This window comes from Haematobia irritans, chromosome 2, assembly GCF_050003625.1.
Source record: "Haematobia irritans isolate KBUSLIRL chromosome 2, ASM5000362v1, whole genome shotgun sequence".
Taxonomy (NCBI): domain Eukaryota; kingdom Metazoa; phylum Arthropoda; class Insecta; order Diptera; family Muscidae; genus Haematobia; species Haematobia irritans.
This window is the reverse complement of record NC_134398.1, coordinates 187839300-187911388: the sequence shown is the minus strand read 5'-3', so window position 1 is coordinate 187911388 and position 72089 is coordinate 187839300. Positions and strand designations below refer to the sequence as shown.

General features: G+C 31.7%; 1 protein-coding gene and 1 long non-coding RNA gene across 2 annotated transcripts; both read right to left on the bottom strand.

Moving 5' to 3' along the window:
- Nucleotides 1–27820: 27820 nt before the first annotated feature.
- LOC142224414 (uncharacterized) lies at nt 27821–35800 on the bottom strand. Its single transcript, XM_075294187.1, has 2 exons — nt 35495–35800; nt 27821–28015 (listed from the first exon to the last, which is right to left on the bottom strand). The coding sequence occupies exons 1-2, from the start codon at nt 35786–35788 to the stop codon at nt 27872–27874; spliced, it is 438 nt and encodes a 145-aa protein (XP_075150302.1). The 5' UTR covers nt 35789–35800; the 3' UTR covers nt 27821–27871.
- Nucleotides 35801–40837: 5037 nt separating this feature from the next.
- Nucleotides 40838–41289, bottom strand: LOC142225526 (uncharacterized). The gene is made up of 2 exons (XR_012719307.1): nt 41096–41289; nt 40838–41033 (listed from the first exon to the last, which is right to left on the bottom strand). It is a non-coding gene; the product is annotated as an uncharacterized LOC142225526 (long non-coding RNA).
- Nucleotides 41290–72089: the final 30800 nt, after the last annotated feature.

Here is a 72089-nt window from a genome sequence, read left to right as displayed (position 1 = left end):
CATTTACATTGTCCTTAGAACTAGCGTGGATTCAAGTTTGCTCTCGAAACGACAGCATGCATACTCGAAGGGCAGGTCTACTGAGACCGCTTTGCATGAACTGGTCAGCTTTATTGAAAGCTCACTATCTGTCAAAGAATACACAATCGTGGCGTTTCTAGACATCGAAGGGGCGTTCAATAATGTCCATCCGAGCTCGATATTAAATGGACTGACAACTCTGAATGTTGATCCAGGTATACTTAGGCTGTTAGACGAACTTCTAATAAAGAGACGTATTTCAGCCACACTAGGGCAAGCAAACATACAAAGGTATGTGAACAGAGGTACTCCCCAAGGAGGAGTTCTATCACCTCTTCTTTGGAATGTTGCTATAAACAACCTTCTGGTTTCTCTAGAAAAAGAAAGGATAAAAGTGGTGGCATACGCAGATGATGTGGCGCTAGCAGTCAGGGGAAAATTCCCATCCACAATCAGAGATATTATACAGAGAGCTCTCCGGATGACTGAGAAATGGGCGAAAGATAATGGTCTTGGTGTAAATCCAGCAAAGACAGAAATAGTCATGTACTGCAAAGATCGCAAAACTCCCACGGTTAGGCCCATTTCCTTAGGGGGTACTGAAATTCCCTTTGGTGAGTGTGCAAAATACCTTGGCGTTATTTTGGACAGGAAGCTGAATTTTAGGCTTAATATTGAAGAGAGGGCGAGAAAAGCCACGGTAGCTTTGTACTCATGCAAAAAGGCAATAGGGAAAAAGTGGGGATTGTGCCAATGCACAATTTTTGGTCTTATATGGTGTTGTAGTCTGGTGGCCGGCACTTCAGAAACCGACTTGTTTAGATAAAGTTCAGCGTATGGCGAGCTTATGTATCTCAGGCGCATTTAGTAAGACAGGAACAGACTCCCTTCATGTCATGCTACATCTATTGCCTTTAGACATTTTGGCTAAACAGTCAGCTGCAACAACGGCTGTGCGGTTGCGCGAGCTATCGCTGTGGTCGGAAAAAATGTACGGTCATAGTTCGGTCCTCAAAGTAATGCCAGATGTGCCTAACGTAGTGGATTACACCCTGGCAAAACCACTTTTCGACAAAAAGTTTGAAACTCTAATTCCCAACAGTGAGGCGTGGTGTACACAGACCCCGGGGAATAAAAGATATATAGATTTCTATACTGATGGCTCCAAATTGAATAGACAAGTGGGGTTTGGAGTATATTCTAAAGATCTGGAAATTCGAATAGCGAAAAGATTACCTAATCACTGTAGTGTTTTTCAGGCTGAAATATTGGCAATAAGAGAGGTGGTGAATTGGCTGAGAAGTAATGTTCCAACAAATATTGGCATTAATATATACTCAGACAGTCAACCTGCAATAAAATCCTTGGACTCTGTGTTCCTTAACTCAAAAACGGCCATAGACTGCCGCAAATCTCTCAACGAGATGGCTGAGCAGTACAATATTCACCTAATATGGGTGCCTGGCCATAGGAACATACCGGGGAACTGTGAAGCAGATGTGTTAGCAAGGCTAGGAACTACCTTACATATTCCAGGGGAACTAGAATCTGTTGGTATGCCTCTGGCCACCTGCAAGCGCTTACTGCGTGAGAAGGCTGTTATGATGGCCAATATTCGATGGGAAAATTGCAAGGGTTGTAACGACACCAAGCAAATATGGCCCCATTTAAACTTAAACCGCACACTAGATATGCTAGTGTTCTCAAGGCGTCAGATAGCACTCCTAATATCTGCTATAACGGGTCGCTGCCTGATAGGCGAATTTGCAAAAACTATAGGTGCGAAGTATAATGACTATTGTATAAGCTGTCATGACGTGGAGGAAAAGGAATCAATTAAACACCTCTTGTGTGAGTGTCCTGCTTTTTGTGTAAGGCGTAAGCGAATTTTAGGAGCATATAGCTTTAGATTACTGGCTGACCTGGAAAACGTTAACGTAAGCAGTTTGTTAATGTTTTTGGAGCAATCTGGTTGGTTCCACAAAAGTAAATAATAGAGAAGGTTCAGTGGTTAAGACTAGAAGTGCCCATATGTAATAGGTACTTTTAGTTAAATGTGGTATCACAATGGACTGAATAGTCTAAGTGAGCCTGAAATTTAATCGGGCTGCCACTTTAACCTAACCTAACCTAACCTTTACATTGTCCTGCGTAACATTTTCTTGGTGGAAATATTGTGTTGCCGTATCCTTTTCTCCAGTGGATCACACAGGCATTTTATTAGGTTAAGAACAGGTGATTGTGAGCACGGCCGTAGCCAGGATTTTAATTCGGGGGGGTTCAACTTTAAAAAAAAAATATTCATATAATCTCATGTGTAAAAAATTTTATTTATGCATTGGTATGTATACAATATTTTTATAATATTAAATTGAGCCGACGGGCTTTTTGGGCAGCAAATAAATCAATGACTTCTTCAGTCGGCACATTTATTCGGCGATGAACCGACATTAATGCCAATCCATTGAGTCTACTCTCGCTAGTCGAATTTCTAAGATACGTCTTTAAACTCTTCATTGTTGAAAATGAACGTTCGGATTAGCACGTAGTAACTGCAGGGATGGAAAATGCAGTACTATAGTACTTTTTTCAATACTTTTTCACCCCGATCAGTACCGTAGTACCCCCGCGAAGGATTTAGTACCTTTTGTGTAGACATTTTTGAGTCGATATCAGATTTATGGTACAATAGCTTTGACAAAATATTTTAATATTTTGAGAAAGTCTTTATCAACCTTATTTGCTAATAGTCTTTTACAAATATGGCAAAACAAACATGTTCATGTGGGATGAAAATCTCGATTTTGTAAAAGACATAGTCAAAAACCGGATTTTATTGAACTTCAAGAATGTTTTAGTCGAAAAAAGAATGTGATTCTATATTATCGATTTTTTATTTCGGTAGAAAATGTTGTCAAAATTTTATTTCTATATAGAATTTTTGCAAAATTTTATTTTTATAGAAAATTTTGTCAAAATTTTATTTCAATTGAAAATTTTGTACAAATTTTATTTATATAGGAAATTTTTGAAAAATTTTATTTCTATAGAAAAAATTTTGCAACATTTTTTTTCTACAGTTTTTTTTTGCAAAATTTTATTTCTATAGAAAATGTTTGCAAAATTATATTTATATAGAAAATTTTGTCAAAATTTTATTTTATTTAAAATTCAGTCTCTTGACAATAGTCTTCCAGTGAAATTTTTGTTGAAATTTAGTAAAAAGTACCTTTCCGCTCAAAAAATACCTTTTTTGTACTTTCTTAAAAATTGTATTTTCCATCCCTGAGAAACTGGAAAAGTGACCAAAATTTTTAAAAGAATATGCACGTTTGGAAATCTCTTTATTGCACTCTCCAAGTGCTTCCATCGCTGAATTAGACAGGTTCTTTTCGCAGGTTTTGCGCCATTTAATTTACAAATGTGTGTTTGGCTGCTTCGTTGTTGTTGCTATCATCCGATCGGGCTGAAATTTGGTACATAGTGTTAGTATATGGTCTCTAACAACCATGCAAAAATTGGTCCATATCGGTCCAATTTTACGTATACCCCCATATAAACGGACCCCCAAATTTGGCTTGCGATTACTCTAAGAGAAGCAAATTTCATCCGATCCGGCTGAAATTTGGTACATGGTCTTAGTATATGGTCTCTAACAACCATGCAAAAATTGGTCCATATCAGTCCATAATCATATATAGCCCCCATATAAACCGATCCCTAAATTTGGTTTGGAGCCTCTTGGAGGAGCAAATTTCATCCGAGTCAGCTGAAATTTGGTTCATTGTGCTAGTATGTTATATGACAACCATGCCTAACTAGGTCCATATCGGTCTATAGTTATTATAGCCCTCAGATAAATCGACCCCAATCACACAAAAATTGGTCCATATCAAGTTCATAATTCTATATAGCCCCCATATAAACGACCCCCATATTTCAATTCTGGCTCTCTACGTACCGTGCAAAAGTCCATATCGATGCGTAATTATTTGTAGACTTACCTATAAATACCTTTTTTGTCTAATATATACCACGTATGGGCTAACTCACAATTTAGAAAACGATGTTAAGAAGTTTTAAAATACCACACCCCAAGTAATTCGATTGTGGATGACAGTCTTTCGTAGAAGTTTCTACGCAATTCATGGTGGAGGGTACATAAGATTCGGCCTGGCCGAACTTACGGCCGTATATACTTGTTCAAATTAAAACCTCCAGCTTTTCTTCAACATCTTCGATAAGATTTTTCTATGCAGCTAAAAATATTTATATGTATTTATATAAAAACATTCATTCATTTCGGGGGGGGTTTGATCCCCCTCATCCCCCCCCCTGAATACGGCCTTGATTGTGAGGGTATTTTAAGCTTTTTTGGGACATTATATGGAAGTCAAAGTCTTACGACCTCAGCAGTATGCTTTGCTGCTGGAACCAAAACGTCTCTCCTAAGTCAGGTTTTTCGACACTTTGACTTAAATTGTGGAATAGTACGTTTAAATGACAGTATTTGTCCATCGTCAGTTCAAAAAATATCAATTGACCCCCTCCAGAAGCCGCCATTCACCCCCACTTCATAACACTGCCTCCGCCATGCTTCACCGTGCCAACAAGGTTTTATTTTTCAAGCGCACTTCCTGCGTCCTTTCACACAATTTGACATCCCTTTATTCCAAATATACAAAACATGCATGTCTGAAAATACAACTTATTTCCAGAATTTTGGTTGCTTGTTTATGTATTTTTGAGCAAATTCTATGCGTTTTTGTCTGTTAACAAACGATATGTATGGTTTTCGATAGTCAACCCAGCAGTGGTATCCAGCTTTTTGCAATACTTTTCTTGCTGTTTCTGCAGAATAACTTTTTTTAAATGACACTTTAACATTTTCCACAATTTAGGAAGCGGTTATCCTGGGATTAGCCTTCACCATATTAAAGAATTGTACGCTCTTCCTGTATTGATAACACATTCGGGCGACCAGACCTGGGTTTTGATGTTAAAATGCCGGCTTCTTTACATTTGTTTATAACTCTTTGTACAGATAAACATGATCTAACTACAGTTTTATAAATAATTCGAAAATTTTTGTCTTTTAGGCATAATTTAATCATTATTTTGCTTTCGTCAACGCTAATTTTTTTACTCTTAAATTCCCTTTTGTAATTTGTCTACTTTTGTGAATTAAATGAGGAAACGATCTCGCTAATCGATCAAATATAATAACAAAAATCTATCTATATAAAGGGTGATTTGTTAAGAGCTTGATAACTTTTTTTTTAAAAAAACGCATAAAATTTGCAAAATCTCATCGGTTCTTTATTTGAAACGTTAGATTGGTCCATGACATTTACTTTTTGAAGATAATTTCATTTAAATGTTGACCGCGGCTGCGTCTTAGGTGGTCCATTCGGAAAGTCCAATTTTGGGCAACTTTTTCGAGCATTTCGGCCGGAATAGCCCGAATTTCTTCGGAAATGTTGTCTTCCAAAGCTGGAATAGTTGCTGGCTTATTTCTGTAGACTTTAGACTTGACGTAGCCCCACAAAAAATAGTCTAAAGGCGTCAAATCGCATGATCTTGGTGGCCAACTTACCGGTCCATTTCTTGAGATGAATTGTTCTCCGAAGTTTTCCCTCAAAATGGCCATAGAATCGCGAGCTGTGTGGCATGTAGCGCCATCTTGTTGAAACCACATGTCAACCAAGTTCAGTTCTTCCATTTTTGGCAACAAAAAGTTTGTTAGCATCGAACGATAGCGATCGCCATTCACCGTAACGTTGCGTCCAACAGCATCTTTGAAAAAATACGGTCCAATGATTCCACCAGCGTACAAACCACACCAAACAGTGCATTTTTCGTGATGCATGAAGCCGTTCTTGAACGGCTTCTGGTTGCTCTTCACTCCAAATGCGGCAATTTTGCTTATTTACGTAGCCATTCAACCAGAAATGAGCCTCATCGCTGAACAAAATTTGTCGATAAAAAAGCGGATTTTCTGCCAACTTTTCTAGGGCCCATTCACTGAAAATTCGACGTTGTGGCAGATCGTAAGTCTATTCATGATGAAATGTCAAAGCATACTGAGCATCTTTCTCTTTGACACTATGTCTGAAATCCCACGTGATCTGTCAAATACTAATGCATGAAAATCCTAACCTCAAAAGAATCACCCTTTATATAAAATTCAAATTATGTTTGTTTATTTGTTTGTTTGTTTGTTTATTTGTATGTTCCGGGTTGGCGCGAAAACGGCTGAACCGATTTACTTGAAACTTTCAGAGATCGTGGGGGGCACTCATGTGCTGAAAATAGGGTACCTCATTTTTTGACACCTGGTCGCGGAGGGGGACCTCCCCTTTGTCGGACTTTTTGAAAATTAGACCAAAGTTGACCGATTTGCTTGAAATTTTCATTGAAGGTTGGGGTTGGCATCTAGACAAAGATCCGCTACTTTATATTTCAATATTTGGTGGCGTAGGGGACCTCCCCTTTGTTCGACTTTTTTTAAAGTACAGTGAAAAAACTAAAATTCTCTAAATTATGTGAGATTTACAGAGAACATGCGGTGAGGTTATGGAATTAATATGGTGTACCTGATGATTTCATATGTGGACGGGGAGGGGGACCTCCCCCTTGCCTAACTTTTTGAAACTTGGAATAGAATTATGCGATTTGCTTGAAATTTTCATTGAATGTTGGGGTTGGCATCTAGACAAAAAATCCGCTACATTATTTTGTCGATATTTGGTCGGGGAGGAGGACCACCCATTTGCCCGACTTTTTTGTTAAAGTACAGTGAAAACAAAACTAAACTCCCCCGACTGAAATTTTACGGAAAAAATGGGTGAGGTTATGAAATTTATATCAGGTCCCTGATTTTTTAATATTTGGTCGGTGAAAAATAAAAGGGCATAGGGAGACATCCGCTTCTCTTAAGTATGTTACATACAGAGAAACCATTAAACTTTACCAAATTTACAGAGGACTGGGGAGAGGTTACGATATTAATAGTTGATACCTGATTTTGTGATATTTGGACGGCCTCTCCCCTTTAGGCTTATAATTTGCTTGACATTTTCTGGGATTTTTACAAAAGATACGCTACATCACTTTGCGATATTTGGTCGGGGAGGAGGTCCTCCTCTAAAACTGCAAAAAAAAAACAAAAATTCGTAAGTTTTCTTGAAATTTACAAAGGCTCCACTGGAAGGTTAGGAACGAAGAGGCAACCTTCCATGCCCCACACTTGAAGGAAAGTTTCAAGAATTTTCAGGGAAGGTTAGGAGTGCTACTCACTACGGTGTTTGTCGATATTGTTTCGGGGAAAGTTACGTCCCGGGCGTGGTGCAATGGTTAGCATGCCCGCCTCGCATACACAACGTCGTGGGTTCGATTCCTGCTACGACCAAACACCAAAAAGTTTTTCAGCGGTGGATTATCCCACCTCAGTAATGCTGGTGACATTTCTGAGGGTTTCAAAGCTTCTCTAAGTGGTTTCACTGCAATGTGGAACGCCGTTCGGACTCGGCTATAAAAAGGAGGTCCCTTGTCATTGAGCTTAACATGGAATCGGGCAGCACTCAGTGATAAGGGAGAAGTTCACCACTGTGGTATCACAATGGACTGAATAGTCTAAGTGAGCCTGATACATCGGGCTGCCACATAACCTAACCTAACCTACGTCCCTTTAAAACAATAGAGTAAAATTTAAACATCTCCGATCTACTTGATATTTACAGGGAACGTGGGAGGAGGTGATTAAATTTATACATGATTTTTAAATTAGTATATGATTTTTCGATATCTGGTTGGGGAAGGGGAAAATTGAAATAAACTTTGTCGATTTACTTCGATAGAATTTATAGGGACCATTGAGTAGTTGTGAAATTAATATAGGGTACGTGATAGTCCGATATCAGGTGGGAGTGGAGCGAAGGTGGTTTCCCTTTTGTCCGTTTTTTTTCTTAAATTCAAAGTAGAGGGTTGTCCGTAAATGGGAACTCGGTACATAATTTTATTATTTTTGCACAAGCTTCTGCCAGTCTTCTTTTTAGTAAAGAACTTAAATTTAAATTGAAATTGGGAGCCAACGTAGAGGATGCATCATTTTCCAACATTTTAGCAAATGTTAATGTGGTAAAATTTTTTACTACTTTCGCTTTTTCCGATTTATTGGATGGGAAACAGTAATTCTTTGTATGTTATTATAATATAGTGCTTAATTTTCAGATATGTTGAGGAGAAGGATACCTTTCCTTGACAAACCACTTAAAATTCACAAGAAATATAGAAGATTGTCCAACTACTTGAATACAGAACATTATTAAAAAAATTTGGAGGAAAGGGTACACCCTCTCCCCGACATTTTTTAAGACGAACCGTTTTACATATGCAAGTAGTCCGACTTTACGAAAAAGCAAGTAGTCCGATTTGTTTGAAAGAATTCAAATCTTTTCGAATTTGTTTTCAGCACGAAGGATATGGTTGACTAAGTTCACGCAAAATGTTCCTACAAATACGCTTCGGAGGGCGCAGCGAAGCTGGCCGGGTTACGCTAGTAAAAAATAAAAGAAAACTGAAAAGAATACTCAAAAATGTAGCGGTACAATTTGAATAAATATAGTGAACGCAGACTTTGTGGTAGCAGTTTGCAAACGTTCATTCGATTACATGGCGCTGTCATTAATATCAGAAGAAGAATCTTCATTTTGTTGCATATTTATGAAATAACGGATACAAATAATAAATTCACCATACAAATTTTCTGCTTTGTTATAACAATATTGTTCGTTTTTATACAAATAAATAACGAAATTGAAGTGAACGCAGACTTTGTGGGCTATGTAAGTGGAATAGCTCCAGATTTCCAATTCCAGGCAAGTTGGATAAAAACTACGCATTCTAGATGCCCAAGAAGTATAATCGGGAGATCAGTCTATGTGGGGGCTATATCAAAATATGGTCCTATAATCACTATTTTCGGCTAACCTCTTTATGGTCGTAGAATACCTCCAGATATCCAATTTCAGACAAATTGGATAAACAATACGGATTCTAGATGCCCAAGAAGTAAAATCGGGAGATCAGTCTATATGGGGGCTATAACAAAACATGGTCCAATAATTCCCATTTTCGGCAAACCTCTTTGTGGTCCTAAAATACCTATAGCCCAAGACCCCAAATCGGAAGGTCGGTTTATATGAGGACTATATCAAAACCTGGACTGATATAGCCATTTTCGAAATTGGCCTGCGTGCAGACAAAAGACGATTCTGTGCCAAAATTCAGGACTATAGCTCCATTTTTGTAGACTGTAACGTGATTACAACAGACAGACATACGACCAGACGGATATGTTTATATCGTCTTACAATTCCCCCCCAATCAAGAATATATATTGGATATCGATATTTCGATGTGTTACAAACGGAATGAAAAACTTATTATACCCCCATCACCATTCTATGGTGGTGGATATATTTAGACTAAGCGGATGGACCATTTGGGGCGCTGTTGGGGTTAACATTTGCATGAAATATGGATAAAAATAAAGATTTTATGCAGCTTTCTATGTTACTTTTTTTTGGAATTTTTTCTATACATCTTAAAAATTCACTCCTACTTGTTTCAATAAAAGTCTTTAGTAAATACATCGATCAATTACTGAGATATGGACCGCCAGACCAAACTATCATGTAGCAATTTAAGCCTAACTACAACAAAAATTTTAATTAGCGTACACATATAGGGGAAGTTAATTAACCGTGTAGTTTTTTTTAATCAAAACTAAAAAAATAATGAAAATGTGGGCAGTTGAGTGTGAAAATATGTTAGGCCTAAAGGTTGATTTACACACCAAGGGTCAATCCGTGCGTTGATGGAAGGGTTGATTTTTTTTCTGTTTGCGCAGACTGTTCGAGCATTTGATTTCAAAGAGAAATTCCAACTCTTCAATCATCGGACGCATTGAACGCATTGTATGTAATTCTACCTTAATGGTAAATAAGCTACATTACGAGTAATTTTGCTAACGATTCGATACTCTAATCTACCCATCCAACAAAATAAGGAAAAGCAATTACAACTTACAAATGTATGTCAGAAATTTCGTAATTCATGAACGAAGTTTTAACTCAAGCTTTTATTCATTCAATTTGGAAATAACCAAAATGTCAATATTTGTTTCAATTTTCCTGCTTTTACTTAGAGATCATTTGGTGAGCATATTTTCCTTTAATAAAAACAAAAAAATGTATGTATATGTAATTTCCAATTAATTTTTTTAATAGATATGTGGCACTCAAATGACTATGAAAAATTTTCGCTGTCGGTCTTTGGATCCGAAATACTCCAAAGTGGAACTATGTGAACTGAACCCAAAGGGTAACCTGGTAAATATTGCTTTTAAGCTGAATGTTCCAGTCACAAATTGCCTTGTCAATGTCCAAATAATTTATCAAAAGTATAAAGCTTTTGTCAATAACACATGGGATGTATGCAAGCTCATGAAGAACCCAAAACCAAGCAGTTTATTTTACCGTATTTATGATTACTTTCGACCATATTCAAATTTAAATCACAGCTGCCCTTATAATGTTAGTAAACTGTTTTGTCGGTTGTGTTTTTTTATTAATATTTTCCCTATTAATAACGTTTGTTTTGTTTTTTTTTTTAATTAGCACGACATCTATATTAAGAATTTTACACTGATGGGACAAAATACATTGATTCCTTTGCCAAATGCTGATTATACTGTGAAAGTCTTATTTGGCATAGATGGCAAAAATCGTGTTCAAATTAGCTTTATTTTTAATGTGAAAAATTAATAGAACATTATATATTATTCTACATATTGGTAACGGTAATTTTTGATAAAAATAAAATAACGGTTGTATATACATATGTTTGTTTTTAATATGTTTCGATTATATTGTTTACAACTCAAATGTTTAATACATTATGCAAACATATACTAATTTAGAAATTTCGTATAAACATATGTCGGAAGCGGAAGAGAGATTAAAGAAAAAAAGTGAGAGAATCCAATTAAAGTAAAATGTTGATTCTGTTAAAAATTTATTTCTATAGAATACTAGCGTAACCCGGCCCGCTTCGCTGCGCCTTCCGAAGTGTTTTGTAGGAACATTTTGCGTTAACTTAGTCAACCATATCCTTCGTGCTGAAAACAAATTCGAAAAGATTTGAATTCTTTCAAACAAATCGGACTACTTGCTTTTTCATTTATAGATACAAATACGGCGGATATGCATATGTAAAACGGTTCGTCTTAAAAAATGTCGAGGAGAGGGTGTACCCTTTCCTCCAAATTTTTTAAATAATGTTCTGTATTCAAGTAGTTGGAAAATCTTCTATATTTCTTGTGAATTTTAAGTGTGGAAATGTATCCTTCTCCTCAACATATCTGAAAATTAAGCATTATATTATAATAACATAACATACAAAGAATTACTGTTTCCAATTCAATAAATCGGAAAAAGCAAAAGTAGTAAAAAATTTTACCACATTAACATTTGATAAAATGTGGGAAAATGATGCACCCTCTACGTTGGCTGCCAATTTCATGTAAATTTAAGTTCTTTACTAAAACGAAGTCTGGCAGAAGTCTGTGCAAAAATCATAAAATTATGTACCGAGTTCCCATTTACGGACAACCCTCTACTTTCAATTTAAGAAAAAAAAAACGACAAAAGGGAACCCTCTCCCCACCCTCGCTCCACTCCGACCTGATATCGGACTATGGCGTATCCCTATATTAATTTCACAACTACTCAATGGTCCCTATAAATTCCATCGAAGTAAATCGATAAAGTTTATTTCAATTTTCCCCTTCCCCAACCAGATATCGAAAAATTATATAGTAATTTAAAAATTATGTATAAATTTAATCACCTCCTGCCATGTCCCTGTAAATTTCAAGTAGATCGGAGATGTTTAAATTTTGCTCTATTGTTTTAAAGGGACGTCACTTTCCCCGATACAATATCGACAAACACCGTAGTGAATAGCACCCCTAACCTTCCCTGAAAATTCTTGAAACTTTCCTTCAAGTGTGGGGCAAGGAAGGTTGCCCCTTCGTTCATAACCTTCCCCCACCGCCTTTGTAAATTTCAAGAAAACTTAAGAATTTCGCCCTCGACCAAATGTCGAAAAGTGATGTAGCGTACCTTTTCTAAACGTCTCAGAAAATGTTAAGCAAATTATAAGCCTAAAGGGGCGGCCTCTCTTTCGTCCAAATATCACAAAATCAGGTATCAACTATTAATATCGTAACCTCTGCCCAGTCCTGTGTAAATTTCAAGTAACTCGGTAAAGTTAAATTGTTTCTCTGTATGTACTTATGAGAAGCGGATGTCTCCCTATGCCCTTTTATTTTTATTAAAAAATCAGGAACCTGATATAAATTTCATAACCTCACCCATTTTTTCCGTAAATTTTCAGTCGGGGGAGTTTAGTTTTGTTTTCACTGTACTTAAAAAAAAGTCGGGCAAAGGGGTGGTCCCCCTCCCCGACCAAATATCGAAAAATAATGTAGTGGATTTTTGTCTAGATGGCAACATTCAATGAAAATTTCAAGCAAATCGCATAATTTTGTTCCAAGTTTCAAAAAGCAGGGCAAGGGGGAGGTCCGCCTCCCCGACCACATATGAAATCATCAGGCACCCCATATTAATTCCATAACCTCACCGCATGTTCTCTGTAAATCTCAAATAATTTAGAGAAGTTTAGTTTTTTCACTGTACATTAAAAAAAAATCGAACAAAGGGGAGATCCCCCTTCGCCACCAAATATCGATATATAAAGTAGCGGATCTTTATCTAGATGCCAACCCCAACCTTCAATCAAAATTTCAAGCAAATCGGTCAACTTTGGTTCAATTTTCAAAAAGTCGGACAAAGGGGAGGTCCCCCTCCGCGACCAGGTGTCCAAAAATGAGGTACCCTATTTTCACCACATGAACGCCCCCTACGATCTCTGAAAGTTTCAAGTAAATCGGTTCAGCCGTTTCGGAGCCAACACGGTACATACAAACAAACAAATAAACAAACATAGATTGAATTTTATATATATAGATTTTGTCAAAATTTTATTTCTATAGAAAAATTTTGTATTTTTTTTTTGGAAATTTTGACAAAATTTTATTTCTATAGAAAATTTTGTCAAAATTTTATTTCTATAGAAATTTTGTTCAAAATTTTATTTCTATAGAAAATTTTGTCACAGTTTTATTTTTATAGAAAATTGTGACAAAATTTTATTTCTATCAAACATGTTGTAAAAATTTTATATCTATAGAAAATTTTGTCAAAATTTTATTTATATAGAAAATTTTGTCAAAATTTTATTTATATAGAAAATTTTGTCAAAATTTTATTTGTATAGAAAATTTCGTTAAAATTTTATTTATATAGAAAATTTTGTCAAAATTTTATTTATATAGACAATTTTGTCAAAATTTTATTTCTATAGAAATTTTTTAAAATTTTATTTCTATAGAAAATTTTGTCAAAATTGTATTTTCTATGGAATATTTTGTAAACATTTTGTTTCAGTAGAAAATTTTGTCAAAATTTTATTTATATAGAAAATTTTGTCAAAATTTTATTTCTATAGAAAATTTTGTCAACATTTTATTTCTACAGAAAGATATGTCAAAATTTAATCAAAATTTAATTTCTATAAAAAATGTTAGTCCTATAGAACATTTTCTCAAAATTTTATTTCTATAGAAAATTTGGCCAAAATTTTCCATGTTTTTAATAGAAAATAAATTATATACAGCCGAAAATTCCGCTGAACGAAGCTTTTGTACCATCCACCTGGGATTGCGTACAAAGCTCGATTAAAGACGGTTATCCTCCCTCCCCCTCGAAGAAACGATATGAACCAATTTTTTACATGATTATGTTACTAGGAAGCATATACTGACTTCCCATATCACATTTCAACCGGACCCCATGTTCCATGAGGCTTACGAAGATAAATCTTGGAAGGGGTGTCGGTTTATATAAGGAACGCCCCCATAATAATTATAGACTAATAGATTGATGTTTTTCTATAACTAGAAACAAAACTTTGACAAAATTTTCTATAGAAAAAAAATTGGACAAAATATCTATCGGTGAAATTGTTTATTTAAAAAATAAAATTCAGGAAAAATATTCAGTTAGGCTTTCGCTTTTCCAAATCCGAATTGCCGGGCCTCACGCTTGACACCTGCCATCAGATTTTGTACAGCCACCTTGTCAACCTTCTTCACCGCAGTAAGCCAGTTTGCCTTGAACTGCTACTCGTCCTTAGCAGTTTTTTGGTCTTCTTTAGGTTCCGCTTGACAATAGCCCAGTATTTCTCAATTGGGCGGAGCTCTGGCGTGTTGGGAGGGTTCTTGTCCTTGGGAACCACCTGCACGTTGTTGGCGGCGTACCACTCCATTCCCTTTTTACCGTAATGGCAAGATGCCTAATCCGGCCAAAACAGTACGGAACAACCTTGTTTCTTCAGGAAAGGCAGCAGACGTTTATTCAAACACTCTTTCACGTACAGCCACCTTGTCAACCTTCTTCACCGCAGAAAGCCAGTTTGCCTTGAACTGCTACTCGTCCTTAGCAGTTTTTTGGTCTTCTTTAGGTTCCGCTTGACAATAGCCCAGTATTTCTCAATTGGGCGGAGCTCTGGCGTGTTGGGAGGGTTCTTGTCCTTGGGAACCACCTGCACGTTGTTGGCGGCGTACCTCTCCATGGCCTTTTTACCGTAATGGTAAGATGCCTAATCCGGCCAAAACAGTACGGAACAACCTTGTTTCTTCAGGAAAGGCAGCAGACGTTTATTCAAACACTCTTTCACGTAAATTTCTTGGTTGACAGTCCCGGAAGCTATGAAAATGCTGCTTCTCAAGCCACAGGTACAGATGGCTTGCCAAACCAGATATTTCTTAGCGAACTTTGACAGTTTTATGTGCTTGAAAATATCTACTACCTTTCCCCTTCCTTTTGCCGTATAAAACTCCTGACCCGGAAGCTGCTTGTATTCGGCTTTTACGTAGGTTTCGTCGTCCATTACCACGCAGTCAAACTTCGTCAGCAACTGAAGAGTGAATTCCAAAATCAAAATAGGAGCAACATTCTACACACACACCTTCAAAATGAGGGGTGTTCAGGTTTTTTAAATGCAAAATTGAAAGAAATACGTCAAGTTTATATTGACCAAATTTTGACCGTATCACCCTTTAGAAATAAAAACGTCTATAAATATAAAATATTGAATATAAAATATTGAATATCTATCTATATATAAAATTCAATCTATGTTTGTTTATTTGTTTGTTTGTATGAACCGAGTTGGCTCCGAAACGGCTGAACCGATTTACTTGAAACTTTCAGAGATCATAGGGGACGTTCATGTGGTGAAAATAGGGTACCTCATTTTTTGACACCTGGTCGCGGAGGGGGACCTCCCCTTTGTCGGAATTTTTGAAAATTTGACCAAAATTGACCGATTTGCTTGAAATTTTCATTGAAGGTTAGGGTTGGCAACTAGACAAAGATCCGCTACTTTATATTTCGATATTTGGAGGCGGAGGTCCCCTTTGTTCGACTTTTTTTAAAGTACAGTGAAAAAACTAAAATTCTCTAAATTATCTGAGATTTAAAGAGAACATGCGGTGAGGTTATGGAATTAATATGGGGTACCTGATGATTTCATATGCGGACGGGGAGGGGGACCTCCCCCTTGCCTTACTTTTTGAAACTTGGAACAAAATTATGCGATTTGCATGAAATTTTCATTGAATGTTGGGGTTGGCATCTAGACAAAAATCCGCTACATTATTTTTCGATATTTGGTCGGGGAGGGGGCCACCCCTTTGCCCAACTTTTTTTAAAGTACAGTGAAAACAAAACTAAACTCCCCCGACTGAAATTTTACGGAAAACGGGTGAGGTTATGAAATTTATATCAGGTTCCTGATTTTTTAAAAAAATAAAAGGACATAGGGAGACACCCGCTACTTTAAGTACATACAGAGAAACAATTAAACTTTACCGAGTTACTTGAAATTTACAGAGGACTGGGGAGAGATCGTAACCTCTGTCAACCGTAATAGTTGATACCTGATTTTGTGATTTTTGGACGGAAGAGAGGCCGCCCCGTTAGGCCTATAATTTGATTGACATTTTCTGGGACGTTTACAAAAGATACGCTTTTCGACATTTGGTCGGGGAGGAGGTCCTCCTCTAAAACTGCAAAAAAAATGGCTCTATTAACCATGTTCCTTAATCTATATCTGTCCATAAAGCTCGAAAAGTAATTGTATTATTAGATATAATGCATTTGGACGTCAATTGCCTGTTTCGGTATCAGGCTAACATGAAATATAAAAAAATTTAAGTTTTCTTGAAATTTACAAAGGAAGCGGGGGAAAAGGTTATAAATGAAGAGGCAACCTTCATTGCCCCACACTTGAAGGAAAGTTTCAAGAATTTTCAGGGAAGGTTAGGGTGCTATTCACTACGGTGTTTGTCGATATTGTATCGGGGAAAGTGACGTCCCTTTAAAACAATAGAGCAAAAATTAAACATCTCCGATCTACTTGAAATTTACAGGGAACGTGGGAGGAGGTGATGAAATTTATACATGATTTTTAAATTAATATATGATTTTTCGATATCTGGTTGGGGAAGGGGAAAATTGAAATAAACTTTGTCGATTTACTTCGATAGAATTTATAGGGACCATTGAGTAGTTGCGAGATTAATATAGGGTACGTGATAGTCCGATATCAGGTCAGAGTGGAACAAAGGTGGTCGGTTTTTTCTCTTAAATTGAAAGTGGAGGGTTGTCCATAAATGGGAACTCGGTATATAATTTTATGATTTTTGCACAGGCTTCTTTCTTCCAGACTTCTTATTAGTAAAGAGAGGGTTCCCTTTTGTCCGTTTTTTTTTTTTTAATTGAAAGTAGAGGGTTGTCCGTAAATGGGAACTCCGTACATAATTTTATGATTTTCACACAGGCTTCTGCTAGACTTCTTTTTAGTAAAGAAATGAAAATGGCAGCCAACGTAGAGGGTGCATCATTTTCCAACATTTTAGCAAATGTTAATGTGGTACAATTTTTTACTACTTTTGCCTTTTCCGATTTATTGGATGGGAAACAGTAATTCTTTGTATGTTATTATAAAGGGTGATTTGTTAAGAGCTTGATAACTTAAAAAAAAAAAAAAACGCATAAAATTTGCAAAATCTCATCGGTTCTTTATTTGAAACGTTAGATTGGTCCATGACATTTACTTTTTGAAGATAATTTCATTTAAATGTTGACCGCGGCTGCGTCTTAGGTGGTCCATTCGGAAAGTCCAATTTTGGGCAACTTTTCCGAGCATTTCGGCCGGAATAGCCCGAATTTCTTCGGAAATGTTGTCTTCCAAAGCTGGAATAGTTGCTGGCTTATTTCTGTAGACTTTAGACTTGACGTAGCCCCACAAAAAATAGTCTAAAGGCGTCAAATCGCATGATCTTGGTGGCCAACTTACCGGTCCATTTCTTGAGATGAATTGTTCTCCGAAGTTTTCCCTCAAAATGGCCATAGAATCGCGAGCTGTGTGGCATGTAGCGCCATCTTGTTGAAACCACATGTCAACCAAGTTCAGTTCTTCCATTTTTGGCAACAAAAAGTTTGTTAGCATCGAACGATAGCGATCGCCATTCACCGTAACGTTGCGTCCAACAGCATCTTTGAAAAAATACGGTCCAATGATTCCACCAGCGTACAAACCACACCAAACAGTGCATTTTTCGGGATGCATGGGCAGTTCTTGAACGGCTTCTGGTTGCTCTTCACTCCAAATGCGGCAGTTTTGCTTATTTACGTAGCCATTCAACCAGAAATGAGCCTCATCGCTGAACAAAATTTGTCGATAAAAAAGCGGATTTTCTGCCAACTTTTCTAGGGCCCATTCACTGAAAATTCGACGTTGTGGCAGATCGTAAGTCTATTCATGATGAAATGTCAAAGCATACTGAGCATCTTTCTCTTTGACACCATGTCTGAAATCCCACGTGATCTGTCAAATACTAATGCATGAAAATCCTAACCTCAAAAGAATCACCCTTTAATATAATGCTTAATTTTCAGATATGTTGAGGAGAAGGATACCTTTCCTTGACAAACCACACTTAAAATTCACAAGAAATATAGAAGAAGGTACACCCTCTCCCGCCGTATTTGTACCTATAAACGAAAAATCAAGTAGTCCGATTTGTTTAAAAGAATTCAAATCTTTTCGAATTTGTTTTCAGCACGAAGGATATAGTTGACTAAGTTAACGCAAAATGTTCCTCCAAATACGCTTCGGAAGGCGCAGCGTAGCGGGCCGGGTTACGCTAGTATTCTATAGAACTAACATTTCGACCAAAGTATATACCATTAACATGTGGACAACATTTTCTATAGAAATAAAATTTTGGCAACATTTTCTATTGAAATAAAATGTTGACAAATTTTTCTATAGAAATAAAATTCTGACAAAACTTATACCAAAAAAATTTGGACAACATTTTCTATAGAAATAAAATTTTGACAAAATATCCTATAGAAATAAAATTTTAACCAAATTTTGTATAGAAATAAAATTTTGGCAAAATTTACTATAGAAATAAAATTTTGAGAAAAATTAGGACCAAAATTTTGACAAAATTTTCTATAGAAATTAAATTTCGACAAAATTTCCTATAGACTTTGACAAAATTCTCTATTGAAATAAATTTTGGATACAATTTTCTATAGAAATAAAATTTTGACAACATTTCCTATAACTGGCCCAAAAGCTGCAATTTTGACAAAATGTTTTACAGAAATAAAATTTTGCCAACATTTTTCCTAAAGATAAAATTTTTACATAATTTTCTATAGAAATAAAATTTTGACATAATTTCCTATAGAAATAAAATCTTGACAAAATTTTCTATTGAAATTAATTTTTTGATAAAATGTTTTATAGGAATAAAATTTTGACAAAATTTTCGATAGAAATAAAATTGTGACAACATTTTCGATTGAAATAAAATTTTGACAAATTTTTCTATAGAACTAAAATTTGCATAAATTTTTCTATAGAAATAAAATTTTGACAAACTTTTCTATAAAAATAAACTTTTGACAAAATTTTTTATAAAAATAAACTTTGACAACATTTTCTATAAAACAACATTTTTTGACAACATTTTTTATAGAAATAAAATTTTGGCCAAATTTTCTATAGAAATAAAATTTTGAGAAAATGTTCTATAGGACTAACATTTTTTATAGAAATTAAATTTTGATTAAACTTTGACATATCTTTCTATAGAAATAAAATGTCGACAAAATTTTCTATAGAAATAAAATTTTGACAAAATTTTCTATATAAATAAAATTTTGACAAAATTTTATTTCTATAGAAAATGTAGCAAAATTTTATTTATATAGAAAATGTTCTCAAAATTTTATTTCTATTAAAAATTGTGTCAAAACTTTGGTTCTATATAAAGTTTTGTCAAAACTTTATTCCTATATAAATTTTTTCAAAATTTAATTTCTATAGAAAATTTAGTCAAAATTTTATTTCTAAAGAAAATTTAGTCAAAATTTTGTTTCTAAAGAAAATTTAGTCCAAATTTTTTTCTAAAGAAAATTGTGTCTAAATTTTATTTCTAGAGAAAATTTGACCAAAATTTTATTTCTAAAGAAAATATGACCAAAATTTTATTTCTGTAGAAATCTTTTTCAAAATTCCATTTCTGTAGAATATTTTTTCAAAATTTTATTTCTAAATAAAAATTTTGTCAATACTTTATCTCTATAGAAAATTTTGTCAATTTTTTCCTGTAAAAGATTTTTTTAAAATTTAATATCTATAGAATATTTTGTCAAAAATTTTATTTCTATAGAAAATTATGTAAAAATTTTATCTCTATGAAAAATTTTGTCACAATTTTATTTCTGTAAAACATTTTGTCAAAATTCCAGCTTTTGGGCCAGTTATAGGAAATGTTGTCAAAATTTTATTTTTATAAAAATTTTATCCAATATTTATTTCTATAGAAAATTTTATCCAAAATTTATTTCTATAGAATATTTTATCCAAAATTTATTTCTATAGACAATTTTGTCAAAGTCTATAGGAAATTTTGTAAAAATGTATATTTTATAGAAAATTTTACCAAAATTTTGGTCCTGTTGAACATTTTCTCAAAATTTTATTTCTATAGTAGAAAATTTTTTCAAAATTTTATATCTACATAAAATTTTATCCAAATTTTGTCAAAATTTTATTTCGATAGAAAATGTTGTCCAAATGTTATTGGTATATAATTTTGTCGAAATTTTAGTTCTATAGAACATTTTCTCAAAATTTTATTTCTATAGAAAGATTTGTCAAAATTTTATTTCTATAGAAAAATTTGTCAAAATTTTAGTTCTATAGAGAATTTGGTAAAAATTTTATTTCTATAGGTTATTTTGTCAAATTTTTTTTTGTATAGAAAATTTTGTCAAAGTTTTGTTTCTAGTTATAGAAAAACATCAAGAATTGTACCAATCTATTAGTCTATAATTATTATGGGGGCGTTCCTTATATAAACCGACACCCCTTCCAAGATTTATCTTCGTAAGCCTCATGGAACATGGGGTCCGGTTGAAATGTGATATGGGAAGTCAGTATATGCTTCCTAGTAACATAATCATGTAAAAAATTGGTTCATATCGTTTCTTCGAGGGGGGGACCGTCTTTAATCGAGCTTTGTACGCAATCCCAGGTGGATGGTACAAAAGCTTCGTTCAGCGGAACTTTCGGCTGTATATAATTTATTTTCTATTAAAAACATGGAAAAATCATTCCGAAATGTAAGCTATTAAGTGTGAAATTTATTTAACCGTAGCGTTAAATATGCTGGGAACACTATATTTCATTGCGTGTAATTATTTTAACGATTGAAAAATCTAATCCATTTTTAAGTGGGTGTACCCATCAGAAACATGGTAATTACAAATGTATGCCAGCCCATGAGAATTCATGAACAAAGGCTACAATGAAGGTTTCTTTCTATCAATATGGAGTTCAACAAAAAGTCGATTTTTCTTGGAATTTTCCTCCTTTTGTTCGGAGATCATTTGGTGAGCATGTCTTCCTATATCAAAAACAAACAAACAAACAAACAATTTAGGTTTTTAAGAAAAAATATAGAGAAATATTTTTTTCGATAGGTCTGTGGCACTAGAATGACTATAAAAAATTTTCGCTGTCAGTCTTTGGATTCGAAATTCTCAAAAGTGGAACTATGTGAACTGAACCCCAAGGGCAACTTGGTAAATATAATTTTTAAACTAAACGCCCCAGTCACAAATTGCATTGGTACTGGTCAAATAATTTATGATAAGGATAAGACTTTTCTCAATAACACTTTTGATATATGCAAGCTAATGAAGAACCTTAAACGAGGCAGTTTATTTTACCATATTTATGATTACGTACGTCCATATTCAAATTTGAATCACAGCTGTCCTTATAATGTTAGTAAAAGAATTGTTCAGTTTTTTTCAGTATAATTTTTTTCAATTAATTATTTTTTTTTTAAGCATGACATTTATGTAAAAAATTTTACACTGTTGGGGAAAAATACATTGATACCTCTGCCGAATGGTGATTATACTGTGAATGTCTTATTCGGTATTGATGGCAAAGAACGTGTTCGAGTTAGCTTTAGTTTTAATGTGAAAAATTAATAATAATAAATAAAAATAAATAAAAATTAATAGAAAATTATAATTTATTCTACATATTGGTGGCTGTAATTGTAATGTAAATAAAAAAAACAGTAACATATTATTTTTGTCATTGTTGTCGTGAAGACATTTTCATGGTAAGGACTATATTAAATCTAGACGAATTTTGGTGTGAACATAAAATTATGAATATACATATATCGGATCTATTGTAGATTATAGCTCTTTCTGGATCGTTTCACTTGTTTTCCACAATTTAATCTATGCCGAAACAGATATGGTCTGACAAAAAATACGACATATGTGACATACATGACGTCCCAGCAAAAAAAAGAAAAAGCGACGTCAAAAAGTAGTCAAAATGTTCTTTTTGTATCCGGAAGTTTTGCAAAATTGGCGCAGAAGCAATGAATTTAACACAGCCTTGCCATAAGATGGATGTCTACCATTTCAACAGACTTTGCATCACTTTTTGAGTTGTGATCACGGTTGCCACTCGAAAAAATAAACTACCAACATTTCATGAACATGTTACTAAAAACTAGCAAATAAGTCTAAAGTCTAAAGTCGGGCTAATGGCCTGGGGTGGAACACAATGTTAGTACAAAAAATATGGGAAACAATTAAATCTGAACCAATTTTGAGGCAACTTCGCAAAAGTGTATTTATGATGTATCGGTTGATAGATATGTATTAGAAATAAAGGAAAATTTGAGTCACTTTTACAAGTTTTCGACTTAGCAGTGGCGATTTTATAAGGGTATTTTGGGTATTTTGGCCATTTTTGCCCAAATCGGAAAAACATATATATGGAAGCTATATCGAAATCTGGACCGATTTCAACCAAATTTGACATGCATACATAGTATTTTAATTCTACTCCTTGTGCAAAATTTCACGTAAATCGGACTACAAATTTGACCTCAGTGGTCATATGATGGAAAATAGTGCGAAAGATAAACAGTGAGTCACAGTGAAAATGGCCCACCCACACAAATTTAGTTGTTAGAATGAAAACCTCATTTTCTTGCAAATATATATTTCAATTTCTTTTATTTTCTTAAAATATAGATAAATACAAACTAAATATAATATTAGAAAGACCTTAAAATTCTATCAATTCATAAAACAAAAATGTTTTTAAGGAAAACAAAAAAACTCACGCCACAGTGAAAATGACCCAAAATGACCCAACTAAATATTTTAATTCAATAAATTATATCTAATATTTATTGGAAAATCCTTTTTGTTTAATGACTGATTTGAGGTGTCATGGCATGGATTCTACCAATTTTGTTGTGTAAGAAGGGCTTATTTTTTGCCATTCTTCCACTAATGCTCTCTTCAAGTCTTCCTTGCAGGATATATGATATTTTCGAATTTCCACTTCAAGTTTATATCACAAATTTTCTATTATATTTAAGTCGGGAGACTGGGCTGGAGTTTTTATGACACGCGGACAATTATAAAGCAGCCACTCTTTTACAACATGAGCTGTATGTTTTGGGTCGTTGTCTTGGTAAAAATGAAATCAGCTACCATTGCCCAGCTTTTTCGCACTTTGCTTCAAATTATCTTTCAAAATAGACAGATATTGTATCTTGTCCATGTTGCCTTCAATAAAAATGAGATTTCCAACACCCGCAGCAGAGCAAGAACCCAAAACCATCACATGCCCTCCGCCGTGTTTAACAGTTGGCCGTAAATGCTTTGGGTGCAGTTCTTCGTTTGCTTTTCTCCACACATTTCTTCTACCATCTGACCCAAAAAGGTTGAATTTCGACTCATCTACGAATAGAACATCTTTCCAAAACGAAAATTCCTTTGCTGTATACGCATGGACAAATAGTAATCGGTCTCTCTTATTCTTAGCACTTACGAACGGTTTCTTTCTTGCAATTCGTCCATGTAATCCTGATCTGTGGATAACTATTCTGATGGTCTCTGCATGGCAATTCACATTCGAGATTTGGCCACCAAATCTCGAATATTTGGAGCACTTAGTTTGGGGTTAGATCGACATTTATTTACTATCCATCGTTCATCTCTGTCAGAAAACATTTTTTTTTTTTTTGAACTGGATCTCGGCTTATCAATGATCCGATTTTCATCGGTATACCTTTTAATTATATTTTTAATGGTTCCACGAGGGACTTGAACCATTTCTGCAATTCGCCTTTGAATTACGCCGTTTTTAAAATGATTTATCATTAAATTTCGCATCTCAAACGAAGTGTGACGTCCCATTTTTCGATTGTTTTATCTTTTTTTAAGAAAATTTTAATCGACCACTTTGTTGCGTGTTTGCACTTTTAATATTCTAAGAACATTGTAATGTAACAAGTAAAAGCAAATGGGATGAAATGCTGGAAGAAAACCGTTATATTTTTGCCATTTTTTTTGGTGGGCCATTTTCACTGTGGCATGATATTTCTAACATTTCTCTTAAATGTCTGATTCCAATAATTTATAGCTGAAACTTGAATTTTATCCTCACCAAATATTGTTATTAATTAGATTTACCTAAGAGAAAACTAACATTTGGATCTCTGATTGGCCAAATATGAGATAAAATTTCAAAATATTTACATTTACTCTGGTGGGCCATTTTCACTGTGATTCACTGTATATGGGAGCTATATCTAAATCTGAACCGATTTCAATCAAATTTGGCACACTTGACTATGGTAGTAATTTACCCCTAGTGCAAAATTTCAACCAAATTGTGGTAAAACTCTGGCTTCTGGGGTCATATAAGCCCATATCGGGCGAAAGATATATATAGGAGCTATATCTAAATCTGAACCGATTTCTACCAAAATCAATAGGGTTCTATTTTGACCCAAAACAGAAACTTGTGCCAAAGTTTAAGTCGATTGGACTAAAACTGCGACCTAGACTTTGATCACAAAAATGTGTTCACAGACAGACGGACATGGCTAGATCGACTCAGAGACCCACCCCAAGCGTTATTGCCAAAGACACCAAGTGTACATATATCTCGTCTCCTTCTGGGTGTTGCAAACATATGCACTAACTTATAATACCCTGTTCCACAGTGTGGGGCAGGGTATAAAAAATATTATTTGGCAGAGTTTTATTAAATTTTTGGGGTTACTATGAAAACAAAAAATGTTTTCTTCTACAGAAATATTTTATTATTTTATTTTAGAAGTTTATTTATTATTTTTTTGAATACTCATAATAACTCCAATTTATTTAAGTATATAAATTATCCCTTGAATGGTAAATGTGTCAAAGTTTTAAATATTTTTAGTTTGCACCAACAAGAGAAAGTTACTACTTCTACAGAGGCAAATTTTGTCAAAATTTTATTTCTATAGACAATTTTATCAAAATTTTATTTCTATAGGAAATTTTGTCAAAATTTTATTTCTATAGAAAATTTTGTCAAAATTTTATTTCTGTAGAAAATTTTGTCAAAATGTTATTTCTATAGAAAATTTTGTCAAAATTTTATTTCTATAGAAAATTTTGCCAAGATTTTATTTCTATAGGAAATTTTGTCAAAATTTTATTTTTTAGAAAATTTTATTTCTATAGACAATTTTGTCAAAATTATATTTCTATAGAAAATTTTGTCAAAATTTTATTTTAATAGAAAATTTTGTCAAGATTTTATTTCTATAGAAAATTTTGTCAAGATTTTATTTCTATAGGAAATTTTGTCAAAATTTTATTTCTATAGAAAATTTTGTCAAAATTTTATTTCTATAGAAAATTTTGTCAAAATTTTATTTCTATAGAATATTTTGTCACAATTATATTTCTATAGAAATTTGTTAAAATGTTATTTCTATAGAAAACTTTGTCAAAACTATATTTCTATAGAACATTTTGTCAAATTTTTACTTCTATAGAAAATGTTGTCAAAATTTTATTTCTATAGAAAATGTTGTCAAATTTTATTTCTATAGAAAATTTTGTCAAAATTTTATTTCTATAGAAAATTTTGTCAAAATTTTATTTCTATAGAAAATTTTGTAAATTTTTTTTCTATAGAACATTTTCTCAAAATTTTATTTCAATATACAATTTTTTCAATATTTTATTTTTATAGTCGTTTTTGCCAAAATTTTATTTCTATACAAAATTTTATTTCTTTAGAAAATTATGTAAAAATTTTATTTCTATGGAAAATTTTTCAAAATTTTACTTTTATAGAAAATACTTCTATAGAAAATGTTCTCAAATTTTATTTCAATTAAAAATTTGTCAAAATTTTGGTTCTATGGAAAGCTTTGTCAAAACTTTATTCCTATAGAAATTTTTTTCTAAATTTAATTTCTATAGAAAATTTAGTCCAAATTTTATTTCTAAACAAAATTTTGCCTAAAGAAAATTTTGTCAATACTTTAATTCTATAGAAAATGTTGTCAACTATTTTCTGTAAAAGATTTGTCAAAATTTTATTTCTATAGGAAATTATGTCAAAATTTTATTTCTATAGAAAATTATGTAAAAATTTTATCTCTATGAAAAATTTTTTCAAAATTTTATTTCTGTAAAACATTTTGTCAAAATTCCAAAATTCTATAGAAATAAAGTATTGACAAAATTTTCTTTAGCAATAAAATATTTATAGTCGTTTTTGCCAAAATTTTATTTCTATACAAAATTTTATTTCTTTAGAAAATTATGTAAAAATTTTATTTCTATGGAAAATTTTTCAAAATTTTACTTCTATAGAAAATACTTCTATAGAAAATGTTCTCAAATTTTATTTCAATTAAAAATTTGTCAAAATTTTGGTTCTATGGAAAGCTTTGTCAAAACTTTATTCCTATAGAAATTTTTTTCTAAATTTAATTTCTATAGAAAATTTAGTCCAAATTTTATTTCTAAACAAAATTTTGCCTAAAGAAAATTTTGTCAATACTTTAATTCTATAGAAAATGTTGTCAACTATTTTCTGTAAAAGATTTGTCAAAATTTTATTTCTATAGAAAATTATGTCAAAATTTTATTTCTATAGAAAATTATGTAAAAATTTTATCTCTATGAAAAATTTTGTCAAAATTCCAAAATTCTATAGAAATAAAGTATTGACAAAATTTTCTTTAGCAATAAAATATTGAAAAAATATTCTACAGAAATGGAATTTTGAAAAAATTTCAATACTTTAATTCTATTGAAAATGTTGTCAACTATTTTCTGTAAAAGATTTGTCAAAATTTTATTTCTATAGAAAATTATGTCAAAATTTTATTTCTACAGAAAATTATGTAAAAATTGTATCTCTATGAAATTTTTTTTTCAAAATTTTATTTCCGTAAAACATTTTGTCAAAATTCCAAAATTCTATAGAAATAAAGTATTGACAAAATTTTCTTTAGCAATAAAATATTGAAAAAATATTCTACAGAAATGGAATTTTGAAAAAATTTCTATAGACATTAAATTTTGACAAAATTTTCTTTAGAAATAAAATTTTGGCAAAATTTTCTTTAGAAATTAAATTTTGACTAAATTTTCTATAGAAATAAAATTTTGACTAAATTTAATTTACTTTATTTCTATAGAAAATGTTGTCAATTTTTTTCTGTAAAAGATGTTGTCAACATTTTATTTCTATAGAAAATTATGTAAAAATTTTATCTCTATGAAAAATTTTGTCAAAATTTTATTTCTGTAAAACACTTTGTTAAAATTCCAGCTGTTTGAACCAGTGTTGCCATTTAGATAATATCTAAGAAGTCTATCTTTAAATTAAAACAACATTTATTGAGTATTTATTAAGGCTGATTTCGCTTCTGGGGAAAGAAGAGAAACCCAAAATTTGAGCTGTATATTTATTCTTCGATACTTTGTTTCCATATTATGAAAAAGTTCCCTAGTATTAGAATATTTTAAATTATTTCTTTTGAAAAAAAAATCTCAAAATATAACGAATTAATTACGAAATTTTAGCACTTTTTATTAGTAATGAAATCCATACAAATTAATAATATTTTTGCTGTTTTTGTTACAGGATGTTTTTTTCTCTAAAAAAAATAGCTAACAAAACCTATGTTAGGCATTCAATATTTTAAATATAAGTTTTAAATAAATTAATAATTTAATGCCACGAAACTTATTGTAAATCGTTTACGCCCGCCATTACTGAGAGTAATGTTCACAATGTAATCGCCTTTTGGAACGGGTATAAATGGTTTCTTTCCGTATAATGTAAGGTTCCTAATGTATAGGTCATGCTGAAATTACAAATTAATAAGAATATTAATAAATCTCGTATAGTAAACTAAAAAAATTTAATTTAATGCGAATTGAAAATTTTATAAAAATATTTCATGAAAATGGAGACTACGAAAGTTGCCTTTTATACTTAGGGATTAGAGAACGAAAACAGCTATTAATCATCGAAAATCGTTTTATATTTTTTTCCTGATTTCTTGGAAGACAACTTTAAAATAATGAAATTTTAATTAAAAGAATGTTTATAATCTTTGCTTCAAAAATTTCTTCATCAAATTTAGGACAGACATTTTGAAAATTTGCGTCCCTTCGTTAAAGTTGCATGTCTTTAAACTAAGGCAAATTTTCCTTAAAGTAAATAAGCACATTTTTAATTAAAAGAAATAGTCCTTAAATTAACTGAAATATTGAATCTTTAGATTTTAGATAAGAACGCTTCAAATATAGGCTAAAACTTATTTTAAGGATTTAGCATCTTTCGTTTAAAGTTTTTTTTTTTTAGAATTAAGAAAATATTTTTTTTAGTTCGAAGTATCCGTCATAATTTGGATTTTTAAACTGGCATTTGTTTGTACGTGAATAACTTTATTAATATACCGGCAAAATAGAATGAAGATTCGATAAATGAGATTTGTATCCTGATTTTCATTTTATAGATCCTAGATTTAAAGCCAGATAGGTCGCAAACAAATTTCCTTATTTTAAAAAGACCAGAATCAATACCAAAATCCTTAAAGGAAAGTCAAAATCTTTGGATCTAAGTAAACTTTTTTTTGAGTGTCGTGGTACAATTGCTACAAATCAATTTCTTTTGAAAAAACCTAGTGATTTTTTTTGAAAATTTCCAATAAATTTTCAATCTTTTGGGCGACGTCCTCCTTACTCCAGGATTAATATTTAATGAGATACGGTCAAAATAAGTTTTTCATATACAAATTTGAATTTGATGAGGATTTTCATAGAAATTTCACTTTTTGGTGGGTGGTCAAAAATTTTATTTTTTTGCGAATTTTCATAAAAATTTTGATTTGTTGTTAAGGAGATAATAAGTTTTATTGTCAAAAAAATTTTTTTTTTTGTATAAAAATTTTAATTTTTCGAAGATTTTCATCGAAATTTAGATTTTTGAGGGTGGCCACGTATTAAAGTTCTTTCGCTCTAAGAGATATGGCCAAAATAAGTTTCTCATATAAAATTTTAAATTTTTCGAGGATTTTCGTTAAAATTTTGATTTGATGGGGGTGGTAACAAACTAACCTCGTTTTTGTTCTAGGCTCATATTTAATTAGATATGGTGAAATTAATCTTTTTATATAAAAATTTGTATTTGTATATAAGATTTTCATTAAAATTTTAATATTTTGAGGGGTGGTCGCGAATTCGAATTCGCGCAAAATAAGTTCTTCATATAAAAATTTAAGTGGCTAAGGATATTCATCGAAATTTGTATACCCTAAACCACATAGTGATGAGAGTTTAATAACTTTGATCTGCCAAAAAAAATGTGCCTACGAGAAATATTGATTTTAGACATCATAAAATATATACCGATCGACTCAGAATCAGCTCCTGAGTCAATCTAGCCCTTGGTGTCCGTCCGTCTGTCCATATGTGGCGTTGTTTTGGCACAAAGACGATTGCTATTGAATTTGGAACAAAATCGGATCAAATTTAGATATAGCTCCCATATATACGTATCGCTCGATTTTGATAAAAAGAGTCAGATTGCGCTCATTTACTAACCGATCAGCGATAAATAATCTAATTTTCCACCCTTTAAGTGTGCAAAATTTCATCGAAATCGATACAAATTTAGATATAGCTCTCGTATATATTTATCGCCCTTATTTATCAACCGATCTTACACGAAGTTGGCACAACGTAATTTTCTAAGGAATTCAAATTTCAAAAAAAATGGGTAAAAACTACGAATTCTACAAGCCCAAGGAGTAAAATCGGGAGATCAGTCTATATGGGGGCTATACAAAAACATGGACCGATACGGACCATTTTCGATACACCTCTTTATGGTCCTAAAATACCTCTAGATTTCTAATTTCTGCAAATTGGATAAAAACTACGGGTTCTAGAAGCCCAAGAAGTAAAATCGGGAGATAGGTCTGTATGGGGGCTATACCAAAACATGGACCGATACCCCCATTTTCGACACACCACTTTGTGGTCCTAAAATACCTCTTGATTTTCAATTTCAGGCAAATCGGATAGAAAATACGCCTTCTAGACGGCCAAGAAGTAAAATCGGGAAATCGGTTCACATGGTGACTATACCAAAACACGGACCGATAGGCACCATTTTCGGTACACTTTTCGATGGTCCTAAAATACCTCTAGATTTCTAACTTCAGGCAAATCGGATAGAAAATACAGTTTCTAAACGCCCAAGAAGTAAAATCGGGAGATCGGTCTGTATGGGGGCTATACCAAAACATGGACCGATACCCCCATTTTCGACACACCAATTTTTGGTCTTAGAATTCCTCTAGATTTTCAATTTCAGGCAAATCGGATAGAAAATACACTTTCTAGACGCCCAAAAAGCAAAATCGGGAAATCGGTCCATATGGAGGCTATACCAAAACATGGACCTATAGGCACTATTTTCGGTACACTTTCAGATGGTCCTAAAATACCTCTAGATTTCCAATTTCAGGCAAATTGGATAAAAACTACGGTTTTTATAAGTCAAAGACCCTAAATCGGGAGGTCGGTTTATATGGGGACTATATCAAACTTGATCTGCCTGCAAACATAAAAAACGAATCTATGCCAAATTTTAGCACGATAGCGCCATTATTGAAGGTTGTAGCGTGATTACAATAGACAAACAGACGGACATGCATACACTGAACAAGTATATACAGCAGTAAATTCGGCCGGGCCGAATTTTAAAGACCCACCACCATGAATCAAGTATAATAGTTTACTATGAAAGCTCTTCCTCGTAGTGGGTTACTTGATAATATATAGAATTGTAGGGAGTTTGATGACAAATCTTTTCCCAAACGAGCCAGCTCCCGAAGACAAACTTTGAAGATTCTACCTATGAAGACCAGATAAGATTCTGGATATATGAGAACCAATTTTGTTTGAGTTTTAGAGAAAATATAAACATATCGTGTATATGTTGAAATTACGCCTTAATTTAAAATCTTAAATCTGTAGATTTTTCTGCGTTTATTTAAATACGATGAGAAAAATCTGGAACTTTTACTTTCAGTTTGAAACGTAATTTTGGACAAGCAAAGTTTTCTTTTGACACAAATTTTAGAGACAATCGTTGTATAAACGAAAACACTTTATAAGAAAAAGAAATTTCGTTTGTCTAAAATGTTATTATAGATTACTAATTTCCAGCAAATCGGATAAAAACTACGGATTCTAGAAGCCCAAGAAATAAAGCCGGGAGATCGCCCAAAAACATGGGCGGTCCATGTTTTTGTATAGCCCCCATATAGACCGATCTCCCGATTTTGTTTCTTAGGCGTCTAGAAACAGTATTTTCTATCCGATTTGTCTGAAATTGAAAATCTACAGTTCTTTTGGGACCATAAAAAGGTGTGACGAAAATGGTGCCCATCGGTCCATTTTTTGGTATAGCCCCCATATAGACCGATCTCCCATTTTGCTTCTTGGGCTTCTAGAAACTATATTTACCAGCCGCTTTGCCTGAAATTCTTGAGCTACAATAAACTGTATTTATTACATGATTTGCCTGAAATTCGAAATCTAGAGATATTTTTAGACCACAAATAAGAGTGCCGAAATTGAGGTATATCGGTCCGTTTTTTGGTATAACCCCCATATAGACTGATCTCTCGATTTTTACTTCTTGGGCGTCTAGGACTATATTTTCTGGCCGATTTGTTTGAAATTGAAAATCTGGAGGTATTTTAAGATCACAAATATGTGAGTAGCAAATTGTGCCTATCGGTCTATGTTTTGGTATAGCCCCCATATACACCGACACACCTCTTTATGGTCCCAAAATACCTCTAGATTTCCAGTTTCAGGCAAATCTGATAAAAACTACGGTTTTTATAGGCCCAAGACCCCAAATCGGGAGGTCGGTTTATAAGGGGACTATATCAAAACTTGGACCGATATAGCCCATCTTCGAACTTGACCTGCCTGCAAACAAAAAACTAATCTGTGCCAAATTTCGGGACGATAGCGCCATTATTGAAGGCTGTAGCGTGATTACAACAGACAGACAGACAGACGGACATGCTTATATCGCCTTAGAATTTCTCCCTGATCAAGAATATATATACTTTATATAGTCGGAAATCTATATTTCGATGTGTTACAAACGGAATGACAAACAAACGTCACCATTTTATGGTGGTGGGTATAAAAAAAGCATGCCCGCTTCCAAAGATTTTGTCTTTACTTTAACAATTTTGGTATTGATTCCCAGCCAAAGAAGCAAAGAATACAAGTAAGGATACTTTTAAGACACAATTCTTTCTAAATTTGGGTTTTGTGTACTTACTTCTAGTCAGCTTTTTATACCCTCCACCATAGGATAGGGGTATATTAACTATGTCATTCCGTTTGTAACACATCGAAATATTGCTCTAAGACCCCATAAAGTATATATATTCTGGGTCGTTGTGAAATTCTGAGTCGATCTGAGCATGTCCGTCCGTCCGTCCATCCGTCTGTTGAAATCACGCTAACTTCCTAACGAAACAAGCTATCGACTTGAAACTTGGCACAAATACACGCAAAGAAAAAAAAAACGTTTGGAAAACGTGTACCGAAAACGTTTTTCTTGTGTTAGAGTTTTTTGAATTGCTTCGAAAATTTTTAACTTTTATCACCAAAAAATTCGTTTGTTACAAAATTTTTATTTTTTCAATAAAAAAAGTTATTTTTGAAACAACAACACAGTCCATTTCGTTTATATCAAACACTGTTCTTTTCTGACTTTTGGTCTTTAATAAGACACATTTTACAGTTCAAAATTTAATATACTACAATGTAATGTTGAACATTTTTTCGGAATCTTCCGAACATATCTGGAATATACATATATGTAAAAAAAAAAACAAAAAAAACTTTGGTCGAAGCAGGGATCGAACCCACGACCCTTGGCATGCAAGTCGGACGTAGCAACCACTGAATAAACGTTTATCACAAACAGTATATACTTTTCTTCTAAATATACTTCCTTACAGCGAAAAGCAAATGAGAAACGAACTTTGTTTGTCTAAAATTTCGTTTGGGAGGAAAGAATTATTTTTTTGCGTGTAGTTGTTATTGATGTAGGTCGGATGGTATTGCAAATGGGCCATATCGGTCCACTTTTACGTATAGCCCCCATATAAATGGGCCCACCAAATTTGGCTTGCGATTGCTCTAAGAGAAGCAAATTTCATCCGATCCGGCTGAAATTTGGTACATGGCGTTAGTATATGGTCTCTAATAACCATGCAAAAATTGGTCCATATCGGTCCACTTTTACGTATAGCCCCCATATAAACGGACCCCCAAATTTGGCTTGCGATTGCTCTAAGAGAAGTAAATTTCATCCGATCCGGCTGAAATTTGGTACATGATGTTAGTATATGGTATCTAACAACCGTGCAGAAATATGTCCATATCGGTCCATAATTACATATAGCCCCCATATAAACCGATCCCCCGATTTGGCTTGCGGAGCCTCTTAGAGGAGCAAAATTCATCCGATCCGGTTGAAATTTGGTACGTGGTGTTAGTATATGGTATTCAACAACCATGCAGGAATTGGTCCATATCGGTCCATAATTATATATAGCCCCCATATAAATCGATCCCCAGATTTGGCTTGCGGAGCCTCTAAGAGAAGCAAATTTCATCCGATCCGGCTGAAATTTGGTACGTGGTGTCAGCATATGATATCGGTTCATAATCATGGTTGCCACTAGAGCCACAAATAATCTACCAAAATTTTATTTCTATAGAAAATTTTGTAAAATATTTATTTCTATAGACAATTTTTGTTAAAATTTTATTTCTGTAGAAAATCTTGTCAAAATTTTATTTCTATAGAAAATTTAGTCAAAATTTTATTTCAATAGAAAATTTTCTCCAAATTTTACTTCTATAGAAAATGTTGTCAAAATTTTATTTCTATAGAAAATTTTTGTAAAATTTTTTTTTTTCTATAGAAAATCTTGTCAAAATTTTATTTCTATAGAAAATTTAGTCAAAATTTTATTTCTATAGAAAATGTTGTTAACATTTTATTTCTATAGAAAAGTTTGTTAAAATTTTATTTCTGTAGAAAATTTTATCAAAATTTTCTTTCTGTAGAAGATTTTGTGAAAATTTTATTTCTATCGAAAATTTTGTTAAAATTTTTTTATGTCTATAGAAAATTTTGTAAAACTGAATTATATACGTATTGGATCGATCTTTTTTGATTTAATATAACCACGTATGGACTTACATACACATTAGAAGACGGTGTTAGGAGGTTTTAAGATACCTTGTCATCGGCAAGCGCTACAGCAACTTAAGTAATTCGATTGTGGATGGCAGTGTTTAGAAGAAGTTTCTACGCAATCCATGGTGGAGGGTACATAAGCTTCGGCCTGGCCGAACTTACGGCCGAACATACTTGTTTTTTCTTCATATGCTCTCAAAGTCCTTTAAAAGCGATTTGACGACAACTTTATTTTCCAAATTCAGACTCGACTTCCAGTAGCTATTTAGCTATGTTTCAAGTAAAAAACATCTTTAAAATAAAGTGTTGAAAAACATGTCCTATTTTTGAATGATTTTTTGCTTTGTAGTCAAGATGCAAAAATAGAACAAATTTAAAGACAATTTCTTTCATTTTAAAGAATTTTTCTGAATTATTAAAGTCAAGTTGACCTTGGCCCATAATTTTTTGCTTTCATGTTATGATACCCATTTTTAAGTCAAATCACTTAATTATAAGGACAATACGTCTTCATTGAAAAGTTTATCGGCTTTTGGACAAGGAAAAAAACTTTATATTAGAGAAATGCGTCTTCTATGTTAAGCAAAATTTGCATTCGTGAGGCCAAAGATTAAGGGAATGAATGAAATCTTTGGTCTCACGACCATAGTTTTTCAGTGTATATCGTCTTATAATTTCTCCCTGATCAAGAATATATATACTTTATATAGTCGGAAATCGATATTTCGATGTGTTACAAACGGAATGACAAACTTATTATATCCCCGTCACCATTCTATGGTGGTGGGTATAAAAATAATAAAATTTAACTACATAGAAATATTTTTTTTACAATAAAAATAAGTTCAATTTAGCGTTAGTTGAACTATGGATTTTTTTTCAGTGAATTAACGTGCATTTCACTCTTGGACTCTTATTTAAGACACTTCAAAATTTTTTGTTTAAGTTCTGATTAAAACTTAATTGGGTCAATAAAAGAAAATACTTTTCGTTTCTGTGTAGTCCTATGTTGTTTAAAACTACTTACATTAAATGGACAAGTGTGATTAATATTTGTATTGGAGGAGATATAGCCATACATACGTGCCATAACATAGCCACGTTTTGTATTCTTTAGGAAATCACAGACATCCCATGTACCATTTACGAGTGGCGTATTACGAGATTTGGTGTAGATAATTTTCGAAGTGATAAGACCATTCGTAAGAGGTATCTTGAGCAGTTTTATCAGTATATTCACTTTTCTACCAATCGGATTGAATTCGCACAAATCAAATCTAGAAAATTCCGGATCATCTGATACACATTGTAAATTTCTCATGGAAATGTCAAACGAAAGTACCTACAAAAAAAAAAAAAATAAAAACAAAGAACATAAATAAAAATAAATTTCATAAATGTATTTGTGATATCTGCACAACATGGAATATCAATTGTTCCTTAAAGATTTTTTTTTTTTTTTAATTATACGCATATTTATTTAATAGATATTTACCGTATTTGTTATCATGAAACTTATAATAAATATCCACAAGCGCTGCATTATTCTTTAGAAGCGTAGGACCAGATAGATTAATGAACAATACACCGAAGTTTTATTTTCTATTATGGACTTAGAAATTATTTTTCATGATGAAAATTTATTTCAATTTCATTATAAATTGCATGCAACATTCTATTTATAAAAATTTTTATTATTTTATTTTATAATAATGACTGTATATACTATAGCAATAATTGTGTTGTATATTTCCATTATATGCCTTCCTCAACGCTTAATTTAGTTTATATCCCTAATTGTACTGTAACGCAACAGTTTTCAATAATGAAGCTATCGTGATGAAATTTTGCAAAAATTCGTCCTTGGTCTGCAGGCAGATCAAGTTCGAAAATTGGCTATATGGGTCCAGAGATTTTTATATAGCCCCCCATGCAAACCGACCGCCCGATTTGGGGTATTGATCGTCTAGACTTCAGAATTTTTATCAGATTTGCCTTAAACTCAAAATCTAGAGCGATTTTGGATCCCGTTCTCCGGATTTGACTTCATGGGATTCTAGACACCGCAATTGTTATCCGATATGTGTGAAATTCAATATTTTTGACTACACATAAGCACGTCAAATATGGTGCGTAGGGGTCCATATTTTGATATAACCCCATAGGTTAGGTTAGGTGGCAGCCCGATGTATCAGGCTCACTTAGACTATTCAGTCCATTATGATACCACATTGGTGAACTTCTCTCTTGTCACTGAGTGCTGCCCGATTCGATGTTAAGCTCAATGACAAGGGACCTCCTTTTTATAGCCGAGTCCGAACGGCGTTCCACATTGCAGTGAAATCACTTAGAGAAGCTTTGAAACCCTCAGAAATGCCACCAGCCTTACTGAGGTGGGATAATCCACCGCTGAAAAACTTTTTGGTGTTCGGTCGAAACAGGAATCGAACCCACGACCCTGTGTATGCAAGGCGGGCATGCTAACCATTGCACCATGGCGGCTCCCCGATAAACTTTTGATCAAATTTTCTAATCAACAAAAAAAAATTAGCAATATTTTCTGTAGAAATAAAATTTTAACAAAAATTTAGCAAATTTAACAAAATTTTTTATAGCAAAAAAACAATTTATACCGATATAATTTTGACAAAATTTGCTATACAAATAAATTGTTGCTATAGAAATAAAATTTGGACAAATTTTTCTATAGAAATAAAATTTTGACAAATTTTTCTATAGAAATAAAATTTTGACAAAATTTTCTATACAAATAAAATTTTGAGAATATTTTCTATATAAATAAAAGTTTGATAAAATTTTCTACAGAAATAAAATTTTGACAAAGTTTTCTATAGAAATAACATTTTGACAAAATTTGCTATAGAAATAAAATTTGTACAGAATTTTCTATAAAAATAAAATTTTGACAGGATTTTCTACAGAAATAAAATAGAATTTTAACAAAAATTTCTATAGAAATAAAATATTGAGAAAATTTTCTATAGAAATAAAATTTGAACAAAATTTCTACAGAAATAAAATTTTTACAAAATTTTTTGTAGCAATAAAATTTTGACAAAATTTTCTATAACTATAAAATTTTGACAAAATTTTCTATAACAATAAAATTTTGACAAAATTTTCTATAACAATAAAATTTTGACACAATTTTCTATAGTAGTAAAATTTTAACAAATTTTTCGATAAAAATAAAAGTTTGACAATTTTGATAAAATTTTGATAAACTTTTTTATAGAAATAAAATTTTTACAAAATTTTCTATAGAAATAAAATTTTTACAAAATTTTCTGTAGAAATAAAAATTTGACAAAAATTTAGCAAATTTAACAAAAATTTTTATAGCAAAAAAAAATTTATACCGATATAATTTTGACAAAATTTTCTATTGTTTCAAAATATTCTATTGTTGACAAAATTTGCTATAGAAATAATATTTTGAAAAATTTTTCTATAGAAATAAAATTTTGACAAAATATTCTATACAAATAAAATTTTGAGAAAATTTTCTGTATAAATAAAAGTTTGACAAAATTTTCTATATAAATGAAAGTTTGACAAAATTTTCTACAGAAATAAAATTTTGACAAAGTTTTCTATAGAAATAAAATTTTGACAAAATTTGCTATAGAAATAAAATTTTTACAGAATTTTCTATAGAAATAAAATTTTGACAGGATTTTCTACAGAAATAAAATAGAATTTTAACAAAAATTTCTATAGAAATAAAATATTGAGAAAATTTTCTATAGAAATAAAATTTGAACAAAATTTCTACAGAAATAAAATTTTCACAAAATTTTTTGTAGCAATAAAATTTTGACAAAATTTTCTATAACAATAAAATTTTTACAAAATTTGCTATAACAATTAAATTTTGACAAAATTTTCTATAACAATAAAATTTTTACAAAATTTTCTTTAACAATAAAATTTTGACAAATTTTTCGATAGAAATAAAAGTTTGACAATTTTGATAAACTTTTTTATAGAAATAAATTTTTCACAAAATTTTCTATAGAAATAAAATTTTCACAACATTTTCTATAGAAATAAAATTTTTACAAAATTTTCTACAGAAATAAAATTTTGACAGAATTTTCTATAGAAATAAAATTTTGCCAAACGTTTCTATAGAAATAGAATTTTAACAAAAATTTCTATAGAAATAAATTGTTGAGAAAAATTTCTATAGAAATAAAATTTGAACAAAATTTCTACAGAAATAAAATTTTCACAAAATTTTTTGTAGCAATAAAATGTGGGCAAAATTTTCTATAGTAATAAAATTTTGACAAAATTTTCTATAACAATAACATTTTGACAAAATTTTCTATAACAATAAAATTTTGACTAAATTTTCTATAGAAATAATATTTTGACAAATTATTCGATAGAAATAAAATTTTGACAAAATTTTTTGTAGATACAAAATTTTCCATGGAAATACAATTTTGACAAAATCTTCCATAGGAATAAAATTTTGACAACATTTTCTATAGAAATAAAATTTTGGCAAAATTTTCTACAGTAATAAAATATTAACATAATTTATACCAATGAAATTTTCTATAGAAATTGAATTTTTTATAGAAATTTAAATTAAATATGAAAACAGCGAGTTATAAAAAAATTGAATTTAAATAACTTTCTTTGTACTTAAAATGAAGTACAAAGTTAAAGTTGTGCCTTTAGAACATATTCCAATTTTTTTGATGGGATATTAATGTTCCTATATAAGAAGCCACACCACTGTACATCGCCAATAGGAAACATGTTGGAATATTTCCACCCTGCTCTCAATTTAATTAGGAAAATTCATGCACGCACTTTCAAACACAATATCACGCGATCCGCACCACCGCAACATGGTATTAAATATTTAATAAAATTAAAATTAATTTTTATGATTTCTCCTCTATATTCACTATGCTACAACTCTTTTCCACCAATATCCGTGTTATTCGTTACACCTTCTACTATGATGGCAAATCGTTGGGACCTGGCCATATGAGATTTCAATCTTGCAAAAATCCCCATGTTTTACGGTCGAGTGATTAAAACTGATTTAAAATCATCAGTGGTCCGTCGACACTTTGGTTTCAAAACATCAGGGTAGGGTTTGAGGCGAGCAGAAGTATTGAGGTTGGATTTGCATTGATTTGGCCAAAAAATTTGGCTTGCTATCAGGCACACTCAGCTCACCCTCAGCCATATGGAAATTTTGGTGTAATCTACCATCAACGCATGGATTTGGATGAATTGGTCGAACCATTCTATTTTATTTTACTGTTTTTTTTTTTTGTGTTCGTTTCAAAATAAATCAATTAGTGAATGAAGCCATGTATTAAATAACTCTATCGATAGACCAATATCACGAATGAAAACGAATGTATGTGAGATAGGTTGAATTGAAATTCTTGAAAAGTATGATAAAGCTAAAAGGTTATATAAACAGGCGATTTTTATTCACACGAAATAGATAAGGAATTAAAATTATTGATTTTTTTTAAATTAAATCATAGATACATTTGATTTTTATGAGACACATTTTGATGTCCCCGAAAAATGTTTTCAATATTTTTCCTTGTAACGAAATTTTCATCGTTATCTTTCAACCCGTTATCTTTCAAAATATTTTTCGCGTAAATTTGAAATTTCTTCAATCACAGAAATGACCACCAGCGTCAATTAAAAATTTAATTGATACTATTAGTTGATTGGAAAAAATGTTGGTAATATTTTTTTGGGTGTATAATAAATCCAAATTTATATTTTTGAATACGTACTGTCAATTAATGGCGTTAAAAACATGTTTTTGGGTCACAGTAGGTAGTTATAATTATACAAGATATTTCATTTCAATCGGATGAAATTTGCTCCGCAAGAAAAATCTGGGGTTCGGTTTATATGGAGGATATACTTAACAGTGGTCCGATATGACCTATGCGAAATTCTATCTGACCTACATAAACAACAACTACACCCAGAAAAAAGTGACCCCTTCTTTAAGTTAAAATGAACTCATTGTGAAGAAAGTTGAACTTCGTATAGCGCCAAAGAAATTTTTATTTGTTTGAACGATGTGATTTTCGTAGAAATTAGGAATAATGCATTCCATATATTAGTTAACATTTTCCTATATTTATATACCACTATACTACAGAATGAAAAAATTTAACTAATTTGAATTCATATATGGAATGATTTTATTGAAATTTTTTCATTCATTTCGACAAATCTTACACATTTGTGGTAAAACTTTTACTTCATAATTAGAACTGCTTACCTTCGTTTTTAAATACAATTTTATTTATTTCTATAAGCAATTTTATCTTCAATAAAAGACATGTTTTATTAATATATTGAATATATTTATTAAGAATCAACAGCATCGAATCTCTTTGAAATATTAGTTTATTATTCCACTATTTCCAATTTCCGTGTGATATTATCAACTGTAAAACGCACTTTTTCTTCTTCTTGTACTTTTCACTTTTAATAAGTTGCTGCCTAACGATTTTGTCCTCCTTTTACAATTGCAATACCTACAAATATAAAAAATCATAAAACATTTTTGTTGCAAAAGGTTAGCGTCACTGAATATTACCTGATAATTGAAGATTCCAAAATGAAGACAAATGAAAGGGTTGTTATTCTGCTGGTGTTTTCTTTCTTTATACACTATCACGAACATTAATAGATTTATTTAAAAAAAAACGAAAATTTTTCTCACTAATTTAAAATAACAAATATTTTATATATTTTATTTGTTATTTATTATATTATTTTACCATATTATTTTTTAACAATCTCTCCGTATACCAAAACAACGCGATTCCAACTAAAAAAACAACCGACGCGCAAATATATCGATTACACCCACGCGCAAACACATCGATTACGATGACAGGTATCGATTACAGGTAGACAATAGAAATTTAGGAAAATTTCCTATATTCTAACAAGTGTGTTTCCTTAAGTTTTGAAAGGATTGCATACTTCTTAGTACGAATGAACTAAAATATTTTTCTATGCCAAGTGTTGTTCGTATGTATGAAAAACTTTCTATTATAAAGGAAGTCGCAATTATCATTTTATAAGAAATTTTACTAATTTTGAGGAAACTTGGTTTTAGTTCGGTTTTTGTTTATTTTTACGAATGCTTTGTTATCGGTGAATAAAATTTTCTTTTTCAGTAGTAAATTCTTATACCCAGCGAAGAAAATAGTATGAGTAAAATTTCATGCCTTATTCTAGTTAATGAACTATTCCTAACTGCTTACAGTTTAGGATTTTTTTACTGAAACGAGTAAATTTTATTATTTTTCACAAAAATTTACCTTAATGGAAATAAAATGGATAAACTATATTGATGAAAATTTTTTCCTTTAGTTTCGAAGGCACTTTTTTCTGGGTGTACTTTTGCCAAGTTTCAAGTCGATAGCTTCTTTCGTTTGGAAGTTAGCGTGATTTCCACAGACGGACGGACATCGCTAGATCGATTCAGAATTTCACCACCACCCAGAATATATGTACTTTATGATGTCTGACATCAATATTTCGTTGTGTTACAAACGAAATGACAAAGGTAGAATACCCCCAATCCTACGGTCCTAAGGATATTTAAACGGCTTACCTATATATGCCATGAATGTTCCAAAATCGTGAACGGACGGTAACAAAATGAAACGGAAACGTTCACGAAAAATTCAAAACTTAATGTTCTTGGGAGCCACCGTGGTGCAATGGTTAGCATGCCCGCCTTGCATACACAAGGTCGTGGGTTCGATTGCTGCTTCGACCGAACACCAACAAGTTGTTCAGCGGTGGATTATCCCACCTTAGTAATGCTGGTGACATTTCTGAGGGTTTCAAAGCTTCTCTAAGTGGTTTCACTGCAATGTGGAACGCCGTTCGGACTCGGCTATAAAAAGGAGGTCCCTTGTCATTGAGCTTAACATGGAATCGAGCAGCACTCAGTGATAAGAGAGAAGTTCAACAATGTGGTATCACAATGGACTGAATAGTCTAAGTGAGCCTGATACATCGGGCTGCCACCTAACCTAACCTAATGTTCTTTCGTTTCGTCCACGGGCGTTCACAATTTCGTAAATGGCATTCGTTTTTCTTTGGCCATGAAAAGTCTTAAAGTATTCGTTAGACGTTCTTATGTCAACTCCGTCCATAGTACAATCGGCTAAGGCGACTATTAACGCGTATGGAGCACACAATACAGTAATCCCTCGATTTACGTCGTGATTGGTTCCGGAATTTGACGACGTTAGTCGAAACGACGTAAACCGAATTAACAATTGCTCATACTTACTCCTAAGTCCATTTATGTATATATGTGCGTGTACATAATAAAAAACTTCAAAAATAAAGGTAATTCATTAAATTCGGTAAGAATTTCAGAAAAAAAATGTTTCGATGTCATCATCGTTGATACTTATTTTACGTATGGAAGGCGCTTCTGATAAAGTGGGCAAAAAAATCGACGACGTAAACCGAATTGCGACGTAAACCGAAGTTTGGTGGAACAAAAAATTCGACGACGTAAATAGAAACAACGTAAACCGAGGCGACGTAAATCGAGGGATTACTGTACAGTTTCGAGTCACGGTAGCGGAATTTCATATACCCTGCGCCATACTGGTTAACAGAGTATTATAAGTTAGTGCATATATTTGAAACACCCCGAAGGAGACACATGGTGTCTTTGGCAATAATGCTCTGGGTGGGTTCCTGAGTCGATCTAGCCTGACCGTCTCCGTCCGTCTGTCTGTGAACACACACATTTTTCTGATCAAAGTCTAGGTCGCAGTTTTAGTCCAATCGACTTCAAATATGCCACAAGTATGGTTTTTGTGTCAGAATAGAACCCTATTGATTTTGGAAGAAATGAGATTGAGATATAGCTCCCAAATATATCTTTCGCCCGATGTGCACGTGTATCGCCCCATAAGCCAGAGATTTACTGCGATGTAAGTGAAATTCAGCACAGGGAGTATAATTAACATTCTGACTATACATGGCGAATTTGGTTGAAATCGGTTCAGATTTAGATATAGCTCGCATATATATCTTTCGCCAGATATACACCCTACGGGAAATGGATTTACTTGAAATTTTACACAGACAAAACAATCAACATTTTAGCAATGTGTGCCAAATTTTTTCGAAAATTTATAAAAATGACTCAAATTTTTCTATAACTCTAAAACATACTACCGACCGAAGTTGTTCCACAAACATTTCTTTTATAGCGCACCCCGGAAACCACCACCAATTTTTTCCACTTCCGATGTAGTCCTTTTGGACAAATTCACAAACATTTCTGTTAAACGATTCCCGGATCCCCTATAGATTTTTTCCACTTACGATGTAGCCCGTTTGGTCAACTCTTAGAAAGTACGGAATTAGTCAGTTTTAAGTGAAAATGTAAGTTTTGACAAAAAGTAAAAAAGAATCATTCCCCTGGAATTTGAACAAAATTTTATTTCTATATAAAAATTTCGTTAAAATTTTAGTTCTATAAAAAATTAAAAAAAAAAATATTTCTATAAAAAATAAAAAAATAAAAAAATATTTCTATTCAATTTTTCCGAAATTTTATTACTTTAGAAAATTTTTGTAATTTTTTTTTTCTACAGAAAATTGAAGTAACAAAAGTTCCCTATAGAAATAAAATTTTGCAAAAATTCTCTATAGAAATAAAATTTTGGATTTACTTGAAATTTTGTACAGACATTTTAGCAATGTGTGCCAAATTTTGTCGAAAATTTATAAAAATGACTCAAATTTTTCTATAACTCTAAAACATACTACCGACCGAAGTTGTTCCACAAACATTTCTTTTATAGCGCACCCCGGAAACCACCACCAATTTTTTCCACTTCCGATGTAGTCCTTTTGGACAAGTTCACAAACATTTCTGTTAAACGCTTCCCGGATCCCCTATAGATTTTTTCCACTTACGATGTAGCCCGTTTGGTCAACTCTTAGAAAGTACAGAATTAGTCAGTTTTAAGTGAAAATTTAAGTTTTGACAAAAAGTAAAAAAGAATCATTCCCCTGGGATTTGAACCTGTGCCGTTTGACTTTTTGCATTTTCGACAAAATTTTATTTCTATATAAAAATTTCGTTAAAATTTTAGTTCCATAAAAAATTAAAAAAAAAATATTTCTATAAAAAATAAAAAAATATTTCTATCGAATTTTTTCCGAAATTTTATTACTTTAGAAAATTTTTGCAATTTTTTTTTTCTACAGAAAATTGAAGTAACAAAAGTTCCCTATAGAAATAAAATTTTGCAAAAATTCTCTATAGAAATAAAATTTTGGATTTACTTGAAATTTTGTACAGACATTTTAGCAATGTGTGCCAAATTTGGTCGAAAATTTATAAAAATGACTAAAATTTTTCTATAAGTCTAATACATACTATCGACCGAAGTTGTTCCACAAACATTTCTTTTAAAGCACATCCCGGAAACCACCACCAATTTGTTCCACTTCCGATGTAGTCCTTTTGGACAAGTCCACAAACATTTCTGTTAAACGCTTCCCATGATCCCCAATCGATTTTTTCCACTTACGATGCAGTCCGTTTGGACAAGTCTTAGAAAGTAAGGAATTAGGCCGTTTTAGGGGAAAATTTAAGTTTTGACAAAAAGTAAAAAAAAAAAATCATTCCCGCTGGGATTTGAACCTGTGCCGTTTGACTTTTTTCACTTTGGAAAAAATTATATTTCTATATGAAAAATTTGTTTAAATTGTATTTCTATAGAAATTTTTTGAAAAATTTTAGCTCTATAAAAAAATTTTATTTCTATAAAAAAAATATTTCTACAGAAATTTTTTCCAAAATTTTATTACTATAGAAATTTTTTTCAAATTTATTTTTACAGAAAATTGAAGTGCCAAAAGTTCTCTATAGAAATAAAATTTTGCAACAATTTTCTATAGAAATAAAATTTTGCAAACATTTTCTATATAAATAAATATTCGGGCAAATTTTCTAAAGTAATAAAATTTCGGAAAAAAATTTTCTGTAGAATTATTTTTTTTTAATTTTTTTATAGAAATAACATTTTTAGAACATACCCTACGGGAAAGGGATCATCCACAGGACCAGTTCAGGACTAGCCCCTGGTGTGTATGGACCAGTCCCAGTTCGGGTCAAAACGTATGGAGAAGACCGGTCACTTTAACATGGGTTTGTCATTGACGGGGTAAATTTAGACTTTAGGACACGTCTTGAACTCATTCAAAAGGACACGTCCTGGGACAATTTAGTAGGAGCACCTCATAGACAGGTACTCATGAACCACCCAGAAACAAAAAGCGTCGCCAAAAAAGTAACGAAAATGTTCTTTTTGGATCTGGAAGTGGTGAAAAATTGACGCAGAAGCGATGAATTTAACATGGGCTGGTCATAGGACGGAAGTCCTCCATTTCAACAGCCATTGCACTGAATTTGCATCACTTCTTTAGGTGTGATCCGAATTCAATGTTTTGGATGTAAATTAAAAAATTCTGTAGTATTTTGTCAAATAAATAATTATTATAATTTTTAATGGATTCTAACGCTTGTCGAAAACGTTTGACCTCAAATATTTCCAAAAATTCACAATTTTTTCAGATTGGATTTACCATTTTTTTCGACAAAATTTAAATAATTTGTACCATTTTATGAATTCTTACTCTGTTTTTAACCTATTTGAAACAAAAAATTAAAATTACCCATGAAAAGTATGAAAAACCAAGTTATAAAAAATTGAATTAAAAGAACTTCCTGGGTAGTTAAATTAAAGAACATCATGGGGAGTACATCTTCTGGAAGTGATTTTAAAGTTGTGCCTTTGGAAGAACTTCCAAATTTTTTTGCTGGGCAGTTTAGGACAAACTATTTGGAATCTGTTTCTGTTTTGGTACGAATCACATGAAAAATAATCGTATTTCACTAAATTCTATCGAAGTAAAATTTTCCCAAAGTTTTTATATAGAAATAAAATTTGCAAAAATTTTCTGTATAAATTAAATTACAACAAAAATTTTATTTCTATAGAGAATTTTTGCAAAATTTTATTTCTATATACAAATTTTGTCGAAATTTTATTTATACAGAAAATTTTTCCAAAATGTTATTTCTATATAAAACTTTTGGCAAAATTTTATTTCTTAAGAAATGTTTTACAAAATGTTATTCTATAACAAATTAAAACAATATATACGGCCGTAAGTTCGGCCAGGCGGAAGCTTATGTACCCTCCATCATGGATTGCGCAGAAACTTCTACTGAAGACTGTCATCCACAATCGAATTACTTGGGTTGCGGTAACACTTGCCGATGGCAAGGTATCTTAAAACTCCCTAACACCGTAATATATACCACATAGCCCATACGTGGTATATATTAAACTAAAAAAGGCCGATTAAATACGTATATAATTAAGTTTAAAGTTCCTATAGAAATAAAATTTTGACAAAATAAAATTTTGACAACATTTTCTATAGCAGTAAAATTTGGAAAAAAATTCTATACAAACAAAATTTGGAAAAAATTTTCTATAGATATAAAATTTTGACAAAATTTTCAATAGAAATAAAATTTTGAGAAAATTTTCTATAGAAATAAAATTTTGACAAAATGTTCTATAGAAATAAAATTTTGACAAAATTTTCTATAGAAATAAAATTTTGACAAAATTTTCTATAGAAATAAAATTTTGGCAAAATTTTCTATAGAAATAATATTTTGACAATATTTTCTATAGAAATAACATTTTGACAATGTTTTCTATAAAAATAAAATTTTGGTAGATTATTTTTGGCTCGAGTGGCAACCATGATTATGAACCGATATGGACCAATTTTTGTGTGATTGGGGATCGGCTATATATAATTTAGGCATGGTTATTAGCGGCCTTATACTAACACCACATTGAAAATTTCAACCGGATCGGATGAATTTTGCTCCTCCAAGAGGCTCCGGAGATTAAATCTGGGGAACGGTTTATATGAGGGCTATATATAATTATGGACCGATATGGACCAATGCTTGCGTGTTTGTTAGAGATCACATTCTAACACCATGTTCCAAATTTCAACCAGATCGGATGAATTTTGCTCCTCCAAGAGGCTCCAGAGGTCAAATCTGGGGATCGGTTTATATGGGGGCTATATATAATTATGGGCCGATGTGGACCAATTTTTGCATGATCATTAGAGAACACATACCAACACCATGTACCAAATTTCAGCCGGATCGGATGAAATTTACTTCTCTTAGAGGGTCCGTAAGCCAAATCGGGGGATCGGTTTATATGGAGGCTATATATAATTATGGACCGATGTGGACCAATTTTGGCATGGTTGTTAGAGACAATATACTAACACCACGTACCAAATTGTAATCGGATCGGATGACTTTTGCTTCTCTAAGAGGATCCGGAGGTCAAATCTGGGGATCGGTTTATATGGGGACTATATATAATTATGGACCGATGTGATCCAATTTTTGCATGATCATTAGAGAGCACATACCAACACCATGTACCAAATTTCAGCCGGATCGGATGAAATTTACTTCTCTTAGAGGGTCCGCAAGCCAAATCGGGGGATCGGTTTATATGGAGGCTATATATAATTATGGACCGATGTGGACCAATTTCTGCATGGTTGTTAGAGACCATATACTAACACCATTTGCTTCTCTTAGAGCAATCGCAAGCCAAATTTTGGGGTTCGTTTATATGGGAGCTATACGTAAAAGTGGACCGATATGGACCAATTTTTGAATGGTTGTTAGAGACCATATACTAACACTGTGTACCAAATTTCAGCCGGATCGGATGAAATTTGCTTCTCTTAGAGCAATCGCAAGCCAAATTTGTGGGTCCGTTTATATGGGGGCTATACGTAAAAGTGGACCGATATTTGCAATACCATCCGACCTACATCAATAACAACTACTTGTGCCAAGTTTCAGGTCGATAGCTTGTTTCGTTCGGAAGTTAGCTTGATTTCAACAGACGGAGGGACGGACATGCTCAGATCGACTCAGAATTTCACCACGACCCAGAATATATATACTTAGAGCGATGTGTTACAAACGGAATGACAACGTTAATATACCCCCATCCTATGGTGGAGGGTATAAAAAATTTTATTTCTACAGAAAATTTTTGTAAAATTTTATTACTTTTGAAAATTTTTGCAAATTTTTATTTCTATAGAAAATTAAAGTACCTCTTAATTGGAGAGGAAAAGGTTGCAAAATTTACCAAAACAATTCTACCAATCTACCAAATAGTAAAAAAATCTACAATTTTTGCTAGGATTCTACCAACTGTGGCAACCGTGCACACGAAGCGTCAATTCAAATATTTTTGATATGAGAGTAATATGCCAGCCAGGCATATCCTTCTAACTGCTTCTCGAAATGGTATTTATTTATAAAAAAAATTGTTAATAATTCATTATAATTTTTTTTTAATTTTGTCTAGTATTTAGCATTGTGTCACATATCTCAGATATATCTTTTTTTTATAAATCTCTTTTGTTATTTCTAGAGCTTTAAATGATTTCAATCTATAACATAGCTTATCTACAGCAACAAAATATAGTTAATCTAAATCTTTTTGCATAAATTATTAAACGTTTTTATTTTAAGAGGAGGTGCCCAGTATTTGGTCATCCACATTGGGCTTTGGAGCGTGTTTCTAGTTATGCCATGCGACTGTTATGTGTCCGTCTGTCTCTCAACAATATGTTGTTTGGTGGGAACTTTTTTTTGATTTGGAATAATTAACATAATGTTTTGTGTTTTGGCTATTGTTGTTGTTGTTGTTTTTGGAATATTTTATTATAATATGGTGAAAATATAATTTGTTCATGTGGCAGAGATTAGCTGGCTTGTGTCTCATTTAGCTCGCAGTTTAAAACAGAAATCCATTGAATACTTCATTCATTGCCTCTGGGTGATGGGCTCTATGAGGCTATAGATTTTCAATGAATGAAAATCAAAAGCGTATGAATAAAAATAAGCCAAACAATGGCCCAAAATCCAAGCTAAATTGAAAATATATGGATTTTTATTGGTAATTTCTATTCAGATTGTTTTTGTTTTGTTTTGTTTTGTTTTCGGAAGCCTATTATACTCTCTAGTGCATAAAACGTATTTCACAGAATTTTACTTGTATACAAATATTTTTGTATCTTTTATATTTTAATCAATTGATAGTGTATTTTATTGGCTACTGGGTTTTCCAGTACTTATTTTTTTCTAATAAAGGTACATAGCTAAAAAAATTGTTAACAAAAATATTATCATTATCTATATTTACTGGAGTCTCAGTTTTATGCTAATACATTTGGCAAAATTAAATAATTTACATATTTAATATGACGATCAAAAGCAAAAACTGAATATTTTAGGTAAATGCTAATCATGTCTATAATTTATTGCATTTAGTGCAAACATCGAAAATCGTTAGTTTAACTTATTGACATGATATTCGTTTATATTAATGTTGAAATTTAACTAATTTTAACATGACAGTTATTATTTGATTTAATTTATTTCCTTGTTTTATATTTCATATAGGACCAGTAGAAATATATATGGCAAAAAAAAAAACAAGAAATTAATGTGTCCAAAGCCATAGCAGATTTTAGGCTATAGCTCAATCTGAACAGATTTCGATGAAATTCTTGTTATTTTTTTTTTGCCATATATATTTCTATGTTATATTTTTGTTAACAATTTTTTTAGCTATGTACCTTTATTAGAAAAAAAAATAAGTACTGGAAAACCCAGTAGCCAATAAAATACACTATCAATTGATTCAAATATAAAAGATACAAAAATATTTGTATACAAGGAATGTGTCCAAAGCCATAGCAGATTTTAGGCTAAAGCTCAATCTGAACAGATTTCGATGAAATTTTGCATACATGAATGTGGTGGTAAATTCCATAAAGTTGTGCAAAATCGATAACTAAGGAAGCGCAATCTTACCCCATTTATATAATGATTATTATTTATTTACGTCATGTACAAAAAAGAATATGAGATTCTTATAATTATAATTCGACCAAGGGTTAGATCGACTCACGAGCATAGTAGCCTCAGTTGGTAGAATTCTACCGAAAAAGGTAGATATTTTACTGCATGGTAGATTGGTATAATTCTTGATATTTTGGTAGATTTTGCAATTTTGTATAGAAATAAAATGCTGAGAAAGTTTTCTATAGGGAGGAAATTTTGAAAAATTTTATTCTAATTCTACAATTTTGGCAAAATCTTCTATAAAAATAAATTTTTTGCAAAATTTTCCATAGAAATAAAAAGATAGCAAAATTTTCTATAAAAATAAAATGTTGGCAAAATTTTCTATAGAAATAAAATTTTGGAAAAATTGTCTATAGAAATAAAATGTTGGCAAAATTTTGCATAGAATATAAACTTTGGCAAAATTTTATATAGAAATAAAATTTTGACAAAATTTTCTATAGAAATAAAATTTTGGCAAAATTTTGCATAGAAATAAAATTTTGTCAAAATTTTCTATAGAAAAAAAATTTTGGCAAAATTTTCTATAGAAATAAAATTTTGGCAAAATTTTCTATAGAAATAAAATTTTGGCAAAATTGCCTATAGAAATAAAACAAAATTTTGGCAAAATTTTCTATAGAAATACAATTTTGGCACATTTTTCTATAGAAATAAAATTTTGGCAAAACTTTCTATAGAAATAAAATTTTGGCAAAATTTTCTATAGAAATAAAATTTTGGCAAAATTTTCTATAGAAATAAAATTTTGGTAAAATTTTCTATAGAAATAAAATTTTGGCAAAACTTTCTATAGAAATAAAATTTTGGCAAAACTTTCTATAGAAATAAAATTTTTGCAAAATTTCCTGTAGAAATAAAATTTTGGCAAAATTTTCCATAAAAATAAAATCTTGGCAAAATTTTCTATAGAAATAACAGGTTGGCTGATAAGTCCCCGGTCTGACACATAGATGGCGTAGCTAGTATTAAATGCATATTATTTTTATATAGTACCAACCTTCAAATGATTCGTGTCAAAATTTGACGTCTGTAAGTCAATTAGTTTGTGAGATAGAGCGTCTTTTGTGAAGCAACTTTTGTTATTGTAGATTTTGTAATTTTGTATAGAAATAAAATGCTGAGAAAGTTTTCTATAGAGATGAAATTTTTAAAATGTTTTTCTATTTCTACAATTTTGGCAAAATTTTCTATAAAAATAATTTTTTTGCAAAATTTTCTGTAAAAATAAAATGTTTCCAAAATATTCTGTAAAAATAAAATTTTTGCAAAATTTTCTATAGAAATAAAATTTTGGAAAAATTGTCTATAGAAATAAAATTTTGGCAAAATTTTCCATACAAATAAAAAGATGGCAATTTTCTACAAAAATAAAATTTTTGCAAAATTTTCTAGAGAAAGAAAATAAAATTTTGCCAAAATTTTCTATAGAAATAAAATTTTGGAAAAATTGTCTATAGAAATAAAATTTTGGAAAAATTGTCTATAGAAATAAGATGTTGGCAAAATTTTGCATAGAATAAAAATGTTGGCAAAATTTTCTATAGAAATAAAATTTCTACAAAATTGTCTATAAAAATAAAATTTTGCCAAAATTTTGTATAGAAATAAAATTTTGGCAAATTTTTCTATAGAAATAAAATTTTGGCAAAATTTTCTATAGAAATAAAATTTTGGCAAAATTATATATAGAAATAAAATTTTGGCAAAATTTTCCATAGAAATAAAATCTTGGCAAAATTTTCTATAGTAATAAGAGGTTGGCTGATAAGTCCCCTGTCTGACACATAGATGGCGTCGCTAGTATTAAATCCATATTATTTTTATATATTACCAACCTTCAAATGGTTCGTGTCAAAATTTGACGTCTGTAAGTCAATTAGTTTGTGAGATAGAGCGTCTTTTGTGAAGCAACTTTTGTTATTGTGAAAAAAATGGAATTTCGTGTTTTGATAAAATACTGTTTTCTGAAGGGAAGAAAAACGGTGGAAGCAGAAACTTGGCTTGATAATGAGGTTCCGGACTCTGCCCCAGGGAAATCAACAATAATTGATTGATATGCAAAATTCAAGCGTTGTGAAAGAGTTGGTTACCGACGAAAACATCAAAAAAATCCACAAAATGATTTTGAATGACCGTAAAATGAAGATGATCGAGATAGCAGAGGCCTTAAAGATATCAAAGGAACGTGTTGGTCATATCATTCATCAATATTTGGATATGCGTAAGCTCTGTGCAAAATGGGTGGCACGCGAGCTCACATTTGATCAAAAACAACAACGTGTTGATGATTCTGAGCGGTGTTTGCAGCTGTTAACTCGTAACACACCCGAGTTTTTCCGTCGATATGTGACAATGGATGAAACATGGCTCCATCACTACACTCCTGAGTCCAATCGACAGTCGGCTGAGTGGACAGCGACCGGTGAACCGTCTCCGAAGCGTGGAAAGACTCAAAAGTCCGCTGGCAAAGTAATGGCCTCTGTTTTTTGGGATGCGCATGGAATAATTTTTATCGATTATCTTGAGAAGGGAAAACCCATCAACAGTGACTATTATATGGCGTTATTGGAGCGTTTGAAGTTCGAAATCGCGGCAAAACGGCCCCATATCAAGAAGAAAAAAGTGTTGTTCCACCAAGACAACGCACCGTGCCACAAGTCATTGAGAACGATGGCAAAAATTCATGAATTGGGCTTCGAATTGCTTCCCCACCCACCGTATTCTCCAGATTTGGTCCCCAGCGACTTTTTCTTGTTCTCAGACCTCAAAAGGATGTTCGCAGGGAAAAAATTTGGCTGCAATGAAGAGGTGATCGCCGAAACTGAGGCCTATTTTGAGGCAAAACCGAAGGAGTACTACCAAAATGGTATCAAAAAATTAGAAGGTCGTTATAATCGTTGTATCGCTCTTGAAGGGAACTATGTTGAATAATAAAAACGAATTTTGAGAAACAAAATGTGTTTTTCTTTGTTAGACCTGGGACTTATCAGCCAACCTGTTATATGTTTATGGACCACTTTTGACATGGTTGTTAAATATCATATACTACCACCACGTACCAAATTTCAACCAGATCGGATGAATTTTGCTTCTCCAAAAGGCATCGGAGGTCAAATCTGGGGATCGGATTATATGGGGGTTATGTATAATTATGGACTGATATTAACTTATTCTTGTTGGATACCATATACTAACTTCACGTACCAAATTTCAACCGAATCGGATGAATTTTGCACTTCCAAGAGGCTCCAAAACCGAATCTCGGGATCGGTTTATATGAGGGCTATATATGATTAGGGACTAATACCACCACGTACCAAATTTCAACCAGATCGGATGAATTTTGCTTCTCCAAAGGCACCGGAGGTCAAATCTGGGGATCGGTTTATATGGGGGTTATATATAATTATGGACTGATATGAACCAATTCCTGCATGGTTGTTGGATACTATATACTAACTTCACGTACAAAATGTCAACCGAATCGGATGACTTCTGCACTTTCAAGGGGCTCCGAAGGTCAAATCTGGGGATCGGTTTATATGGGGGATATATATAATTATTGACCGTTGTAGACCAATTATTGCAATGTCAGTAGAGGCCATATACTAACACCATGTACCAAATTTCAGCCGGATCGGATGAAATTTGCTTCTCTTAGAGGTTCCGCAAGCCAAATTGGGGGATCGGTTTATATGGGGGCTATATATAATTATGGACCGATTTCGACCAATTTTTGCATGGTCAGTAGAGGCCATATACTAGCACCATGTACCAAATTTCAGCCAGATCGGATGAAATTTGCTTCTATTAGTGGTTCCACAAGCCAAATTGGGGGATCGGTTTATATGGCTATATATCATTATGGACCGATTTCGACCGATTTTTGCATGGTTGTTAGAGATCTACGCTGACACCATGTACCAAATTTCAACCGGATCGGCTGAAATTTTCTTCTCTTAGAGCCAAATCTGGGGATCGGTTTATATGGGGGCTATATATAATTATGGACCGATGTGGACCAATTTTTGCATGGTTGTTAAGGACGACATACTAACACCATGTACCAAATTTCAGCCGGATCGGATGAAATTTACTTCTCTTAGATGCTCCGAAAACCAAATCGGGGATCGGTTTATATGGTGGCTATATATAATTATGGACCGATGTGGACCAATTTTTGCATGGTTGTTAGAGACCATATACTAACATCATGTACCAAATTTCATCCGGATCGGTTAAAATTTGCTTCTCTTAGAGGGTCTGCAAGCCAAATTTAGGGGTCCGTTTATATGGGGGCTATGCGTGAAAGTGGACCGATATGGCCCATTTGCAATACCATCCGACCTACATCAATAACAAATACTTGTGGCAAGTTTCAAGTCGATAGCTTGTTTCTTTCGGAAGTTAGCGTGATTTCAACAGACGGACGGACGGACGGACATGCTCAGATCGACTCAGAATTTCACCACGACCCAGAATATATATACTTTATGGGGTCTTAGAGCAATATTTCGATGTGTTACAAACGGAATGACAAAGTTAATATACCCCCATCCTATGATGGAGGGTATAAAAAAAGTCTTTTGTCTCGTAAACAAATTTTCATTTAAAAATAGCATATTAGCAGATAATTAGAAAATAGTTTGACAAACAAAAACATTATTTGTTATTAAATTCCATGGAGCTTAATAAAAACACATTATAATGCAGAAATCTATGGGATAATAAAGTATAATGAAAATGACTTGTGAATGGCGAAATAAAAAACTAAATTAAAACAGAAAAGAAAATTAAAACAAAACATAGCAATTGATAATGTAGATATGAACTTCCTTGAAAATATGAGATATTTAAGTACCTACCTTACGATGACAAATAAGAAATAAGGGTAGGTTGGAGACCAAGTGCGAACTAAAGTTCATTATTAAAACCCACTCCCATATACCTTTTCTATGATAATCTGGATAACTTTGGTTGCAGTATTTCTAAGAAAACAAATGTTCTCAATAGAGAAAACAAATGAATATCCTTTTGGTGTCATCCGAACGCAGTTACATACAAGGATATTCCGTTAAGCACCCATGGCAATCTAATAAAGATGCATTAAAATAATGAAGCATGAAACTTTTACAGCAAGAAGTCTTGGTATAATTTAAATTGTCGCCGCCAGTCTACACCGTGGCAAAATCTTTATCACTGAACAGGACGAAAGAAATGGAAGCAAGAAACTATCATGGTAAAAACAAAAAAGGCGTCGCGAGAGATTAACTTTAATTCGACAAGGACAATACAAGCAGAAATTAAGAAAAAGTAAATATGGAAGGAGAATAAATGAAGAAGGATAATATGATTTGACTTGTTGCCATTTACTGTTGTCATAATCATGCTACTTTCATATAGTCCACTATAAACTTAAGGATTTTTTATGATTTCTGTGCCAACCTTACAGTTAGGCCTTAACAAATTGAAATTGAAATATATAGTTCATTTATCGAAATTTTCATTTCCTTTTTGTGATATATTAAACGTATTTACGTGAAAATAAATGCCACATTAAAAATCCAAATTATAATAGATACTTCAAAATAATTTTTGTTCACATTTGGTATAACTCTGTTTGGTGGATTGAGACAATTCTTCATTCCAAGGAAGATTTTACAAAATATTCCTCTCCACATAAGAGGAACTTCACGAATTTCCTCTACACTCAAAGGAAAAAAACGTTTGGAAACGTGTACCGAAAACGATTTCCTTTTGTTAGAGTTTTTTGAATATCTTAAAAAATTTAAAATTTTTATTATCAAAAAATTTATTTGTTACAAAATTGTTATTTTTTCAATAAAAAAAATTAGTTTTGAACCAACAACACAGTCCATTTCGTTTATATCAAGCACTGTTCTTATCTGACTTTAAGTCATTAATAATACACATTTTACAGTTTCATAGTAAAAATTTAATATAGTAGTATGTAATGTTGAACACCTATTCGGAATCTTCCGAACATATCTGGAATATATGTAAAACAAAAAAACATTTTTTGGTATTCGGTCGGCAGGGCTCGAACCCAGGACCCTTGGTATGCAAGGTGGACGTAGCAACCACTGCTGTGTCCAACTAAATCTATATTTCTGTTAAATAAAATTTGTTTAATTGGCTCGTGGGCGCCGCAAGCTATGTTATATAAATATAACTTATATGGATAATTGTCTATTGATGAAAATAACAGCTACATAGCTCAGTGGATAGTGTGTTGACTTACAAATTGCATGGTCCGCGGTTCGATTCTCCGTCCAGGCGAAAGGTAAAATTAAAAAAAATTATAAAATCGAATAATTTCTGCCACGAAAAATTACAGAAAAAGGCGATATGAACTAAAAAACCTCGTGGAAGTGCAAACGATGTGAGGGAAAATGCAATTAGCCAAAACAGATTGTTTTTTTTTTTGAGTTAGTCTTTATAAAATTGTTTTTACATCCTGGAAAAAATAAACGTTTATCGCAAAAAGTATATATTTTTCTTCCAAATAAACTTCCTTGAAGCAATAAGCAAATGAGAAACGAACTTTGTTTGTCCAAAATTTCTTTTGGGAGAAAAGAATTATTTTTTTGCCTGTCGAAATAAAATTTTGACCAAATTTTCTATAGAAATAAAATGTTAACCGAATTTTCTATAGAAATAAAATTTTAATAAAATGTTCTATAGAAATTAAATATTGATAAATTATCTATAGATATAAAATTTTGATAAAGTTTTATATAGAAACAAAATTTGTATAAAATCTTCCATAAAAATAAAATTTTGATAAAATTGTTTATAGAAAAAAAATTGACAAAAAGGAATATAGAAATAAAATTTTTCAAAAATGTTCTAAAGATATAAAATTTTCATAAGGACTTCTATGGAAATAAAATTTTGGAAAATTTTTCTATAGAAATAAAATTTTGACAACATGCGCTAATGAAACAAAAATTAACACAATTTTGACAACATTTTCTATAGAAATAAAATTCTGATAAAATTTTCTATAGAAATAAAATCTTGACAAAATTCGCTAAAGAAGTAAAAAAAAAATCTTCTATAGAAATAAAAATTTGATAAAACTTTCTATAGAAATAAGACTTTGATACAATTTTCTATAGAAATAAAATGTTGACCAAAATTTCTACAGAAATAAAATCTCAATAGATACAAAATTTGGACAAAATTTTCTATAGAAATAAAATTTTGATAACATTTTGTATAGCAATAAAATTTTGACCAAATGTTCTATAAAAATAAAATTTTGATAAAATTTTCTATAGAAATAAGATTTTGATAAAATTTTCTATAGAAATAAACTTTTGATTAAATTTTCTATAGAAATAAAATTTTGATAAAGTTTTCTATAGAAATAAAATTTTGATAAAATGTTGTTTAAAAATAAAATTGTGAAAAAATTTTCTATAGAAATAAAAAAACCTTTTTTCGGGAGGTTCAAGTGTGGTTCATTGTTGGGTTTAATGAACTGCCTGAATTTATTCTGATAATTGGTTGATAGTTTTGCTGCAAGTAGAGGATGCTGATGAGGAATGTGGTAATTCCGAAACGTGCGTCCATCCAACCATCTTGCAGTCTATAGGGCTTTGCCCAAATAAATTTGACAAACATAATTTTCCTCTGTTGGTTAAGCTACACTTGTAGTTTAGTCAATGTATGGTTTTAAGCTGCAATAAAAACAACAACAATGCTTAAATAAAAAATGTTCTATAAAAATAAAATTTTCATAAAATTGTCTATTGAAACAAAATTTTATAACATGCGCTATAGGAATAACATTATGAAAAATATTCTATAGAAATAAAGTATTGACCAAATTCTTTACAGAAATAAAAATTTTGACGAAATGTTCTGTAGAAATAAAATTTTGATAAAGACTTCTATAGAAATAAAATTTTGATAAAATTTTCTATAGAAATAAAATTTTGATAAAATTTTCTATAGAAATAAAATTTTGATAAAAGTTGCTATAGAAATAAAATTTTGATAAAATTTTCTATAGCAAAAAAAATGTTGACAAAATTTTCTATAGAAATAAAAAAAATTCTATAAAAATAAAATTTTCATAAAATTGTCTATTGAAAAAAAAAAACTTGATAAAATGCGCTATAGGAATAACATTATGAAAAATATTCTATAGAAATAAAATGTTGATAAAAATTTCGATAGAAATAAAGTATTAACCAAATTCTTTACAGAAATAAAATTTTGACGAAATGTTCTGTAGAAATAATATTTTGATAAAGACTTTTATAGTAATAAAATTTGGACAAAATTTTCTATAGGAATAAAATTTTGATAAAGTTTTCTATTGCAGTAAAATTTTGATAAGATTTTCTATGAATATAAAATTGTGATAAAACTTTCTATAGAAGTAAAATTTTGACAAAATTCGCTAAAGAAGTAAAAAAAAAAAAATATAGAAATAAGTTTTTGACAAAATTTTCTAAAGAAATAAAATTTGACAAAATTTTCTATAGAAATAAAATTTCGACAAAATGTTCTGTAAAATGATCTTGATACATTTTCCATAGATACAAAATTTTGATAAAGTTTTCTATCGAAATGAAATTTTGATACAATTTTTAATAAAAATAAAATTTTGATACAATTTTCTATAGAAATCAAATGTTGACCAAATTTTCTACAAAAGTAAAATTTTGACAACATTTGCTATAGGAATATAAGTTTTACAATATATATAGAAAAAATTTTGATAAAATTTTCTTTAAAAATAAAATTTTGAAAAACGTTTCTATAGAAATACAATTTTTACAAAATTTTCTATAAAATAAAATGTTTAAAAAATTTTCTATAAAAATAAAATTGTGACAAAATGGGCTATAGAAATAAAAAATTAACCAAATTTTGATAATATGTTCTATAGAAATAAAATTTTAATAACCGTTTCTTAAGAAATCAAATATTGACCAAACTTTCTGCAGAAGAAAAAAATTTGAAAAAAACAAGTATATAAGGCCGCAAGTTCGGCCAGGCCGAATCTTATGTACCCACCACCATGGATTGCGTAGAAACTTCTACGAAAGACTATCATCCACAATCGAATTACTTGGGTTGTGGTATCTTAAAACTTCTTAACATCGTTTTCTAAATTGTGATTTAGTCCATACATGGTATATATTAGACAAAAAAGTTATGTATAGTTTAGTCTACAAATAATTACGAATCGATATGGACTTTTTGTACGTAGAGAGCCAGAATTGAAATATGGGGGTCGCTTATATGGGGGCTATATACAATTATGAACTTGATATGGACCATTTTTTGTGTGATTGGGGATCGATTTATCTGAGGGCCATATATAACTAGACCGATATGGACCTAGTTAGGCATGGTTGTTAACGACTATATACTAGCACAATGTACCAAATTTCAACTCACTCGGATTAAATTTGCTCCTCCAAGAGGTTCCAAAACCAAATCTCGGGATCGGTTTATATGGGGCTATGCACGAATATGGACTGATATGGACCATTTTTGGCATGGTTGTTAAATATCATATACTACCACCACACGCAAAGAAAAAAAACGTTTGGAAAACGTGTACCGAAAACGTTTTTCTTTTGTTAGAGTTTTTTGAATTGCTTCGAAAATTTTAAACTTTTATCACCAAAAAAATTCGTTTGTTACAAAATTTTTATTTTTTCAATAAAAACAGTTATTTTTGAAATAACAACACAGTCCATTTCGTTTATATCAAACACTGTTTTTTTTTGACTTTAGGTCTTTAATAAGACGCATTTTACAGTTCAAAATTTAATATAGTACAATGTAATGTTGAACATTTTTTCGGAATCTTCCGAATATATCTGGAATATATGTAAAAAAAAACAAAAGCAAAAAAAACTTTGGCCGAAGCAGGGATCGAACCCACGACCCTTGGCATGAGAGTCGGACGTAGCTACCACTGCTCCACGGTGCCAAACTAAATGTTTGTTTCTGTTAAATAAACTTTGTTTGTTCGGTTCGTGGGCGCCGCAGGCTATGCTATATAAATATAACTTATATGGATATTTATCTATTGATGACCATAACAGGTACATAGCTCAGTGGTTAGTGTGTTGACTTACAATGTGCATGGTCCGCGGTTCGATCCTCCGTCCAGGCGAAAGGTAAAAAAAATTTTAAAAATTTATAAAATCGTATAATTTCTTCTACATTGTTGGTATTACAGGAAAAGGTGTTAAGAACTAAAAAATCCTCGTGGATGTGAGAAAGATGTGAGGGACAATGCAATTAGCAAGAAAATAATGTTTTTTTTTTTTGAGCTAGTCTTTATGAAATTGTTTTTACATCCTGGAAAAGAATAAACGTTTATCACAAAAAGTATATACTTTTCTTCCAAATACACTTCCTTACAGTGAAAAGCTAATGAGAAACGAACTTTGTTTGTCTAAAATTTCATTTGGGAGGAAAGAATTATTTTTTTGCGTGCACGTACCAAATTTCAAGCAGATCGGATGAATTTTGCTTCTCCAAAGGGCACCGCAGGTCAAATCTGTGGATCGGTTTATATGGGAGCTATATATAATTATGGACTGATATGAACCAATTCCTGCATGGTTGTTGGATACCATATACCAACATCACGTACCAAATTCCAACCGAATGGGAAGAATTTTGGCCTTCCAAGGGGCTCTGGGGGTCAAATCTGGGGATCGGTTTATATGGGGCCTATATATAATTATGGACCGATATCGACCAATTTTTGCATGGGAGTTTGAGGCCATATATTAACACCACGTACCAAATTTCAACTGAATCAGATGAATTTTGGTCTTCCAAGGGGTTCCGGAGATCAAATCTGCTGATCGGTTTATATGGGGGCTATATAATTATGAACCGATGTGGACCAATTTTTGCATGGTTGTTAGAGACCATATACTAACATTACGTACCAAATTTCAGCCGGATCGGATGAAATTTGCTTCTCTTAGAGGCCTCGCAAGCCAAATCGGAGGATCGGTTTATATGGGGGCTATATATAATTATGGACCGATGTGGACCAATTTTTGCATGGTTGTTAGAGACCATATACTAACACCATGTACCAAATTTCAGCCGGATCGGATGAAATTTGCTTCTCTTAGAGGCCTCGCAAGCCAAATCGGGGGATCGGTTTATATGGGGGCTATATATAATTATGGACCGATGTGGACCAGTTTTTGCATGGTTATTAGAGACCATATACTGACACCATGTACCAAATTTCAGCCGGATCGGATGACATTTGCTTCTCTTAGGGGCCTCGCAAACCAAATCGGGGGATCGGTTTATATGGGGGCTATATATAATTATGGATCGATGTGGACCAATTTTTGCGTGGTTGTTAGAGACCATATACTAACACCATGTACCAAATTTCAGCCGGATCGGATGAAATTTGCTTCTCTTAGAGGCCTCGCAAGCCAAATCGGGGGATCGGTTTATATGGGGGCTATATATAATTATGGACCGATGTGGACCAGTTTTTGCATGGTTGTTAGAAACCATATACTGACACCATGTACCAAATTTCAGCCGGATCGGATGAAATTTGCTTCTCTTAGAGGCCTCGCAAGCCAAATTTTGGGGTCCGTTTATATGGGGGCTATACGTAAAAGTGGACCGATATGGCCCATTTGCAATACCATCCGACCTACATCAATAACAACTACTTGTGCCAAGTTTCAAGTCGATAGCTTGTTTCGTTCGGAAGTTAGCGTGATTTCAACAGACGGACGGACGGACGGACGGACGGACATGCTCAGATCGACTCAGAATTTCACCACGACCCAGAATATATATACTTTATGGGGTCTTAGAGCATTATTTCGATGTGTTACAAACGGAATGACAAAGTTAATATACCCCCCATCCTATGGTGGTGGGTATAATAAAGGGTGATACGGTCAAAATTTGGTCAATATAAACTTGACGTATTTCTTTCAATTTTGCATTTAAAAAACCTGAACACCCCTCACTTTGAAGGTGTGTATGTGTGTGCAAAATATTGTCCTATTTTGATTTTGGAATTCACGCTTCAGTTGTCAAAATGCCGTCCAAGCAAGAAGAGCAGCGTATCAAAATTTTGCTCGCGCATCGCGAAAATCCGAGCTACTCGCACGCAAAGCTGGCAAAATCGCAAAAAGTTGCCAAATCAACCGTTACAAATGTAGTTAAAGTGTTTGGGGAACGTTTGTCGACAGCCAGGAAGTCTGGATCGGGGGGAAATCGAAAACCGGAAGCCGCTGAGACGACAAAGAGAGTTGCCGGTAGTTTCAAGCGAAACCCTAACCTCTCTCTCCGAGATGCCGCAAATAAGCTCGGTGTATCGTCTACAACCGTGCATCGAGCCAACAAACGAGCCGGACTATCGACTTACAAGAAGGTAGTGAGTCCAAATCGCGATGATAAACAAAATACGACGGCCAAAGCGCGATCCCGGAGGCTGTACACGACGATGCCGACGAAGTTTGACTGCGTGGTAATGGACGACGAAACCTACGTCAAAGCCGACTAAAAGCAGCTTCCGGGACAGGAGTTTTATTCGGCAAAAGGAAGGGGAAAGGTAGCAGATATTTTCAAGCACATAAAAATGTCAAAGTTCGCAAAGAAATATCTGGTTTGGCAAGCCATCTGTACCTGTGGCTTGAAAAGCAGCATTTTATAGCTTCCGGGACTGTCAACCAAGAAATTTACGTGAAAGAGTGTTTGAATAAACGTCTGCTGCCTTTCCGGAAGAAACACGGTTGTTCCGTACTGTTTTGGTAAAAGGCCATGGAGTGGTACGCCGCCAACATCGTGCAGGTGGTTCCCAAGGACAAGAACCCTCCCAACACGCCAGAGCTCCACCCAATTGAGAAATACTGGGCTATTGTCAAGCGGAACCTAAAGAAGACCAAAAAAAAACTGCTAAGGACGAGCAGCAGTTCAAGGCAAACTGGCTTTCTGCGGCGAAGAAGGTGGACAAGGTGGCTGTACAAAATCTGATGGCAGGTGTCGAGCGTGAGGCCCGGCAATTCGGATTTGGAAAAGCGAAAGCCTAACATAATATTTTTCCTGAATTTTATACTAATTGAACTTGAAAAAGAAATTTAATTTGATTTTGTAAATAAACGATTTCACCGATTTACACGCGTTTACACGCGTTTTCCCTTGACCAAATTTTGACCGTATCACCCTTTAGTTCTGTAGAAAAAAAAATTTGATTATATTTTCTATAGATATAAAATTTTGATAAAGATTGATATAGAAACAAAATTTTGGAAATTTTTCTATAGAAATAAAATATTGAAAAAATTGCAATAGAAAACAAGTATATACGGCCGTAAGTTCGGCCAGGCCGAATCTTATGTACCCTCCACCATGGATTGCGTAGGAACTTCTACTAAAGGCTGTCATCCACAATCGAATTACTTGGGTTGCGATAACACTTGCCGATGGCAAGGTATCGTAAAACTTTTTAACACTGTCTTCTAAATTGTAAGTTAGTCCATAAGGGGTATATTAAACAAAAAAAGGCCGATTAAATACGTATATAATTCAGTTTGACAAAATTTTCTATAGAAATAAAAACTTGACAAAATTTTCTATAGAAATAAAATGTTGACAAAATTTTCTATGGAAGTAAAATGTTGACAAAATTTTCTATAGCAATAAAATTTTGATAAAATTTTCTATAGAAATTAAATGTTGACAAAATTTTCTATAGAAATAAAATGTTGACAAAATGTTCTATAGAAATAAAATGTTGACAAAATTGTCTATAGAAATAAAATGTTGACAAAATTTTCTACAGAAATAATTTTTTTTTTTTTTTAGAAATAAAATTTTGTACCAAATTTCAACCGCATCGGATGACTTTTGCTCCTCCAAGAGGCTCCGGAGGTCAAATCTGGGGATCGGTTTATATGGGAGCTATATATAATTATGGACCGATATGGACCAATTTTTGCATGGTTGTTAGAGACCATATACTAACACCACGTACTAAATTTCAATTATATCGGATGAATTTTGCTCATCCAAGAGGCTCCAGAGTTCAAATCTGGGGATCGGTTTATATGAGAACTATATATAATTATGGACCGATATGGACCAATTTTTGCATGCTTGTTACAGACCGTATACTAACATCAGGTACCCAATTTCAAACGGATCGGATGAATTTTGCCCCTCCAAGAGGCTCCGGCGGTCAAATCTGGGGATCGGTTTATATGGGAGCTATATATAATTATGGACCGATATGGACCAATTTTTGCATGGTTGTTAGAGACCATATACTAACACCACGTACTAAATTTCAATTATATCGGATGAATTTTGCTCATCCAAGAGGCTCCAGAGTTCAAATCTGGGGATCGGTTTATATGAGAACTATATATAATTATGGACCGATATGGACCAATTTTTGCATGCTTGTTACAGACCGTATACTAACATCAGGTACCCAATTTCAAACGGATCGGATGAATTTTGCCCCTCCAAGAGGCTCCGGAGGTCAAATCTGGGGATCGGTTTATATGGGAGCTATATATAATTATGAACCGATATGGACCAGTTTTTGCATGGTTGTTAGAGACCGTATAATAACATCAGGTACCAAATTTCAACCAGATCGGATGAATTTTGCCCCTCCAAGAGGCTCCGGAGGTCAAATCTGGGGATCGGTTTATATGGGGGCTATATATAATTATGGACCGATATGGACCAATTTTTGCATGGTTATTAGAGACCGTATACTTAGACCACGTACCAAATTTCAACCGGATCGAATTTTGCTGCTCCGGAAGGCTCCGCAAGCCAAATTTGGGGATCGGTTTATATGGGGGCTATACGTAAACGTGGGCCGATATGGCCCATTTTCAATACCATCTGACCTACATCAATAACAACTACTTGTGCCAAGTTTCAAGTCGATAGCTAGTTTCGTTCGGAAGTTAGCGTGATTTCCACAGACGGACGGACAGCCGGACAGACGGACGGACGGACGGACATGCTTAGATCGACTCAGAATTTCACCACGACCCAGAATATATATACTTTATGGGGTCTTGGAGCAATATTTCGATGTGTTACAAACGGAATGACAAAGTTAATATACCCCCATTCTATGGTGGAGGGTATAAAAAATTTAGAATATTTTCAATAGAAATAAAATTTTGACAAAAGTTTCTATAGAAATAAAATTTTTCAAACATTTTTATATAAATAAAATTTTGAAAAATTTTCAATAGAAATAAAATTTTGAAAAACAATATTCTATAGAAATAAAATTTTGACAAAATTTTCGATAAAAATAAAATGTTGACAACATTTTCTATAAAAATAAAATTTTGCAAAAATTTGGTATAGGAATAAAATTTTGTAAAAATTTTCTATAGAAATAAAATTATACGTTGACATAAAATTTTTACAAAATTTTTGATAGAAATAAAATTTTCTATATGTTCGATGTACATACATTTTTGACAAAATACATTGTAGATTATTAAAGAATTCCCCCTTTTATTCTGTGAGATTAAAATTCAAGCCATTGGCATATCTCACCTGTGCATTTTAATGACTTTTAAGCGTATCAGCAGATAGTTCTGAAATAATAATAAATTAAATAAAAAAGATAATTATTCTCTACCCACAAAGAAAAAAAACAACTCGAGCAGTTGTGCAACTGCTCAACCACTACCATCGGAGCCAATGAAGCAAGAGAGAAAACCATAAAGACCATAATGACTCATTCATTTCATCCGCTAGACATTTGACTATGACTATGATGACAAATTTAAATGGTGCTGCAGAAACTACAGGTTTTCTGTTTTTTTTTTGCCATCGTTCCTCAGATCCAAGCAACTGTGTAATATGGGCCGGGGCTATTTTAGCCGGCTTAATATTTATGGCAACAGCAGGTTAAAGTCAACAAAGTGAAGCATTGAAAATTTGCGACAAAAAAAAAAGGAAAAAACCAGCTAGCAAATCCACCGTCCAGCTGACTAAACGTCTATTCTATGACTAGAGAGAGAGAGACAAGGAAATAATTTACGATTTGTCTCTGGTGACCGCATTATATCCTGCAAATGAGGTCCCTAGTTAGGTGGTAGCAATAAAGCGGCAGCGAGGACCCCATGAGTGTCACTGAATGAAAATGGCTAGAATATTGTGTTGGTCTTTATGTTTTTGTTGTTGTTTAATGATTTACACGAATTTAAAACAATTTAGATTACAAAAGAAAAGCAAAAGTTGATTTTATCTATGACTCATTCACTTGAACTTAATACTGAAATAAATAAATTTGGATGAGGTTTTAGGCGTGATGAATTTGGTATTTCCGCCACCATGCAGGCAGGTCAAGTTAAAAATAGGAATATATCGGTCCATCGGTGTCGATATAGCACCACATAAACCGATCCACCGACTTGACCTCTTGAACATATAGACGCCGCGACTTTTATCCGAAATAGGTAACCACTAGATTCCATGAAATAGGAAACCAGGAAAGATTTCTTCCAAAATCAATAGGCTTTTATTCTGACCCAAAACAGATACATGTGCCAAATTTTAAGTCGATGGTAGTAACTGCGACTTAGATTATGATCACAAAAATGTGTTCACAGGCCGATAGACGGACGAATAGACAGACATGGCTTTATCGATACAGTTACACGGTTGCCGCTCGAGTCAACTATAATCTACAAAGATATGGAGAACAATTTACCCAAAAACTACTAAACAAAAGTTTTTATTTTTCAAAATTTCATTTATATCTTTTAATTTTGTAAACATTTTACTTTTATAAAAAATTTTGTAAAAATTTAATTTCTATAGAAAATTTTTCTAAAATTAAATTTCTATAGAAAATTTTACCAAAATTTTATTGCTATAGAAAAGTTTGTAAATATTTGGCTTCTATAGAAATTTTTTTCAAAATATTATATTTAAAGAAAATTTTGTCAAAATTTTGTTTCTATAGAAAATGTTGTTCAAATTTTATATCTATGGAAAAGTTTGTCAAAATTCTATTTTTATAGAAATTTCTGTCAAAATTTTATTTCTATAGAAAATTTTAACAAAATTTTATTGCTATGGAAAACTTTTGCAAAATTTTGTGTCAATAAAAAGTTTTTGCAAAGTTTTATTTCAATAGCAAATATTGTCAAAATTTTATTTTAATAGAAAGTTTTGTAATTTTTTTTTACTTTTCAGCGGTGGATTATCCCACCTGAGTAATGCTGGTGATATTTCTGAGTGTTTCAAAGCTTCTCTCAGTGGTTTCACTGCAATGTTTTATAGCCTTTTTATAGCCGAGTCCGAACGGCGCTGAGTCGGTTATAAAAAAAGAGGCCCCTTGTCATTGAGCTTAACATGGAATCGGCCTCCCACCTAACATAACCTTTATTAAAATTTTATTTCTATAGAAAATTTTGAAAAATTTGGCTTCTATAGAAAATTTAGTAAAAATTTTGCTAAATTTTGTTTATAGAAAATTTTGTCAAAATTTTATTTCCAAAAGAAAATTTTGTCCAAATTTTATTTGTATAGAAAATTTTGTCAAAATATTATTTGTATAGAAAATTTTTGTCAAAGTTTTATTTCTAAAGAATATTTTGTCAAAATATTATTTCCATAGAAATTTTTTTCATAATTTTATTTCCAAAGAATATTTTGTCAAACTTTTATTTCTATAAAAAAATTTGTCAAAATTTTATTTCTATAGAAAACTTTGTCTAAATTTTATTTCTACAGAATATTTTGTCAAAATATTATTTCTATAGAAAATTTTGTCAAAATGCTATTCCTATTAAAGATTTTGTTAAATTTTTTTTTCTATAAAAAATTTTGTCAAAATTTTATTTCTATAGAAAATTTTGTCAAAATTTTATTTCTAAAGAATATTTTGTCAAAATATTATTTCTATAGAAAATTTTGTCAAAATGCTATTCCTATTAAAGATTTTGTTAATTTTTTTTTCTATAAAAAATTTTGTCAAAATTTTATTTCTATAGAAAATTTTGTCAAAATTTTATTTCCAAAGGAAAATTTTGTCCAAATTTTATTTGTATAGAAAATTTTGTCAAAATATTATTTCTATAGAAAATTGTGTCAACATTTTATTTCTATAGAAAATGTTGCCAACATTTTATTTCTATAGAAAATTTTGTCAAAATTTTATTTCTACAGAATATTTTGTCAAAATATTATTTCTATAGAAAATTTTGTCAAAATGCTATTCCTATTAAAGATTTTGTTAAATTTTTTTTTCTATAAAAAATTTTGTCAAAATTGTATTTCAATAGAAAATTTTGTCAAAATTTTATTTCCAAATGAAAATTTTGTCCAAATTTTTTTTGTATAGAAAATTTTGTCAAAATATTATTTATATAGAACATTTTGTCAAAATTGTATTTCTATAAAAAAATTTGGTAAAATTTTATTTCTAAAAAATATTTGTCAACATATAAAATTTTGTCAAAAGTTTATTTCTATCAAAAATTTTGGGAAAATTTTATTTCTAAAGAATATTTTGTCAAAATATTACTTCCATAGAAATTGTTTTCATAATTTTATTTCCAAAGGATATTTTGTCAAACTTTTATTTCTATAAAAAAATTTGTCAAAAATTTTTTTTCTAAAGAAAACTTTGTCTAAATTTTATTTCTATAGAAAATTTTGCCACAATTTTATTTCTAACGAAAATTTTGTCAAAATTTTATTTGTATAGAAAATTGTGTAAAAATTTTATTTCTATAGAAAATTTTGTCAAAATATTATTTCTATAGAAAATTTTGCCAAAATTTTATTTCTATAAAAAATTTTGGTAAAATTTTGTTTCTAAAGAAAATTTTGTCAAAATTTTATTTCTATAGAAAATTTTGTCAAAACCCAATTTCTAAAGAATATTTTGTCAAAATATTGTTTCTATAGAAAATTTTGTCAAAATGCTATTGCTATAAAAATTTTTGTTAAAATTTTATGTCTATACAAATTTTTTGTTAAAATGTTATTTCTATAAAAAATTTTGTTAAAATTTTATTTCTATAGAAATTTTTTTCAAAATATTATTTCTATAGAAAATTTTGTCAAAATGCTATTCCTATAAAAAATTTTGTTAAAATTTTATTTCTATAGAAAATTTTTACATATATTGTTTCTATAGAAAATTTTGTCAAAATTTTATTTCTGTAGAAAATTTTGTCTAAATTTTATTTCTGTAGAAAATTTTGTCTAAATTTTATTTCTGTAGAAAATTTTGCCAAAATTTTATTTCTATAGAAAATTTTGTCAAAATTTTATTTCTAAAGAAAATTTTGCTAAAATTTTATTTCTATAGAAAATTTTACCAAAATTTTATTTCTAAAGAAAATTTTGTCAAAATTTTAAATTCTGTATAAAATTTTGCCAAAATTTTTGTTCTATAGAAAATTTTGCCAAAATTTTTCCAAAATTTTATTTCTATAGAAAATTTTATCAAAATTTTATTTCTATAGAAGATTTTGCCAAAATTAATTCTTTAAATAATTTTGCCAAAATGTCTATAGAAATAAATTATAAATTAGGTTAGGTTGGGTTAGGTGGCAGCCCGATGTATCAGGCTCATTTAGACTATTCAGTCCATTGTGATACCACATTGGTGAACTTCTCTCTTATCACTGAGTGCTGCCCGATTCCATGTTAAGCTCAATGACAAGGGACCTCCTTTTTATAGCCGAGTCCGAACGGCGTTCCACATTGCAGTGAAACCACTTAGAGAAGCTTTTAAAACCCTCAGAAATGTCACCAGCATTACTGAGGTGGGATAATCCACCGCTGAAAAACTTTTTGGTGTTCGGTCGAAGCAGGAATCGAACCCACGACCTTAAATGATAAATTTAAAAAACGCATTTTTAAAGAAACCGATTTCATGGATCCAAGTAAATTTTTGTTAAGTATGTATTAAGTATTTTTTTTTTTTTGAGTATGGAATAGCAAACTTTAAAATTAGTTTTTTTCCGAAAACTCCTTTCGTTCTTGTGGTTTTTTTATTCAATTAGATGTCTTGTTGTTGTAAGTAATTATTTAAATAATAAATCAACTCCGTTTGAGTTATTTTTGTTTATTTTCCATTTTCATTTCCTAATAAATTCCCCATTTAAATGACTCAGACAAAGAAAATTTAGCATTTTTGTCCACTCATCCATGTAAAGCTTTCAGTGACCACTTAGCCTAATCTTTTTAAATGATACCTCTCTTCAATTTTTGACATTTTTCTGATGACTTGCATCCATATCTTTAGCCATAGGAAGTTCAGTGTAGATGACCAAATTTGTTCACCATCACCATGGCTTTTGTTTCCTCGTTGATTGGCAACAAAGAGTAAACGAAGAGGTTTGTTAATTAAGACCTAATTTGAACTGGCTTGTTAAGTGCATTTCATTAATGAGTTGTGTGCATTAAATTCTACTTTAAAATACAAAAATTTATTGACTCATTGTATAGGCTTGGAAGGGTGGAGAGAGAGAGAGGGAGAGACACTGGAGCCATGACTGCTATTTAGTATGAATGGAATGAATGGCATCCTCTATCTACAATTGCCACATATCAAAGCGCCAGTCAATGGTAATGCTGGTGCGTGCATTCGCTGGTAGTCATGCCATACGAGTACCTTGGATGATAATAAAAAGCTCTGCCCCTGATGACTGACTAACTCAATATTTTGCGACTGGTATGAGGTGTTAAGAGGTATTCATGTTTTTAATCCATTTTAATCCCCAAAAGAATGGAGCCATTAATTTGCAATGGTTCGAATACAGATTTGAACTTTAAATTAAATTGGAAAACAGCTAGGAATTATGGATTATGGCTCATAAAAGTACACTAAGGGGAGTTGAAAAGAAAAATTCAATAAAATCATATAGGGAATGGGAATATTACACTAGTTTACAAAAAAAAAAATCATGTCCACTTGATGAAAATCAACTTTTCTTATGTATTTTGAGCTGCTGAATTCGAAAAATTTAAAAAAAAAATTTTTATGGAACAGTTTTTGAGATATCCCGTTATTTTTGAATTTTCGCTCTTTTTTTAATAAACACAATATATCTCGAGTTAGAAATGTCAGATTTTAACGTTGTTGGTACTTACATGAAAGGCAATAAGATGACGATTAACACTAGGTCACAAATAACAAAATGTTCTCTGTTATTTGTTTCTAGCATACTTTTTCCCATTGATTTTGACCTACTAAACACGAAAATAAGTTTTAAAAAATTTTCTGTCGATTAGTTTTCGAGATACAAATTTTTGAACTTTTTTTTTAATTTTTGGAGGTACACTTACAATTTTGAGCATATCTTTCGTCTTCTTTGACCTATTTGATCATAGTGCTACTCAAATTAAAGAAAATTGAGCCGTCTACAACTCATTCTCAGAAATGTTTAAAAAAAAAAAATTCAAATCGGGTAAGTAGTTTGGATGTTGGCGACTTAAAAAAGTTAAAAAACTGTGT

Bases quoted from the DNA above. Each gene is read 5' to 3' on its own strand.
- LOC142224414 (XM_075294187.1), bottom strand. From the start codon at position 35,788: ATGAGAAATTTACAATGTGTATCAGATGATCCGGAATTTTCTAGATTT. The intron at 28,016-35,494 runs GTAAGTAGTTTT...TTGTAATTTCAG, and splicing joins ATCACACTTGTCCATTTAAT to CATGACCTATACATTAGGAA.